Genomic DNA, 72,089 nt, shown 5'->3' with positions numbered 1-72,089 from the left:
TCCTAATTACTCAACCTTTGTGGTGTGCGACTATACATCCACTCTGTTGTAATCTGTAACGTTACCTGTGGTTTGTGCTGATGTGATGACATAACTATACTCTGTTGTTCTGCACCAGGCAGGACGACTGCATAAGGTGTATACCACTTGTATTAATATTTCTTTATTGGTGTTTTTAATGTGATGTTACTCTTCTGTACCTATACAGTACTATACTTTTAGTATCTACATGTATGCCTGAAGAAGGTCCGGAGGGACCGAAACGTTAGCCTGGCGGGGCAATGCTAATCTATGAGTCTGGCCCCACCAGGCTACCCAAACGTTGCCTTATTCAAAGTAAAAACTGTACCGAGCAGATACGGTACTCAGTGTGCGAGTCTTTCTTCTCATCATTGACGTCCACGGGCTGTTCATACGTCTTATTTATAGGTGTGCGAAAGCTTTTTTCTACAGTATCTAGGCTACTGTATCTAAATTGTCTCTCGGGACAGATGTTGACTCAAAAGAGGGCGATGTTTTTCCTTTGTTTTGCCAATGGGTTCCCAGATCGATCTTAATGGTAAACAGTCCCTCTATGCAAGGCCATTCTAACACAAACACACATTCACACACACCAAAGTGGAGGAAACCATGCAAGGCACCAACCAACCTGCTCATCGGGAGCAATTAGGGGTTCAGAGTCTTACTCAAGGACACTTCGACACTAACTCTGGGGAACCTGGCCAGGATCGAACTGGGAACATTCTGGTTCCCAAGCGGGCCATTCTACTTCCTATCTGTATCCACAGTGATTCTCAACTTTTTAATTAAGGACCCTCCTTTTGACATGCATTATGCCACAGAAACGTGTTAATTTAACTCTCTCTGGAACGTGTCCATTAGGGTCCCTCTGTACACTCTCAGAGTTACAGACCCCTAAGGACTCAACACTAGAGATCCTTTTACACATCTTTCCATAAACCACAGATTGTGACATCATTCTGAACTTCGACTGTCAAAGTGATGCCCATCCTAATGCCGGTGAGTGCTGTGTCACAGTTAGGCTTGTCACACTTAGCTAAATGCCTGCTTGCAATTATTTGAATGAATGGCAATTATTTTAAGTCGTATAAAATCACCTTATGTAAATTAACAGAAATATCATATTTTCATCATTATGGCAATTAGGGAAAATAAATGAGCCTACAGTATATTGGCCCTTGTACATTATTCAGTTTTCATTATTCAATTTGTTGGCACCGGTCATTGTCAGTCGTAGTATGCTTTTAAATGATCTTAAAAATGAAGTTAATGTAAATAAATTACTTTTTTGTTTTTAAGATCTTCACCGAATAAATAAGAACTTTAGTTCCACTATCCAAGCCGGAAAACAATCGATTGAACAAAATCAAAATCGATCCTTAAACGTGCTCTGAAAACAGCAGGAAGGTTAAGTGGTCAGATGGGTTTTGGTCAGATGGGTTATGGTCAGATGGGTTTTGGTCAGATGGGTGGGCCGCAAACGCTTTTGAGATTGACAAGTGGACCCTGATCCAGAACCATCCGCAGTATAGCTCATCAACGCCAGTGAACGGCACTGACAAGCTTGATGTCACTCAGCTGAGTCCTGCTGCTCCATGGGAATGATGGATCTATAAAACTCACATTGAATCCTCCCATTACCGTCTGGTATACAGCAATGAATATGAATAGCAGCTATTCCAGACGATGACACTGTTCCCATGCAGGAACTGGCCTGGCACTATAGGGCTGTCACGACTACACATTTAAGTTGACGATTAATTATCACATAAAGAAATGTGATTAGCGATTTAATTGTGGTTTTAGCATTGGAAATTGGAACATTATGAATAGAAACAAGTTTGCCTTTCAGATTAAAAAAATGTGCACAGGGCAGCAGAAGCTGATCTACAAGATTATAACGTGTCACGAATTGACGTACGTTGTAAGCTTGACCTTGCTTGACCATCCGTCGGAACATCCAACCCACAGAAGCCCCCAGAACATCCAACATCCAACCCACAGAAGCCCTCAGAACATCCAACATCCAACCCACAGAAGCCCTCAGAACATCCAACATCCAACCCACAGAAGCCCACAGAACATCCAACCCACAGAAGCCCTCAGAACATCCAACATCCAACCCACAGAAGCCCCCAGAACATCCAACATCCAACCCACAGAAGCCCACAGAACATCCAACCCACAGAAGCCCTCAGAACATCCAACATCCAACCCACAGAAGCCCTCAGAACATCCAACATCCAACCCACAGAAGCCCACAGAACATCCAACCCACAGAAGCCCTCAGAACATCCAACATCCAACCCACAGAAGCCCACAGAACATCCAACCCACAGAAGCCCTCAGAACATCCAACATCCAACCCACAGAAGCCCCCAGAACCTCTACATAACTCACTACTGTAGTGTATATCCAGCCTTCAACTGTCCCATAACAATTCATACCCTCACTGATCAGGTGACCACATTCAAATTCAAAGAAATTATAACAAGCTTTCTGTATCACCATGTATGATCTTGTCTCAGAGGAGCAGTAGTTTTCCCTTGACAGATAAGGCTACTGTACTGTGCACACACACACACACACACACACACACACACACACACACACACACACACACACACACACACACACACACACACACACACACACACACACACACACACACACACACACACACACACACACACACACACACACACACACACACACACACACACACCTTCTGCCATATTTGATTGTAATTATTAAGGATCGGATTAGCGGTTGTCATAGCAACCAGCTAGTCTTCCCGGGGTCCACATTAAAAAAACAATAAAATTACAAATACAAAATGATTAAATGTCATTTACTCAACACACAATACAGATTGGAAAGTAACAAATAGAAATTACTGAAATGACATGTGATAGACTGCAGTGAATACGAACATTTGAACAGACTGCAACTCTGGTGTGGGAATTTGCCAGTATTCAACAGTATGTTTGTGTATGTTCCTTCTACTGTATAACTGTGACCTTGAATTTATGTCTGTGTCTGCCTGTTGTTGTCTGTGTGTGTGCATGCGACTTACAGTAAGTGCTGGGGGTGAGAGAGGAGCACAGCCTGACACAGAGGGAGCCAAGTGATTAGACACACACACACAATGCCACAGAGTAACAGCATGGGGTGTACACACACAAAAACTGCATTAATGTAAAGAAATGTTAAATGCATAGATCAATGCTTCTCTAAGTGGAGGTCCCCAGGGGTCCTTGAGGAGGTTGCAGGGAGTCCCAAGCTTATTGTGTTACTATACATAGTAATACATCTAGCATCATAATCAGTTTAACCACTTTAACATACACTAGACTAGACTATAGAATAGGGGGTAGCAGTGGGTGTGGTTTTCTGGATGCGCCCCCCCCCCCGACATACACACACACACACACGCAGAAATGCTTGCTCACTCACTCATGAAGAACACGATGCTCGGTCACCAACAAGCGACTGTGTGCGTGCGTGCGTGCATGGTATCATCTCTGATGTACTCTTCCAATGAGCTCCATGATTCCATGTTCTGTCAGGAGGAGGACTACTATACGAATAATAACAAAAGTACATGGCTATAGCTACAGTCAGTGGTGGAAAAAGTATATGTTTTAATTCAGTAAAAGTATCCATACTGCAATATAAAAATACTCTGTTATAAGTAAATGTCTGGAATTCATTATGTACTTGAGTATAACTCATTGTGCAGAATGTCCTATTTCAACTTTTCACATTTTCAACAGAGCCCTGTTGTGAGCCCTAGCCTGCAAGGTCGTCCAGGCTTGGGCAAGTGCTCCGGGCTAAAGTGGTAAGGGCTAAAGTGGAGTCTGAAGAGGTGAGTTTTCAGACTTCCCCTATGGTTTACAGACAGTTGTAAAAACATGCATGGTTGCACACACACATACAGTATGCACACACACTGTCATGTACTGTACACATGCACATGCACATTGTGAAATATAACTGTAAAATTGTTGGGTCTTCTTCTCTATAATGTGAAATTGAGGGCAAACGATTACTGGGTGATGTTGTTCAATGTTCATATGAGGTCTTCAGGCCACCACCCACCCACTACGCAGTTGAACTGCTGCTGACATGGCAGGTAGGCGGTTCTTTTAGAGTATGGTTGGTGTGGCTTGGTGTTAAGGCCTCATTAACTGTAAGTTATTGGTTATTATAGTATATACTGTATTTGTCTTTTTTGTGTTTTAGTTTTTTCTAGATACAAGGCAGCTCCACCTGAATGCTATTCATTGTGTGGCTACTAGAGCAGTGGTTCTCATACCAAAAACCCCCGTCTGAATTTTGTGCCACAGTGCCAGGGTCCCCCATACAAGATTGTGTTGCCCAATCTTCCCACATATTTTAAGATGTTTCAAAAAATTGCGGAGCTTGTAGATAAGCCACTTTGTGAAATGGGTTTAAAGTGGTTAAACCGATTCTGATTTGATGTTATATTAAACTAATTTAGCTGTGGATCCGCTCGAACATCCTCCAGTACCAGAGGGGGTCCCCAGACCCCACTTTGAGTACCACTGAGCTGAAGGGTACAGGTTTCAGTGTGTGTCAACTGTCAATATTGCCTTTAAGTTTACTTCACATTCCCAACTTGACCGACACCCTAAATATATCTGTTTAACCTGCCTCGTCATATATTTCCACTCTTCTTCACTTAACTGATACAGTAATAGAGATAGCACACACGGAATTATGTCTTTCACTTACATGCTGTATCTGACTAGTCTATTAAAATAAGTGAATTGAATCAGGCCCCTACTACTGTAGCAGACACACACAGTATTCCCACACAGAATAGTGCAGACAGGTGCCCCCAATTATACACTCAATTTACCATGGCCTGTCATTCAAATGTAGAGAGCATTATGGGCTTAGACTGTACATGAACTTGGTGTTCTATGTATAGATACGGACGGACGGACAAATGGACAGACGGACCGGTGGGTCGCCCGACTTGCCCCTGTCTCTTTGTTTGTCTATTTAAGATTGGATGTCTTCCTGTTTTTTTTTTAATAGTGGTAATCATTAAAGTTTCTCCTAAATTGTAGCGATAAAAATGCATGCAATATTCCAGTTTGAAGCATGCCAGAACATTATACCTCACTGCATACAGTACTGCACGTGTGTGTGTGTGTGTGTGTGTGTGTGTGTGTGTGTGTGTGTGTGTGTGTGTGTGTGTGTGTGTGTGTGTGTGTGTGTGTGTGTGTGTGTGTGTGTGTGTGTGTGTGTGTGTGTGTGTGTGTGTGTGTGTGTGTGTGTGTGTGTGTGTGTGTGTGTGTGCCTGCGTACGTGCGGGCATATGAGACAGGAAGCATATTCTTAAATCATGAAAACTTATTTAAATTCACTGAACAAAACTGTCATCTACCACTACCACTGTCATTACTCATTCCAAACACTAAGTGTGCCAATTTTGTTTGGCAGGTGGGCGACGACAATTTGAGTGACATTTCAATCTGATGGCTGGGGTGGAAACTTTATCTGCACATCAAGGCTGGGAAATCTAGAACTGATGTCTGAGAACAGAGTTGTACTTTCTTGTTAATGGAAGAAACACAGCACTGAGGGACTTCTGCATAACTTATCTACAAGTACATGTGCTCACGTCCACATGCACGCGTGCGTGCACAGTATGCGGGTGCATGCATGCAGACTGACAAAGCACACAATTAAGGGAAACCGCTGTCCGTCAGTCAGTCCGTCTAGTCAGCAGATATTTGCACATATCCACTTCAGATGCAGGTGCATTGGACAGTGACAACAATAAGTGACAACAATTAACAAACATTTTATGAACAGAACTACTGTACACACTCTGCTCTCACTCAGCAGCATCGGTTTTATTCAAAATAGCATGACGTTTTAGTGCCTCTGGAGTCTGGAGTCTCTGCACCTTAATCCACAGTGTCTTACTGCAACGATACCAACATCTTCTTATATAATATTCACCAAAATAAAAATGATTATAACTATAATAATTGACTGCTGCTATTAATTCATTAATCCTTTGCCCGTGCCATGGTCTTTTCAGTGCCTTATTTTGAAGGCCAAAATGGTCCCAGGCCATGAACCAGAAGTATACAACGGCATGTGTAAATATATGCGTATATATTAGGGCTGTCAAATGATTAAAATTTTTAATCAGATTAATCACAGCTTCAAAATTAATTTAATCATGATTAATCACCATTCGAACTATGTCCAAAATATGCCATGTTTTCCTGTTTATTGTTGTGGAAATGGAAATATAAATGACAGAAAGCGGATATACATTCGTTTTTGAATGTTTTTTGTTTTCTAATGCATTTAGTATAGACATGATGTGATGTGAGCATTTGTAGGCCTAGCCTACACTTTGAGTTAAATCAACACTGGCTTTTGGCCATGTAGACTGCGGTCCCCCAGGAGGAAGTCACTAATGTTGCTCTGGAGAGGGAAGTCTGGAACACTCTGGTGGAGCTGTTGCCCCCGCGACCCGACTAGGGATAAGCGGTTGAAGATGGATGGATGGATGAAGACTGGATGAAAATGGCCTAGGCTACTTTCTATCAATTTAATTTGGGGGTCCTTGAAATTAAAATAGCTGAGAAGCAATGGGTTAAACTGTAGACTATAGTTAATTGAAATTCACAAAATACAATAATGGCACATAAGCATTTTTGGAAACAGGGCTTGGTTTAGAAAAGCCTATATTTTGCGCTAAAGTAATTATTGAATAACATAAATGTAGGTTTGTAGATTGTCTCTCCTTTATTGCGGGACTGCAGGACTAGTCTGGAGATAGTTAGTCGTGAATCAGCTTCAGTCAGTGTTTTGGTTCGTACCTGGAGTGGTGCATTATCTCCGCTGTGCACAGCAGCACGGGGAACTGTATATCCATGGTCGTTTTCAGTTGCTTTCCATGTGCGACACAAAAGTACCATGTGTTTGTTTTGGTAATAGCCTACTGCAGGCGCAGCCATGCTGATTCACGTAATCGCGTAGGACAAAACGAAACCAGCCGGACAAACATTAATGGCATTTTCAAAATGTCCACAAGTTGCGACGGACCCGAGTGATTCTTGCAGCGCGCTGATACGGTAGCTAACACTAGTAGTGTGTGTGTGTGTGTGTGTGTGTGTGTGTGTGTGTGTGTGTGTGTGTGTGCAGTGTAGCCTAATGGGGCTTTGCTAGGCAGACAAAGTAACGCAACAGAGTTACAGAATCAAACCACTTTGCAACCAAACTACAATACACAAGCTATCTCTCTGGTGTTGTTCAATCATGACTGTGTGCTACACAGTGACAGATTTGTTATGCTCTGGACGTTCCTGAGCCGCGCGCACGGGCGCATGTTAGGGGGAACACTAACATGCGTTAAATATTTTAACGCAATTAATTAATGCAATTGATTAATGCCATTAACGCGTTATTTTTGACAGCCTTAGTATATATTTTTTGATTTATTTAACCGTGATCATCAATGCTTTAGTTATGGGCCGTGAATAAAGCTTGTTTTGGCCGGTTGATCGGTTTCCTAGTAGCAACCTAGAGCGACATGTCATTCATACGTCAATTGGTGAAGAACGCAATCTAACAATAAACAATGAAAAACAAAAAGAAAATTATGTTTCGTCATTGGCAAAGATTGACACCCCTGTCCATGTAGGATTAAGTTGTGACCAAGCCTTCACTCTTCTGCAACCCTCTCATCTTGTCATATACGCATCTATTTTCTACAGTGCCTACAGTATACACAACAGTAGAATAGAATCACACACACAGCGGCACCGCCTTCATCTACATACAAGTAATTGGTCAAAAAGATTCTATCAAGGGACTTAAGTTTTTAAATAGCAAACAGATTGCTGTAAGCTGGCCAACAGCAACCTTATGCACATTTTATACAGACAAATAGAGATCTCCAACCTCCAACCTCCCCCGCCAAAACAAACTCAGCTTCTTCTATGCAACGGCAGAGTCTGTTCTCCTGTACGGCAGTGAATGCTGGACCCTGACGCCAACGCCAACCCTGCAGAAGTCTCTAGATGGGTGCTACTGTACATCAGAATGCTGCGTGCAGTACTTAACATCAGCAAGAGTACACATGTTAGCAACAAGAACCTGTATGATGGAATGCCAAGGGTGAGCCATAAAATAGCAGCCAGGAGAATGAGACGAGCAGGACACTGCCAAAGACACCAAGAGCCAGCAAATATTGCTGTGGGAACTAATGTGGATGTACAGTACTCAAGAAAGACGCAGGATCGCAAAGCACCAACAAGCTGGCCAGATGTATGGAGAACCGGGATAACTGGAAGCAACGATGGAAGGCTCGTCTGAGGACGACCTAGAGAGAGAGCCACTATTTATTTATGACACATCGCATGCCGGAAATAGCAGATCTAGAAGCTCACGACGAATGTGATGAGTCGTGAACTTGTCAACTAATAATCAATATAGACGATGTAGGGCTTTATAGAGGAAGTTAACAACTTGAACCCTCGATCTACGCTTGATGAAACCGCGTTACAAAACAACAGTACTTGTTCCGCTGTTAGTTCCCTTCTAATCTCTTCAAGCTCACAACGCATTACAATGCTTTGCGAGCTTGTTACATTGATAACTTTTACCCGGTTTCGGTTGTCCCCTCATGTGAAAATGGGGAGGTGGAGTCGCATTAACCAAATGAGCAGCGTACGTATGTGTCAGTGTGAGACTGGAATAAAAAACTAACAGTTCACATAGACTGTGTGTGAGGATTGTGTGCAGATCTTTTTGTATCTGTATTTAGGACAGCAAACATCAAAGCGAAAGAAGGAACATACGCACACTTGTTTTTAGAGCTTCATAGTAGATTTACTTTATTGAATTGGAAAGAAATCTGCAAGGTTTCGACCCTTTAGTTTAGGCCTTCATCAGGCAAATGTTGAACTAAAAACTAACCAAACTAACAGCACAGACTGGTATGTCCCATCAGAGGGTTTACAGATTTGAGGGAGGGAGGGATAAGACCAGTGGCTCACTGAGAGCAGCTGTATGGAGGACACAGTGGGTGGAAGTGGTGGAGTCGTGGGCAGTGGTGGAAATAGTATTAATATTTTTTACTTAAGTAAAATTATCAATATTGGGATGTAGAAATGCTCTGTTACAAGAATAAAATAAAATACTTGAGCACAAAAGTATTGGTATCAAAACGGTATGGTAATGCTAATAATGACATTTATATAGCACTTAATTTATCCAAGGCGCTTTACAGAGACTGTGCATTACATTCACCCATTCACACACCACCGGAGAAAACCATGTGCAAGGCACCAACCTGCACATCGGGAGCAATTGGGTTCAGTGTCTTGCTCAAGGACACTTCAACACTAACTCTGGGGGAGCCCGGGTTTTAACTGGGAACCATGCGGTTTCCACCCGGTCACTCTACCCCTGAGCCCCAATGTACTGTACGTACCAAAAGGAACAAAAGGAAGTGTGTAGGGTGTAGGGAGTAGGGGGTAGGGTGGTGGGGGGTGGGCAGCGTGCAGTGAATTGTAGGTTTCCTTATACTGTATCCTGACAAATAATGAGAACAGCAGATCCCTATGAGTGTGTGAGCGTGTGTGTGTCTGCACGTGCATTTACTTGCATTACTACAGTATACTTGTGAGTACAAGTACTTTTACAAGTATTAATAGAATTTGACAATTAGAGACACACACACACACACACACACCCACACACACACAATTATTTTTCTGTACGGTTTACAATGAGTAAAAGACTGAGGTTGAGGTTACAGTTACTGTAGGATCATACATTGGTTTAAGGGAGGGTTGGGTTTATAGTTAGGTGTTGGGGGAGTCGTGATTGAGTTGCACGAGACTGGCATGCAACTATGTACAAATCAGGCTTTAGGTTAAAATTATTATGCGTTCAAAATAAATGCCATTTATAAAATTGCCAAGATTTTGATGTCCTCACAAGTGTAGTACAAGTGTGTGTGTGTGTGTGTGTGTGTGTGTGTGTGTGTGTTGTGTGACTGTGCGCGCCAACGTACATGTTGATGTGTGTGTCATCCCTGTGGTCCGCTCTTGTGAAGGCCTCGTCCAGCCGTGACTGTTCCAGCGATCCCCTCCCTGCTGCCTCCTCCTCCGTTCTGGTTAGCATGCCGGCTAAATCTGTAGCCGTGCGTCTGTAATTAGGCTCTGCCTGCGCCGGAGTGAGGAGCGCTACGCACTGGCAGCTGGCAGGCCATGGGCAACCAACACTCACTCACTCACGCACGCACCCACGCATGCACACACGCGCACACACACACACACACGCACGCACAACGCATAAACACACACTGACACACGGTGGTGTAAAGTAACTATAAGTACTATAGTATTTCCAATTTCCAATACTTTTACTTGTACTCCACTACATCTCAGAGATCCACATGTTGCACTTTTACTCCACTAAATCTATTTGAAAACTTTAGTTACTTTGTAGATTTTGACTCTTATTACAATACATACTGTAAAACCACTTCAGCCCTATCTACATTTCAGCAATTTAAAAATAGCAGACCTACAATCTCATGCATTGTGAGCTTGTAGATCTGCTATTTCCAAAAGATCTTTATACCTTTTAGACATTTGAAAACTTGGGACATTCTGCATAATGAGTACTTTCTACTTTTGGTAGAATGCTTTTGTACTTTTACTCAAGTAAATTTTGAATTGAGTATTGATACTTAAGTAAAAAATGCGAGTACTTTTTCCACTAGTGCTGACGCACGCACGCATGCGCGCGCGTGCACACACACACAGGTTTGGGTGACATACTGTAGATAGCGGTCAGTCAGTGTCGTATAAAGCAGGTCGTGCTGGTCCTTGATTATGACTGGCTGAGCCTCATTCCAAACCGTTGTAAAACACTCTACAAACACACACCTGTGACCGCATGTACAGCATCGCTATATTACTGCACCGACTGCTGGTTTACAACCGTTCACAAAACCTCCCCACTTGAACCCCAGCATTCTAGAGGAGGAAGGGGAACAAATTTAATGTAAAAATAATAATAATAATAATCACTCGTTAACCACAGCTTCATTGGGGCTTATTGCTTTTTTTCACCATTTTCCACCACACGAATAACACATATTCTCACTTGAAATTTGGCCAAAGGTTCTCATTACAACATTTCTGCAGTTTTTGAGGGGCACTAGGCTAGCCCCTATAGTGTTGATTTTGACAGCAAATTTTGATTTAGTTTTAGTCGTAGTCTTTTGAATACATTTTATTTTAGTCGCATTTAGTTTCACATTTAGTGAAATGTTTTAGTGTTTAGTCTAGTTTTAGTCAACTAAATATGAGATTTAGAAATCTACTGTTGATTTAGTTAACTAAAATGTATTTTGGCACTTGAATGCTGAAAATAGCCGATCTGCAAGGTCACAACGCGCCGCAGTGTGACGTGTTGTGAGCTTGTATAGATTGGCTATTTTCAGCATGCAACCAAGCATAAAATGACATGTATTTTACTTCTACTGGATCTCTTCTCCACTTGTTCCTCCCTAACATTTTACTCTAGTTTTTATTTGTTGACGAAATTGTCAATATATTTAGTCGTAGTTTAGTTTTCATTCCGTTTTCCTCAGTGAAAAAAGGTAGTCGACAAACATATTTCGTCATAGTTGTAGTCGACGAAATCAACAAGCCCCTCCAACGCCTGGCTTTGTGTGTTCCCCCTGTGACGTCATGCAGCCAAGTCTATGGACTTTTTATGTTTGCCTGTGTGTGTGCCCCCAGCCCTACTTCACACGAGTGCCATTTTTTTTCTCCAACAACTTTACCGTCTCATTTGTAGGCCTAAAAATCTACCCCTCATCTAAATCAACTCCCACCCTCTTTCCCTGCCCCACCCACCTCTGCTTCACTCTCAGCAACCCCCCGGTGCAACACGATTATTTTTTTCTTTTTTTTAATGCCATGAAGATGCTTAAATAAAACACTTCCTTTGGCCTGACACTCATAACATGTCCTCATGTGGCATCGGCACTCGGGTTCCCCGTGGAGATGAAAGGCGCGGAGGCCAGTCATTTGTGTCAGCGTGTGGTTTGATCGGCCCTGCCAGGACACACTCAGACCTCGCCGGTCCCCTGTAGTCACTCAGCCCGCCCGCCCCCACCAGCCGGCACGGCTATTTTAGCGGCTCTGAACTGCAAAACCCACAATCCTCTGCTGACCAGCGCCCTCTCCCCCTCGGCCATAATGATTATGTGGATATTGATAGACCAGGGGGATTATTATATACTTTTATACTGTGTCCCACATGTGACTGGCTCAATTTGGAAAACAGTAAACAAGTAATCATGCCGAACCACTCTCTCTCTCTCTCTCTCTCTCTCGCTCTCTCTCTCTCTCTCTCTCATTATGTGTTTCCTGCCCATTTCCAGTGACCTTAAGTTGTCCTGTATGCATTCTGTCTCGGATAGAGACTACTGGGGTTTCCTTCATTATAGTGCAACGACAGCCACCACGATTGCCAAGAATGCATGATAATATTTATTTTAAACAGCCAAAGACCTTATATGTGATATCATGGTCCGGAGATCTAGTAAAGTCAAATGAGTCGAATGAACGATAAATCGATCAAATTTAAATGGTATGAAAATGTTCACATTTTATCTGTACAGCTGCATGTCCATTTACAGTGCATAGATGTATGACTGGTAGTTTCCAATGACTTCTTGTGAAAAACCCAAACAAGATACAGCACTATTTGATTGGCGAAAACTTTCTGGGAACTCAGATTATTTGATCATTGGTTCTCAGATCAGATGATATGTGGGACCATGGGAAAGGAGAAGAATTGTTACTGCCTCGTTTTCTTCTTTCTGTCTGAAGATGTTCACGTTAACACAAGGATCTGTTGAGCTCATACACACAGTAGATACTTTATACAGACCTAATAAGCCTGCTGAAAACATGTAGATACAGTATATAGACCTACAGTATAAGCCTGCTGATAACGTTACGCCGTCTTCTCTGCTGGAATGAGTCCTCCACCTAACCCCACATCCTGTCACCCCCACAACAGCACGGCCTCAACTAGATCACATGCAGCAAACGGCAGGACGCTTTCACCAGTGCAGAATGAGGGCAAACACCATGACACAGATGCATTTCTGATGACTGTCCCTATGTCCTATTATGTATGTTTGGAGTATGAACAGCTGCAATACTGCTGTGTGACCTAAAGTGGCACTGTTGTTAAGCGTGGGGACATTGAGGCTTTGGATGTACAGTGTATAGTGGTTAGCTTGAATAGTCAGCTGTTGGGTTGGGGTAAGGAACTGTGATTGTTTCATTCAATCATCTCCTTTTGTCAATTTATTTTATTATTATTATTCATGGACAGAACCTGTTGCTGTTTCCTTGCTGCCATTTGTGTGTTTGGGAAAAATATATGTCAACAGTTGTTTGAAAATTCTATGTCAAATAAGAAAATTAATAAACATATGTTTTAAAAAAGGGGCACTGTTGAGCAGCCTAAACACACACACACATACTCACTCACACACTCACACACACACACACACACACACACACACACACACACACACACACACACACACACACACACAGAGAGAGAGAGGCCATGGAGGGCTTGATACACACAGCACGCACAGCGCCTCTCAGTTCGCACAGGTGTGATTTTTATAAAGAGATTGGGCAGTTCAGGCTTTTTTCATTCCTATTTTCCATGCTATTGACACCGATTCAAGACATGTACGGATGAACAGATCTTCACTGAAGCAGGTTCTCCACATGGGGTCCAGAGACCTCCAGGAGGTCCTTGGGGGAATAACCAAAGGGACTCTGAGAGTGTATACGAATGGAACCAAATGGAGGGAGAGGGGCATTTGTACAATCTCACTTAAGTTAAGACCAACTAGGTCTTAACTGTGTAGATTCATGTCTCAGATGAACTGAGACCATGTTTAACAATATTATCATTAACTCAATAAGTCGGTCACACATTGAGAGAAAGCAGTGTCACTGGCCCGGGGCATATAGCATTGACACTGTTTCATGAGAGCCGAGGGCACTACCCTTATCCAGCCTCCACCCACCCACCCTCCACCCCCCTCCACTCTCTCTCTCTCACCAAGCCTTCCCTCCCTCCCTCTGTCTCTCCCAGCCAGCTCCACCACAACGCCCCACCCATGGCATGAGAAGACACGGAGAGGAATGTGATCTAACCACACACTCCCAGACCCCCCACACATGCACGGCACGCACGCACGCACGCGCGCGCGCGCGCACGCACGCACGCACGCACGCACACACACACACACACACACACACACACACACACACACACACACACACACACACACACACACACACACACACACACACACACACACACACACACACACACACACACACACACACACACACACACACACACACACACACACACACACACACACACACACACACACACACACACACACACGCACACGCACACGCACACGCACACTCACACATTACTATACTTGTGAGGACATCATATTAGGATGCCGATTTTATGAATGCCATTGAAACAAATCATTGTTATAGCACAAAATAGCAATATGTCCAAGCTCACAACACATTTTAGATCAGCTATTTTCAGTGCATGACACACGTGCGTGCAACTAATTATAAATTGTCCGTAAAACCCATAACCCCTAAACCTGACCTCTAAATGCCTCTCTAACTAAACTAAAAAAATCTCCTTTTTAACCATAAAAAACAACCATTTATCTTGTGAAGACCATGCAGGGAAACTGTCCATTTCTCAACATCACTTGTGCCCTCACACAAGTATAGTAATACGAGCGTGCACACACACACACACACACACACACACACTTTGCTCTCTCTCATATCCACAGCGGTGCACTCCTCCTAACCCCCTGCTCATCTCCTCCTCACTCCCTCAGACCCCCTCCCTCTTCACCCCCCCTCCTCCCCACCACATTGTTGCCAGGCTGTAATGTTTTTCTTAGCCTCTCCTACACACTTTTTCACACAGGCAGCTCATCCCCTCCTCTCCTCTCATCCCACTACTTACAGTACATACCCAGCCTGCACTGGGCTCAGCTGACCTCTCTGACAGAGGGAGTGGGTGGGTGGGTGCATGGCTGGGTGTGGGAAGGGAGGGGTGTGGGCACACGCCGGTATAGTCATTCCCGCAGCCACCCTCTCTCTCTCTCACACACGCCCTCTGAGTTAAATTAACACTGTACGGATTTGGCCTCGTACTATAGCAGCACTACTACTAGCCAGATAAGAGATTATTATGAGGCCTTTTACTTTCAACGAGCCTCAGTTTGATGTGCTTTATTAGGCCACAGTTTCCCAAATGTATACATGCAATCATGTGTATTGATTGAAAGGTTCATCAATTAGACCCTCCAGAAAACACAGGCAAACAATATTTGATTATGCGGGCTAAAATCCTTGATTTTGCGATGAAATGTGCGGGGTTTATGTGATTTTATGCTGTGCCATTGTGGGAAATTGCAAAATATGCAGAAAGTTGCAAAATATGCGGAAAAAAGAGAAATGTGGAATATGAGAAAAGTTGCGAAATATGCAGGGTTTTATGTGATTTCATGCAGTGAAATATACAGGTAGCATAATCAAAAGTTTTGGAGGGGCTAATTAATGCGCACTGTCCTGGAAATAACAAATAAGGTAAAGTATAACCTTACCTTAGTGAATTGTATCTTCTTGAATTGATAAGAATAAATAAAATCCTTAGACATACACCCCCAAGTAACGATTACATTTTTGGGCGATTAAGTGTTGGACGGATGCGGATTGTGTTTGCACAATCGCAGCCCACGTCTGACACAGCCCTGGTTAGGCCACCCAACCTGAGGAGATCTGCCCTTTTCTCTAATCATTTCTATACCAACTGCTTTGGAGTCTGAGTGACATCCGGGTTCAAAATCTGGCTCTGGATCACAGCTCCTCTTATAAGATGGGATGTTCTTTTTAAGTGTTGGAGGATTACAGCTATAAGCAAAGCGTTTCCGCAACAGCTGTATGGAGGTGTCAGCATTGTTTTGTTCCTGTAAACTCAGTTTCATTGCTTCATTATTTGTAGCATTAAAATAAATATCTGTGACATCACATGATGAAGCCCAATTTGTAGCATGACGAAAATAGCCATGTGGTGTGAAAAGTAGCCTACTAAGAAAATAGACAATCAAAATATGTTGGAAATATTAAATTTGGATGTGGTGTCATAATTAATTAATTCAAATGATCCCTGGGTCGGCGGTTCAAATCCCGGCTCCTCCTGTCCACATGTCAAAGTGTCCTTGGGAAAGACACTGAACCCTACATTGCCTCCAATGAGTTGGTCGGTGTGAGCTTGCCACCATTGGTGTGTGAATGTGGGAAGTGAGGATGCTGGCGTCGACTGTTCGCCGCTTCACCTCCCAATGTATGAATGAGTGCTTTGAGCACTTGGAAAAGCGCTATGAAAATGCAATTCATTAAAAATGCAATTCATTAAGCTTAATATTGGTATACATTCTGATATAAAATATTTCTAAAGAAGAAGATTATAACATGGCACTTATGTCAAAAAGGTTGCCTGCTGTACTGTACTCTGTACTGTACTCTTCTGCCTGAATCTGACCGGTTCACACTTTCCTCCGAGGTGGAAAGCCTGGTGACGCGAGGTTAGTAGCCAATTACACAGAACCCCAGTTCCTGTTTGTGGGCCATCGTATGAGGTTACGTCCAGAGAACGGACTATATTATATTGATATAGGGTGGTTATGTTGTTGTATATGTGGGATGTGCATTAGATAAAAAATTGGGAAATAGGAATGTGTCTGGAGTGGCCGAATAATGGATTACGAACATAAACGGCAGAGACGGGATGAAGACATGGTTAGTGGCAAATGTTAGCGTTTTGTGACTAAAAGTGGCTAATGGCGTCACCTTCTGGGTCGGTCCGATGTGTTTGGCTACGAAGGCGAAATAAATGGTAGAAATGGTAGGGAATAGGAAAAATAGAGTCTGCAACACTGGTATGAAAAACTCTATTTTTCCTCTTGTCTGCCTTTTGTCTAGCACCTGGGCTAGAGTGGAGGTGCATGCTCTATTTCCTTTGTTAGAAATGGTAGGGAGCCATGTCAATATCACGGTGCAACGTGCCAAGAGCGTTATGGATGTGGTGGCTACTGATGTGGGGTAATTGCAGACGTGATGTGCGAAAACATAGCATTGGAAATTTGGGGCATGGCGAACTTTCTAAATGTAATCTTTTGAAAATAGCAGATCTACAAGCTCCCTTTGGCATGGGGTGTAAGACTTAAGTAAATTACGTAGTTTTTTACCACTGAAAATAGCCGACGTACAAACTCACAACACGTTGCTGATGTGACAAGCCCCACAAGCTTGTATGTCTTCTTTGTGGTCTACATTATACAATACACGTTTTCAAACTGTGGCCAAAGCACACCAGTGAGCAAGTTAAAAGTCACACCTGTATTCATAGCTAAAATAGCAGATCTGCAAGCTCTCTATTTTTGGACGCTATACTCACTGAGTGATCCCACATTGTAAACATTCAATCAATGCCATGCAGATGTACAGTATGATGGTTACTTATGTTCCTGTAAAGTGTTGTCTTGTCTACAAATGCTAAGTATGCTATTTATGTAGCATGTTGTTTAGATAGAGGTTAGGTTTTATATTTACCGCGTACATGTATCCTACACGTACAGTATACTCTCTATTTACTTTCAGAGTGATTGCTAACTCTACCTTAATTGTAACTCTCTTAACCCTTTTACTGCTGCCATTTATTGAGAAATTAGGACCTAATTCATGCCAGCATTTTTTTAATTTGAGCTCTTATTTTGAAAAGCCACATTTTGCCTCAACCGGAAGTGAGCTTATCCCTGCCAGCTTTACGTTGCCAAGACAACCTTTGTTTACATGATCGAAAAATGCCGGTACATTTTTGCACTCCACAACGTCGGCTCGTGCCGTCAAAGAAACGCTGTTTTGACCAAAAATGCCATCTGGGACAAGGAATAGGAGATACAGGCGATTGAAAGAAACGGATAGAATGGATTCTTATGGCGACGGTGAATTAATATGAACGATCCAGTGCAGTGCTAACAACAGTGCTAGCTAACCGGCTAACGTGAGTAGCATTATGGCTTGATCAATCATATGCACTAATAAAGGGCAATTGCCGAAGGGCTTCGGCAATGGCAGCAAGCGTTAATATCAAATTAATGCTTCAATTGCCGAAGGGCTTCGGCAATGGCAGGAAGACGGTTAAGCATCAATTACATCTATTCTATGTGTGTATATACTGACTGTACTCATCATCAATAGAAGATAAATATAATTATATTATACAGAAAGAAAAGAGAAGAAAGAAATGAGAGACACAAAGAACAAAGTGTTAAAGACAATACAGCCAGCCCAGTACATAGGCTACAACACAACAAAATAAGTTGCTATATTGGAAGAACAATAAAGTCATCAACAACTTGAATCTTAGCGTCCCTATTCTTCGGAGAAATATTTACTGTAGAGCGGGGGGAATTGGGGGAGGCCTACCCTAGTATAGAGCTCTGAGGGACTCCAGTCAACCAAGTATAGCCTATAGTGTTAAGTGGCTAATTCCTACCCATTCCAGACCTTAACTGCACCTGTATACTGTACTTTCACCCCTAAACTGAAAAACAGTCTGATCTGACAGATTTTATGAATCTAAGAATGGCACCCACCCCACAGGTGGCAGGATGAAAGCATTGCAGTTGCTGCTACATGTGTTCTTGTTAGTTTGTTCAAGAGGGTAAACTCCCGAACCGAGGGGCCTTAACGCAAACACAGAACAGAAGCCAACCAGCTACACGCATGCAGCTGTGAAGCTGCATGTGTGTAACTGTATTGCAGTACGTACTGTACTGAATGTACGCACGCGCACACACACACACACACACACACACACACACACACTTTAAGTTTAAACACACTGTATGAACTTTTCCTGCTGAGCTCCTGGGAAAAAAGGAGACCTCGTCATGATGGAGATGGGGCAGGAGTGTTGTCCGAAAAAGACAGTGATATTTGTAGAAGGGAGACCATGGCCTCATTGGCTAACTACAAATTGAGAGAATCAGACTGGGTGCTCAAGCTTACGCTTACAATTGTGAATGAAAGATTTTGACAGCGTGGGAAAGAGGAAGCAACGTAGTGGAATTCCCCAGAAAGAAAGAAAGAAAGAAAGAAAGAAAGAAATGAAAGCAGATTGATACTGTAGATACAGCGTGACAGCAAAGATGGAGAAGATGAACTTTTGCAAAAGCTTTTTGTCCAAATGAGGCGTGGACCTTCACGCCGCACTAGAAGACTAGAACATGAAATGGTAAATGGTGCATTTATATAGTGCCTTTACCTAAGGCGATTTACAGATTGTGCATTACATTCACCCATTCACACACCGATGACAGAGGAAACCATGCAAGGCACCAACCTGCATCGGGAGCAATTAGGGGTTCAGAGTCTTGCTCAAGGACACTTGAGCAAGGACACTTGAGCAAGACTAACTCTGCATGGGGGAGCCCGGGTTCGAACTGGGAACCTTGCAGTTCCCATCCGGTCACTCTACCCCTGAGCCACTGCCACCCCTATGAACACAAGCATCCAGCCTGTACATTGTGATGTAGGGGAGAGCCGCCAAGGTTGTAACGCTTCACGGTTGTAACATGGACGTTATCTCTTGATTGGTCAACGCCACCATGACGCCATCGCGTCAGTATGTGTACAGCAACGTACTCTACGCCCCCAGGAAGTTTTAAGTGTTTACCTTCATCCCACAGGGAGCTATTGGCGAAAAACTGATTTTTCTCAAAAAGCAAAAATTTTACATCTGGAGTATATGTGTGCTACAATTTTTTTCTTTGATGTTGGTGAATAAAAATCCACATGGATGTCTTCAAGCTTATGTTCTTCATTAGTTTGCATCGTGTTTAGACGGAATGCAAGTTCATTCTGGTCTGTAAGCAACGGCAAAGAAAACTTGCTAAAGTGGATCAATTGTAACACACGCCGGCTCCATTCAATACCATTATAGGTCATATTTACACAGTTGACATATTGGCCAATATTATATGTTCTAAATTTGTATTGTATTGTGTAGTGTATTCTAAAATTATTGTAGGGTTGTATAACATTGTACAACTCAATAAATCAAACGTTTGTTTAATCAATGTATTTCTGACAAAAAAAAAAAAAGCCCAAACTGGTACACCCGATACTATTTAATATTTCCCTTATATTTGATACATTTTCTTATCACATCCATGGTATGAAAACAATGCTAAGGAGTTGCTTCAATGAAATATAATTGCTTTAAGCTGAAAACGATATGTTTAATGATGTTTTTTAGCGTTGTTACATTTATCATGCATGCCGTTACAATTAATCCGACATGCGCAGCAATTGTAACACTGGAACAGCGTCCACGTTCGGTTTAATAACTCCCGACCTGTTTTATAAAATAAATAACTTGCAGTGGTTTATGGTAGCAGACATGTGTAGGTCCGTTGCCTGAAAATATTACATGTGTAGATAAATGGATCTCTGAGTAAAAAAATGAAACGTGCAAAATGTTACATCCTTGGCGGCTCTCCCCTACTGTACTGCATGGCATGCAGTACAGCGGGATTGATTCTCAACCTACATGTAGATACTGCAAGTGGATACTGCAAGTGGGCCCCCCATATAATTGGGAAGACACTAAGATTGAAAAAATCTGATCTAGAAAAGGTTGAGAACTACTGATACATGGCGCTTCAATCACAAACTGCACACACATTATAACATATACAGGTAGTTCAACATTGGACAGTACAGGGAGACCATGCTGCTATTGGCCTACAACGTCCAAGTATTTACTTCCATGCAACAAGACTGTGGACCGCTAATTACACCTGCTAATTCTGTCATTTTTGTCGTTACGGTTGTTACTAATATTGTTGCTGCTGTTGCTTGTTTCAGTCTCTCTGGCTCTGTTCCTATCTCTCTCCCCATGACATGGTCAACTGGTCAAGGCAGATGGCCAGCACCCTTTGGCCTGGTTCTGCCTGACTGAGGGACTTTTTCCTTGTCTCACACAAAAAATAGGAAAGATGGGGGGATCACTACTACTACTGTAGTGTTGAGACACTTTTGATTTGACACTAGAATTACATTTTAATTTAATTGAAATCGAATCACTTCACTACATGTACAGTACCATGATTATCATGATGGATTTAGTCTAATAAAAAGTATATTTTGAAATTGTGTGAAATGGCTTAACAAGTTAACATCTTAAAATAAATCTTTATTTTATTTAGACTGTTTTAGCCTCTATTTTCCTCCATGCTAAACCCCTTATCCCTAAACTACTTTGCCTTTTCTTTTTACTATTTTGAAAAACAGTTTTGAATTGTTAGAATAGCCAATCTACAAGTTCACATGTCGATGTAGACTAGATTTTAACTATTCAAAAAAGTTTTTAAAAATCGTAAAACAAACTAGAAAAAGTGCCCTTCCGGGCACAGGTCTCCACCAGGTTATCCACAGATCCGTGCAGTTAGAGGTAAAAACACTTTTCGGCCAGTTATAGCGCCACCTTGAGGCCGAGTTGAAATTGTTCATGTGGCATTTCGTCCTCGGCCTAGTGGGAATGTGGGTGCACAATTTCACGGAAATCACGCGATGTGTTCATGATTTGCAGCATTTTGTTTGAAACTGAGCACTCCTGTGAACTTTGGAAGCCAATCTTAACGAATCAGGATGGAGTCTGATAAATCTGAAAGACCCGTTTCGTTGAATGGCTCTAGAGAGACTGTGTACCAATTTGCGTGATGTTTGGACAAAATCTGTAGGTGTACTGTGCAAAAACTTGTTTTGCACAAAGCGGCCTCCTGGTGGCGCTATAACAGGCCGTTCTGGAAAGTTTGGGGCAGAGGTTCATGGTTGGCATCCAGGGAGTGTGTGTGCAAAATATGGCATTGAAAAACTTGTTTTGCACAAAGCGGCCTCCTGGTGGCGCTATAACAGGCCGTTCTGGAAAGTTTGGGGCAGAGGTTCATGGTTGGCATCCAGGGAGTGTGTGTGCAAAATATGGCATCGACCGGGTTAACGGTGGCCGAGATTAGCTGTTCACGGACACACGGACACACGGACGGACACACGGACGGACGGAGTGCAAAACATACTCTCCCCACATGCCTTCGGCCTGGTGGAGACAAAAAGGCAAAGTAGTTTAGGGATAAGGGGTTTAGCATGGACGAAAAAAAAGCCCTCTATGTCTTATCTAGAATAGAATATATGTATATATTTAATCTTAATCAAATCTACAAGTTCAAATCTACAATGCGCTTCACGATGTGATGTGTTGTGAGATTGTAGCTCTGCCTTTTTAGTAATCTCTTTTTTTGTTTTCTTGGTATTTTTTAATTTTTGGAAAGTTTAAAAAAATGTTAGACGTTTGTAAACATTATTTTGGAAGCTGACAGCTGTCATTCCAGCCGCCACCCGGTTGACCCCTTCATTGATTCCAGCCTCTCATTGTGTTCCTTTGCAGAGTGGTACAGCATACACTTTCCTGCCAGCCAGGTACAAGTTGGCACATTGAAGCACACGCCCAGATACGTTCAGATACTGTCACCAACACTGCCTTTCTTTTCTCCTCGGATATGTCTTTTGTTTCGTGCTTGATACGAATCCCTTTAAGCTCCTGTTTGGCACTAGTCCGTCAAAAACCTGGCCCCACACCCTTCAGTGCACTCAGCCCTTTGACATTCCTTATTGTTACTTTTAACCGTCTGTGTTTTCACCACCTTAATGGCTGCACCCTACTACCAAGATGCTGCGTGGGTCTTTGGGTCCCGCCGGGTCCCGTCTGGCTCCAAAGGTTGATCTGCGACCTCCGGTCCGATCCATTATTTATAATGTGATTGGTTCTCAATTTGAGACCAGGAATCCTTAAGCAGGTTCCAGGGGGTTCCCCAGTTAAATGATTGATGGGGAGGAACAAAAATCACACTCATGTGAAGTGAGGGGCACCTGGTAATGTTTGTTTAAAGTCTATAGACTTGGCTGCCACATGACGTCACGCTTAGTACTCTAAACAAACATCAAAAGTCCATAGACTTGGCTGCTACTCTGTTAAAAGTACTCCAGATGCTCAAAAACCTTATGGAGTCTCTCAGAGTTGTGGGGGTCTGTGGCCTGGCGATATAAAGGTTTGAGAAGCGCTGTCTTAATCACCACAGACTAAAAAGGGCCCCTGCAGACCTGCCACAGTCTTTGCAGTCAGTCACTCTTTCATTTCCTGGGCCGTTACAAGAGAGAAGTCCCCCCCCCACCACATACTCTTCCAAGCTTCATGTCTCTAAACCTCCAGTCCCAGAACCTCTGGGCCAGCCATGCAGAGAACCAGCACCACCACCCACTAACCCAGCCTTCAGTCCTATCTGAGAAGCAGGTTTTCAGGCTTAGCCCTGCGAGTATGTGTCACTCCCCTCCCCTAAGCACAGGTGGACGTGTAGGGAACCCTGCCAAATACTTTTGGTTTAGAAGGAGGGAGGGAGGGGTGTTGGCTGCATGGGCCTGGTGGGTGGGTGTAGCAGGTTTTTTTGTGTTTCTTAGATAACCGTTAGGACTAAATCACTGACACACCTTCATAGCAAATTTGAGCTTCTCTCTCTCTCTCGTCTCTCACTTTCACAAGTCTGCCACTGAAGACAGTGCTGAGCTTCCTGAAGGGGGACGGAGAGAGAGTACACATGAGAGAGGAACTGAAATCAAAACTTCTTCTAAAAGGTCAGTAACAACCCAGTCTCTCGCTCTCTTGCATTCAGTGTCACACTGCATTATTTCAACACAGGATGTCATGTCAGACGAGGTTTGTATTTTGTTCAGAAGGGTGGCATGATTTTAGAGTTGGTGTTGCAAATGTAGGGACTTCACTATGCTGTTACAGATCATTAGAATGTTGAGTGGTTATAGATGCTTCACGTCTTAGAAAGTGTAAACCGGGATAAAAGTGAAGTCTAATTACACCAGGGCCTGTGAAAAGATGTTCTCAATGCTGTCATGTTACAGTAAGTGTCAACAGTTTCGTGCTTAATTGGATGTCAGTAAGATCTAACTCTTCCATTCTCTTTAGAGCTATTTAGATCATGTTAAGTGGTGGTGGTGTTCAAGCAGATCTAACGTACTGTAGATGTTTTTTGCTTTGCTGTCTGTATTAGTATGATGAAATATGGGGATATATTGGGTCTTTCATGTCTTAACTGTCATAGCATGTATGACTATGTATGACAATCTATTGTCTCTAAAGAATGGTTATGCCATGACAAACTGAAATCAGCTGGAGAGCATACAGTATGTCACTCCTGTCATAAGTCATACAGACTTTCTCATGGTTAGAGGCATCAGTAACAACTCCATCTACAATTATTTCTTACTTTTAAAACAGAATTATCTGTTGAAGTTAACGATGTGTTAATCAGACGAGCGAGCTTGTACATCTGCATTTTTTTTAAATAAATTGTTGAATAATTTTGTAGTCTAACACAAATCTTCTCTTCTGTGGGTCACTGGTATGCACAAAACACTTTCAGATGTGTGTCCACTGTCCACATAGGCCAAATAAAGTTGGGGTCCTAATTTGAGTTTAGAAGGCATTCGTAAAGTCTTACTTACTGTAAGTTTGAGGTTGCCTCCCTCTGCCTCAGATGACATTCAGTCATTCATACTGTATGTCTGTTTTTAAACGCCTACACACTATTTCACCGCTTTAGACTGGAGCCAATCAGAATCAACCTTACCATAGTCCAGACTGTATTTACTACATCTTTACCCATGACATTCCATAGGTTTAAAAAAAAAGAAATGTTACAATCTCTGCAGGACAGTACAGTACTGGAGATATACTGTGTAGAGTAAGAAAGGCTTGGCTGTGCCAATTATTCTGTTCCAACACATCGGAGCGGAACAGCTGGAGCATGGATATTACATTAGCAGAATCAGAGGCATCTTTACTTATGGCATCACAGGTTTACAGGTGCAAAGTACTCTCTTCATCATTGTATATATATAGTATTCCATGAGAAGAGATGGGAAAGAAGTAGAGAGGGAGCAGCAGTGTTGTTTTTGACAGCAAATTATTTTCTTTCTTTTTTCTTGTCATAGTCATCTGAAAGGTAGCAGATAGCAGATTTACAAGCTCAAAACTAGCTATAGCGAAGCTGGGCATTCATTTACGGGGGGAAAAAACATACAAAGTTAAAATATGGAGATAAGACTTTTCTGCCCGACAGTGAATATACCTTTTTATTTTTTAAGGAATCAATTTAACTGTGAATTGTATCTTTATCCATTTTGTAAGGTCCACTTGTAAGGTTTGTACTGAACGTAGGTAACAATGTATTCTTATTTTGTTCCAATAATAATTTAATGACGACAGTCCATGTGCTGGTGTTTCCTTATAATTACAATTCATTCACCATTTCACAAAGAATTATAATTGAGGAAACTAAACCCGATGTGGCAGAGGGGTTACTTGGGGATAGAATCCATTAGACACACACACACACACACACACACACAGGACCACACCCACCTTTACACACACACAAACACACACTGTTAATGGAGCTCCAACAGTGTAAAAAATGACCCACCTTTACACCCGTTTTTCACTGTGTACTATAATAGCCTCTTCTTCTGTAGTCTGTGGTTTTGTGCATGCGAGTCAGTCGCTCTCTCTCTCTCTCTCTCTCTCTCCCCCCTCTCTCTCTCTCTCTCTCTCTCTCCCCCTCCCTCCCTCCCTATCCACAAATGAACCTGATCCTGGCTAGTCTATTGTTGCGAGTTATACCAGGATACTTTTACATCAGTGTGTTCAACAAACACTTCCAGGGGCAGACTCCCTCTATATGTTTGCACAATTAGGACTCTGGCAATAGACGATAAGCCAGTGCAATCCAGCAAGTCAATAAAGGACCTCATTTCACCTTTTATTTGTACAAAAACACATTCGAGTGACTGATAATGTGAATGAGGGTAGTGTAACATTCACTTTGCTGTCATAGACGGACGTGAATGAAGACAGCTTTTGTGCACAGTAAAAAAAACAATCCTCAGTATTAATTTGTCCATGTCTAGTTACATGGTTACAACTCAAGAGTTAAAGCAAGTGATTTGTTTTGGTCAAAACATTTATTTTTTGTTTACTAAAGAGCTAGAGAGAAAGGGAAACTGTTTTGATTGATTGAATGATTGATTGAATACTTTATTAGTCATGAATATAAACGGCACGAGGTACAGTCAGACATTAAGGCTAAAAGGATAACACAAAAAAGTCCTGGGGACTTCTTTCCAATGTGGCCCTACTGTGTGTGTGTGTGTGTGTGTGTGTGTGTGTGTGTGTGTGTGTGTGTGTGTGTGTGTATATATATATATATGTATATATATATATATATATATTCTTTTTTTTTAATTCATCAACATAGCATAAAAAATAATACAAATACAAAACACTATAATAATATGCACAAAGGAGAAGGGGGGGATGTTGGCCGTGAATGACACTCCTTTCTATGGGAAAAAGCATTTACCTCCCCTTGTGGTCTCCTGATATATGTTTTTCAGGCTAGTTTTGAAATAAACCAGTGATTTACATCTTTTAATGGATGGTGTCAGTGAGGGCATTCCACATTTTGGTGGCAGAGTAGCAGAATGAAACATTTCCCATGTTTGTTCTATACATTTGTTCTATATTTGGGTAGTACCAGATCGTTGTTACTCCCTGCGTTACTGAACAAACACTCCATAGACACTAGTACTGTAGCAATGATTACTAAGTCATTGCAAAGTAAATATAGCTATCTAATACTTACTTTTACAACAACAAACATTTACACCCCATTTATAACTCATTTATAACACACATTTACACCCTGAACATTACTACATTCAAAAGATGAACATTACTACATTCAAAAGATGGCACCTGGAGCCAACTACTGTGGCTTTAAACAGACATCAAAGTGCTTGACTTAATCCGCTCTTAAAATCTCTCTATTGTAGCAAAAACATAAGATTAAATCAAATTAATTCGACAGTGCTGAACGATTCTTCACAAAATGAGATTGCATAGGTGTCTGAATCTAGATCGCAATCTTTTTTTCAATGAATTGTGCAGCATTAGCAGATTCGGACACGCCCCGAAATACCCGTATGTGGGTCTTAAAGAATAATAGGGTTATGAAAGGTGAGAGAGCTCACACTCAGCTCCGCCCAGACGCCCACCTGGAACGTATTTCATTGAAGACACAAATGTGACTGTGTCAAAGCCCTAAAAAAATAAAACGTTTCCGTGTTTTCTAGTCACTTAAACAGCCATGAAAAGGTTCTGCATCACAAAGCATCAAAGATATATTTTTTTCTTTGTAAATCTGGATTAATAGCTGAATGTGTATGCCTGAGCATTTGTTTTCCAGTGTACGAGTGTGTGTCTGTGTGTGTGTGTGTGTGTGTGTGTGTGTGTGTGTGTGTGTGTGTGTGTGTGTGTGTGTCTGTGTCGTTTGTGTGGGTGTGTGTGTGTGTGTCGTTTGTGCATGCGACGTGCATGCATGAGTAATGAGATTGTGTGTTTGCATGCTTGCATCCCTGCAGGTACATTTGTGTGTGCATGCGTGCGTGCATGTGTGCGTGCGTGCGTGCGTGCGTGCGTGCGTGCGTGCGTGCGTGCGTGCGTGCGTGCGTGCGTGCGTGCGTGCGTGCGTGCGTGCGTGCGTGCATGCGTGTGTGAGCGCGCGCGCATGTGTCCAGCCTCCTCCATAGCGCTGAGGTCCAGGTTTTGTTCTGCGTGGTATTGGGTAGGGTGAGTAAGCCGCCCCTCACACACGAATAGAGGAACGGGATGAGGCTTCAAGAGGCTGTCGTGGGTGGGAGACCTGAGCCCTGCCAAAAAAAATCCTTCTGTGTTTGTGTGTGTGTGTGTGTGTGTGTGTGTGTGTGTGTGTGTGTGTGTGTGTGTGTGTGTGTGTGTGTGTGTACCCAGCATGCCTTGATCCTCCCACCCACCCCAGTCCAACAGGAGTTAGCCCGTTAACTATATGCAACATGCTGGAGCCTAGCTTACTGCCCCGCAAACTGACAATGTGTACAGTATATAAGATACTACTTTACTTGTATTATGTATTTCAAACAGTTGTGTTTTATTCAGCATTGAGAGAAGGATGTCTTTTCATTTCTTCTTAGGTGTATTGTCCGATTTAGCTCATGTACTGTATAAGTGTAGATCAATTATATATTTTTTTAATTCAAGGACCCCCCCTATAAAATATGCATTTTAAATGCATAGGGGGGTCCTTGAATAAAAAAATTGTGGTTCCCTAACCTTTTTAGCCTGCGACCCAACAGAGAGATTAGACGTTTGCCCGGGACCCAAACTAGAGAAAATCGCAGATCTGCAAGCCCACAACGCGTAATGATTACACCATTTGGTTCCCAACTATAAATCGTGCGAGTGTTTGAGTTACAGCTAAAAGCGTGCACATTGTGTTAGGCTACTAGTTCTTGGTGAAACAAACGCCTCAGGCTGGAACCACAAGGCGACCACGCGGGCAGGCAGGCAAGCTCACACACCCAGAGGTTGAGCCTTTCTCACCCTTTCTGCTTTCCTAAAGTCTGCCTTTAAGAAACGTAGGCTACTGAAAAGGTTTTACATGAGTAAAAGTATCAATACTGTAATGTAGAAATACTCCGTTACCAGTAAAAGTCTGGAATTCAAAAGTACAAAAGTATTGGCATCAAAATGTACCAAAATTAGAAAGTACTCATTATGCAGAATGTCCCCTTTCAAGTTTTCAAATGTATAAAAATCTTTTTAAAATATCAGATCTAAAAGCTATTTTCATTTTGAGCTTGTAGATCAGCTGAAATGTATGTATATAGAGCTGACTGGTTAATGTATTCTCATTGTTTTCTAACAAACATCTGAATCTACAAAGTGACTAGCAAGTAAAGTTTTCAATTAAAAGTATATATATATTATTATATATATAATATTTGCCTCTGAGATGTAGTGGAGTAGAAGTAATGCTTATGAACTATGCTTAAATCACAACAAAACTTGCAATGTGCATCATCTGACAATGCCTAAAATATTACGTGTCCATCATTGGTAAACCCCTCCCCCTTGCTTGACAACATTTTCATTTTGCCAATGAACATTTTGTCAAGCAAGTGGGAGGGGTTTACCAGGCTAGGTACTGTAGATGATATGCTACATACATTGTTGGAAGCAGTAAGCATCATAAGCCTGATTTATAGTTTGTCGTACTATACAGTGTTGCACAACACAACACAAATAGCCACGACACAAGCTTGTAGATCTGTTTTTAATAGTTTTTTGTTTTTCAGCATGCAACACCATAATGGACTATATTTTAAGCATTGCAAAAGCTCTTAAAATGTATAATTAATTGACTGGATGTACAACTGAATACTCTGGATACATTTGTAATAATAAGGCACGCTAAAAGTCATTGGTTCTCAGAGCATCGTCCTTGAGGGGGTTCCAGGTGGTCCCCAGCTAGATGGAGAGTTGGTAACCATATGGACCCTTATAGTTCTTGACCCTTACGGGTCCAAGAGTTACATTATTGTTAAACATCTGCATTACTTAAGTTAATTTACAAGAAGTCTACAAATTAGAGAAAGTAGAAGAATTGTTATTCTGATCGTTTGCCTGTTATCTCTCCTATGGTATACCAACATCAATACAGCATGGAGATGTGTACAACTGTACATGATATTCTTTAGTCTTGTGTCTGAAAGACTAAATGTGATCGAATGGCTCAAATGCAGAATAAATAATGGACCTTGATATGAAAAGGGTTGAAAGCCACTACCGTAGTGCAAGTGGTATTCCAATGAAACATTCAAGCGCAGTAGCCAGTGAACTCGGTGCACTTTTACCAGTATATAATGTACTGTAGCTACTTGACTCTCGTAATGTAGATGTTTCCTGTGTGTGGTGGTGGCCAAGATCATCAGAAATAGTCCCCTGTAACCACTGGCAACCTACGGAGCGGTTAACTTCAGCTAAGTGACATATGCACGTGCCGAGAAACTCCATTCTCTGCCAAGCACAAATTATTAAGCCCATGGCAAATGGGAACATTAAAGTTCAAATACCGTAGTACTAACTTTCAACCCTGGCGTCTACTATCTTGGGCATGTCATTATAGGGGAACATTGTCAAACAATAGTCAAAATGTGACATGTGTCCGATTAATTGGCAGTTTTTTCTTTATTCATCGTACGATGAATAAAAAAACAAAGAGCTTACGTGGTTAACGTAAATTCAAATAAACATTAACACCGGCAAACCAAACAGAATGGTGTGTGAAATCCAGTGGAAGGGAATTAGATGTCAAATTCAAACAAAGAGAGAAAAAACAAACCGATGTCATCGTCTAAAAAGAAAGATCTGGTTTGAATAAGTGGGTCCACCCACCTGTACTGTATGTGAGAGGCAGAGGGAGGGAGAGAGAGAGAGAGAGAGAGGATGGATGGCAGTTTTAGAGACACGAGTGTGTGGGTTATGTTCGCTGGCCTGCGTGCGCTGCTATCTAATCACTTGGAGGGAAACGGAGACCAGCGCTGCCTTGATCCACCCACCCACCCACCCCAGTCAAACAGCAGTTAGCCCGCTAACAATACACTGCAGCATGCCGGAGCTCAGCCAGTGATAATATTATGGAGATAGATAGGTGTGTAGCTTATATATGCATTCTAATGGATGTAATCATGATGTCTCATTCTGTGTCTCTTCAGAAAACAAGAATTGATGTGTCACTTTATAAGGCTGCTGCGGGTCATGACCTGAGTGCGTGCGTGCGTGCGTGAGTGCGTGCGAGAGAGAGAGTTTGCTACAGCCTACAGCAGTGGTATTCAATTGGCGGCCCGCGGGCCACATGCGGCCCACGGAGCGCCCCCTTGTGGCCCCTGGAAGAATTTTGAAAAAAATAATGGTGTGTGCGATATTAATTGTGAGATTACCATAATGACGGTATAGGACCACTTTTCAACCTATCTTCATATAATAGGTCCTCACTAATAATCATGATAAAATGACACGTTTTTTTCTACTCGGTCTGTGTCACATAGGAGGGCTGTGGGCAGTTCAGAAACCCACCCAACAGTGACATCAATGGAGAATCCAAGCTCATAGAAACTGCAGGCTTTCTAGTCCTGAAAAGTTGCAATGCGAAAATGGAAGCCATCATTCTCACAATAATAAACCCTGTTAGGGTCCATTTGGTTCCATTTGTACACTCTCAGAGTTACAGACCCATAAGGGTCCATTTGGTTCCAAACCATTTCCCTGGGGACCCCCTGGAACTGCCTCAAGGACCCAGGGGTTCCCCGGACCCCGAACCCCACTTTGGGAATCACTGCTCTATGTAATCTGATAGTCTGATAAACTATTCTCACGTCGTAAATAAATCTAATCTAATAAAAAAAACAATCTGCCTAATGATGATGTCACTGGTGGTCGTGGACAGGTTTCTGAACTGCCCACAGCAGAGTGAGTGTGTGTGTGTGTGTGTGTGTGTGTGTGTGTGTGTGTGTGTGTGTGTGTGTGTGTGTGTGTGTGTGTCCGTCCAGCTGATGGTCGTTAATGTCAAAGCAATGCTGTTTATGCACTGTCAAATAGGTCTAGGCCAGGGGTAGGCAACTTTAACGATGGAGAGGGCCATTATATTTCCACAGTCACTCCAGAGGGCCAGATTGCATATTACTGTCATAGCAAAAAAAATAGCCGATCTACAGTGCGACGCGTTTTGACCTTGTGATCAGCTATTTTGCTATATACGAATTGAAATCCTGAAATATTTTTTGCTTTTTTGGAATTGGAATTCTATTTAATTTCAAATGCCTTTAATTATATTTCAGTCAGACAACTCTTAGAGTGAATTTAGAATATTATTGAGCTTAATTGCGCATAGATTGGTGTCAGGGCTCTGTCCCTATTCATTCCCTGTAACATTAACATTTTAGTTAAATTATAAGCCAAATAGAATTACAGGGGATGAATGAGACCCCCATGCAGGGGGATCTAGAAACAGAGCCTGTATACAGGTGGATGCTGGGGAGGCGGTGGGATTTGCAAAAACGTCATGAGCAGCAGGTTAGCAGCGAGCGAGGCAGGGAGACAGCAGCAGCAGCGGCGCACGACCGCACAGCGGGAGAGAAGCCAGGAATGAGCAGGTAGTCAGGTAGGTTTAAATAGATGCTCTGATCAGGTAAAGAGTGCATGAGACTTGTCACCTGATCAGGTAGGTGCGCTCACGAGTTGCCTTCCTGAACTAGCTCTGCAGTTTTTGCATCATTTATGTTAACTTCATGAACTAAATTCAAATTCAATGGACATAAAAAAGACAATACCATCTTAATAGGCCTACTACTCATTTAGCTACTAATTTAGACTGGATTAATTAAATCCGGTCATGTCTGCATGATTGGAATTGTAACAGCTGAAATAAATATGATATCAGTATTCTGCTATTAACCTGAGGGCCACATTAAGTGAAGGTGGGGGCCGCATGTGGCCCCCGGGCCGCCAGTTGCTGTATGGTCTAGGCCTACATCTATTCTAAGGCGGCATATACCTGTATAGACATATTATCCTGCTCATTACTGTGCGGAAATATACATAAATATTCGTGTTTGAGCACAAAAAGCATTTTGAGAACCCACAAATTTCCGCACTTCGCGCGCACACTGTGCGGCCCCCCCACACACAATCATTCTACAGTTGTGGCCCCCGGCCTAATCTAATTGAATACCCCTGGGCCTACAGTATGTACATCACTTACACATGTGGTGTCCGTGAGTCTGTCCATGAACACTAAAGATAACGAGCAGAGTTGGTTGAAATGAGCCTCATTACAACCTGAGGTAACACATTGAAAGGACTGCAGTATGTCTCAATGATGGATTTGACTGTCAATTTGGTTCATTTGATTCATTCTGTCGACTAAAACTATGACGAAAAACTACCTTTTTCCACTGACGGAAACTAAATACAAACTAAGCTATGATGACTAAAACTTAGTTTGAAACCTGCTTGCTCAGGGGATTAATTGAATCGGGACCATCAGGTTAAACTTTGTGTCAGAGAGGGTATGCGCATGCATAGGTGCAGAGGGTATGCGCATGCATAGGTGCAGAGGGTATGCGCATGCATAGGTGCAGAGGGTATGCGCATGCATAGGTGCAGAGGGTATGCGCATGCATAGGTGCAGAGGGTATGCGCATGCATAGGTGCAGAGGGTATGCGCATGCATATGTGAAGAGGGTATGTGCATGCATAAAGTGAGTGTCAAATCGAGTGGCAAATTGAGGGGAAAAGTAAGTTTAGCATTGTTTAATGCAATCAGATAGGACTTTTCTGTTTGGATGTACAGCTATGGCCTGTCAAGGCCCAAAAGAAGTGTTTTGCCACTCATTAGGTGTTCCCGCTAGGGCTGTCCCCAACTAAGGATTTGTATAGTCGACTGATAGATGAATAATCTTTTATTTATTTATTTTTTGCTCCAAAAAATTGTATATAAGAATACAATATTTACAAAAATGTACAAAAATATTGTATTATTCCACTAGGTCTGTGGGGGACATAAACACATTTGAACATTAAAAACCCCCCTTTTTTTTCTTTTTTTTTTTGTGAACAACTGAGAGGCTTGTCATTAGCCAGATTGAGCACAGCAGGTGAGATTGAGATTCTGGAATCTATCAGGCCAGCGCACTGTGCGATTCAAGTCACAGGCAGTGGCACATTGCCACACAGGCAGACACACTCCACATGCACATTGGAGATTTGAACAGTCAGAATGTTCAAATGTGTTTATGTCCCCCACAGACCTAGTGGAATAATACAATATTTTTGTATATTTTTGTAAATATTGTATTTTTATATAAAAAAAATTGGGGCAAAAAAAAAATGTTTTTGCTTAGTCGACTAAGAGGTGGTCAGTCGACTGAGACCTGTTCCGATCGATTAGTCGACTATTCGACTAATCGAGGTCAGCCCTAGTTCCCGCATAAGTTCCAGGTATGATGATGTCACACGCGTATCCTATAGAGCGTCGCAGTCCCTCCCCCTTTCAGAACGACGAGTGGCCCAGGAAATGAAATGCAATGCATTTCTCACATAGGATTTTCTTTAAGTATTAAGTAAATCATTAGAAAGAAGAAAATAAAGGCAGGAGACAACACTATTTGTTTTGTTTTTCTTATAAATTATTTGATCACCTGGGTGTGTCGGGTTGTGTTTGAGCCCCCAAAATAGCTGACCCGTGCTGGTGTTTAGTGCATGTGCCACTATGTGTGTGTGTGTGTGTGTGTGTGTGTGTGTGTGTGTGTGTGTGTGTGTCTACTAAAGCTACTGTCATTGTCACACGCACACTCGCGCACAAACACGTGCCTCCGTGTCGTTGCACAAACGTGTATGTGTCTTTGAGTTTGTGACAGCTTACCCACCTGTGAAACTGTGTGTGTGTGTGTGTGTGTGTGTGTGTGTGTGTGTGTGTGTGTGTGTGTGTGTGTGTGTGTGTGTGTGTGTGTGTGTGTGTGTGTGTGTGTGTGTGTGTGTGTGCGTGACAGGCATCTGTCTCCCCTGCCCTGCAGCCTGACTGGTTTTAATTAGGAGGTGCCAGAGCGCCTGAGGGCTCTCCTGCTGACATGACACACACACACACACAGTGCGCATACACGCACACACACACACACCCCCGTACCTGGGGGCAGACAGAGGCTCTCCCACCAAGCCTGGCCTTCTCGTTATCACCATCATGTATGGTAGTTGTCCCCCCGCCCCCCCCCCCACACATACACACACACACACGTTAAGTCTGTCTATCTATCTATCTATCTATCGATTTATCTATCTGTCTGTCTTTCTATCAATAAATCCATCCATCCATCCATCCATCCACAGTATAATACTGATTATTTGGGTTATTATGTAGTGTGTGTGTGTGTGTGTGTGTGTGTGTGTGCTGCGCGCGTGCGTGCGTGCGTGCGTGCGTGCGTGTTTGTGTGTGTGTGTATTGTGTTGTGTGTGTGCGTGTGCGTGTATGAATGTATACTGTATATGAATTCATGCACAGATATGTGTACAGTAGCCCTATACTAGCTTGTAATGCAGCAATGGTTTGGAGAAGGAGATACCTTTAGTCTACTGATCCCGTGGGGGAGATTCAAGTGCCAAATACAGCAGTAAAAGTTACAGATACAGTAGGTAGTACAGCAGAGTAACTCCACCCTTAATAAACAAATATTTATTAGAGTATATAGACCCCTATACAAACATCCTGGCTGGTGCAGAACAAGAGAGTGGGTATAGTTATGATATCAGCGCAGACCACACGTAACGTTAAAGATGACAACAGAGTGCATGTTACAAATAGTCACACACACACCGCCAAAGTTGAGCAACAGTTCAACGGCATCAGCCCAATACACAGCTTTGGGAAATGGCGAAACGCTACAGTCAATGGTTCATTTCTATAGCGGCTTTATCCCAAGACACAATACAATACACTCACATTCACTCATGAAAAACCATGCAAGGCACCAACAGGCTCAGTGTCTTGCTCAAGGACACATGATGCAGGGATTGAACCGGGAAACTTCAAATTCCCAAGTGGCTGCTCTACCTCCGGAGCCACTGCCGTCCCACTGTATTATTTAGATACTGCAGATATACAACAAACATGATTGTGAATACGATTCTGCAAGAATTCTAACACAGCCTCACTCAGCCTCACAATAGGGCAACTATTGACCATTTACTATCGATTAATTCAGTGGTAATATGTAAATGTAAATGTAATGCCTGTTAAAATATTTGCGGGGTCACGGCTTGTAAAGGTTGAGAACCACTGGAGTGTGTTTAAAACAAATTATGTTAACCCTTGGCCTACAATTCACGGAAAAAACGGAATTAATCGAAAAATCTAAACCTCCCGTTAACGAAAAAAACGGAATGACAATCAATATCAGTTATCGCGGGGTCAAAAGAGCAAAAATTAATATATTTTCGCTAATATCACTAATGTTGGATGTAATTTACCAAAAAACGGCCGAAATCCGCGTGATCGTGCGCTATCGTGCACGCGCGCCGTCTCTATGTGCGTCGCTGTAAAAAATTTGATATTTTGCGATCTTTTGGGGTTGATTTGAGGTAAATTTGACTTAGTTATGAAAAATATAGCATTAGCTTAGCAATCCGGACCAGCCAAGCTATTGACTAGGGTCAAAATACTACAGGTTGTTGTTGATCGTTGAACCGGAAGTGACTTAGGAAGATCTGTCTATTTTAGCCAAAATCAGCATAATGATGCTTTCCCGCCATCTGGTGGCGAATCGAGAGAATACATTTGCAATGAATGAAAAAAGAAAAACATCTCTTCAATCCACCAGATCTTTCTTGTATGTTAAAACGATGAATTAAAAATATGCCAATTTGTTACCCAAACAAAATAATTGGGACTGGTAGTCCAAGGGTTAAAGAGGCAACTTTACGCGTTATTTCATATTTTCATACTGCACAACAGTGTCATACAATAACAGTGAAAATAGCACATATATAAACTCAACCGTTGGCCTATGACATGCCTCTATTCTGCACAGCCATTGGCTATGCAGAATAGTGGGTTCAGGGTCTCATACATACAGAGCCTGATGGCCACCTGTGAAATCCTGTGATTCAGCCAAGGAATCTCTGTCTCTCAGTGTGTGTGTGTGTGTGTGTGTGTGTGTGTGTGTGTGTGTGTGTGTGTGTGTGTGTGTGTGTGTGTGTGTGTGTGTGTGTGTGTGTGTATACAGTTCAGTACGCAGCCAGCGGACTTCACCTCCCTTCTGGCAAAGCCTTCATTACTGATTAGGATGTTTGAAAAAGAGACAAAACAAGAGAAAGTTCGAAGACAAACAGACAGGTCAGCAGAAAGCAAACGCCCTCACTCTCTCTCACTCACCCGACCAGCATGCTCCGAGGTGAGTTCTAATGACCTCTCCTGCACTGATGGACGCGTGCGTGCGTGCGTGTGTGCGTGCGTGCGTGCGTGCGTGCGTGCGTGCGTGCGTGGAGAGAGAGAGAGCCCTTTGTCTATGATGGTGTGAAGGAGATGGCAAGTTTGCACGCAATAATGTGTGACGACCCTGCAATGTGTGTCTAAGGCTGTGATATGTCCATGCAACCAGAGTGTCTGTCTACTTGTGATATGTCCCTGCCTAAAACAAGAGTGTCTTTCTGGTTGTGATATGTCCCTGCCTAAAACAAGAGTGTCTTTCTGGTTGTGATATGTCCCTGCCTAAAACAAGAGTGTCTTTCCGGTTGTGATATGTCCCTGCAACGAGAGTGTCTTTCTGGTTGTGATATGTCCCTGCAACGAGAGTGTCTTTCTGGTTGTGATATGTCCCTGCAACGAGAGTGTCTTTCTGGTTGTGATATGTCCCTGCAACAAGAGTGTCTTTCTGGTTGTGATATGTCCCTACAACCAGAGTGTCTTTCTGGTTGTGATATGTCCCTGCAACGAGAGTGTCTTTCTGGTTGTGATATGTCCCTACAACCAGAGTGTCTTTCTGGTTGTGATATGTCCCTGCAACGAGAGTGTCTTTCTGGTTGTGATATGTCCCTGCTCTGGTCCTTGCATGTCCCTGCGACATACGTCGACAACACGTCGCAGGGACATAACAATTTACACAACAACAATAATCTTGTTTCTTTGCACTGGTCAGAGCGTAACACAAAGTTACACAATCTGAACCGTGCAAACAAACAACACAGTTCATTCATTTAAGTTAAAGAGTTAAAGTGGGTTTGTTTATCTATCCTCTGTCCTTGGAGTCTAACTTCACCAGAAGGTGTGTGTGTGTGTGTGTGTGTGTGTGTGTGTGTGTGTGATGTTCTATCATCTATCTCATGCTGTCTGCTGGGACGATGAATGTTCAATGCCAGTTACGTTGCCTCCCTTTCCAGTGGCTCTCCCACACCACACCACACCAGTGTGTGTGTGTGTGTGTGTGTGTGTGTGTGTGTGTGTGTGTGTGTGTGTGTGTGTGTGTGTGTATGTGTGTGTGCATGTGTGTGTGTCATGTACAGTAGCTACCGGTACTAGTGTGGTGTTGATAGTGCTAGCTGCGGTGTGACCATGATGTGTGTTTGTCTGTGTGTGTCTGTCTGTCTGTCTGTCTGTGTGTGTGTGTGTGTGTGCTCACAATCATGTCTGTGTGTACCATTTGTGTAAGTCCATAATTTATTGACCGTTTTATGAGCAGCAATATGAATGCATGCATAAGTGATCTCAAATAACGCAACCTTCCCATCCACCACCTACGTACTGTATATATGGCTTCATCAATGTAGATTTATGGATCTCGACAACTAATAACAGCTATATCTCTTGACTAGCCTGCCCTGACTACAGACCCTGCTGCCTCACACTGGCACAAATACCACATGAGATGCAGTGCAGTTTATTTTTTATTTTTTTATTTTCTCCTCAATTACACAGAAAACAAAAACAAAAACCAAACCAAGTTCACAACGCAGTGAAACTACAAGTTCAGATTCAGGAATAGGTTGCAAGGGGAAAAAAGAAAACCCTGCTTCTGCAATCTGCTAAGTGCCGTTTTTATGCAAAATAAAAAGTATGTTGGGTAAAGCCTCAGAATGCTTCCAGTATGTTAGTGTTCAATCTTTAACACCCCCCCCCGCCCCTCCCATCCAACCACCCACCCACCCTTACGATCTGACAATCTGGCAGAGGTGGAAGAAGTACTCAGATTTATTTTTACTTAATAATTACCAACCCGGTTAAGTAACAGCAAAGACCACAATAATATGCACTGTTTGCACTAAAGTTTGCACTGAAATTAGTCCTGGAATTTGTCGTTACAGTCCAGTTTTCCAAAATTATACTTGAGTTACAGACTACAGTACAAAATTATTTGCACCAAAAAGTACCGTCTTCAAGCATCTTTAAGCTCACAACGGAACGCAGCACTATCGTTGTGAGCTTGCAATTGTCTATTTTTTAAAGACAAAGCTATAAATATATAGGGCTTCATTGCATGTTAAATGTACTGTATGTAAATGTACAATATCTGCCTCTCAGATGTAATGGAGTAGAAGTAGAAAGTATCTCAATATCTCAAAATTGTACTTAAATACAGAATTTGAGTTAATGTACTTAGTTAATTTCCGCCACCCACCCACCCCTCCGCTCTGCCAATCTGGTGCCTGCAGTATGTGAGCCTCGCAGGGCGCAGTGGGCACACAGCGGGCACAGCGGGTGGCGGCAAACAGGTACAGTGAGGAGACAGACACTTACTCAGTCCTAGCAGACCTCCTGTCTGCCGACTGTTAACACACTGAGTGATATGCCTTGGATTGTACAGACGCCCGCAGGAAGGAGAGAAGTAGCAATGATTATGAATCGTTAAGCCCCATTTCCACAATTTATCGTTGCCGACGGGCAGAAAACTCTTATCTCCACATTTGTGTATTTTTTCGTAATTTCCCGGTAGGCCCTTTCGCAAATTATGCCCCTAGTTGATCGTACTGCAGCGTCACACGAAAGCAAGCAAGCAACAGATTCACGAGCTCTAAACGTGGCGCGAATTGTCACGTTTTGAGCTTGTAGATCTGCTACTTTTGCTATATTTGAATTTGAATCCTGATAAGGGCTTAAAGGTGGTGATATTGTTTTTGTTAAAAGGTTAATGCTGTTCAGTAACCACCTCTTTAGTGAGCAGAAAATATTTTTTTAGTTGGGGCGCCAATTTCATTCAATCAGGAGAGGATACCCATTTATCAGACTCAGTTTTATAGTGTTCCAGTTCCAATTATGTGTCAGCTAATTTGTTTGCTTCATCACTTCCAATTTCACTTGTCTATCCTGTATGAGTGTGTCTCTCATGCTCTCTCTGTCTCAATGTTTACAGTTCTCTTTATTCAGTATTTAAGTCCGACGTCATTTTGTAGTGCTACGTTACGTCCGGGTCCAAGTGGCACCAGCTCCCGTCCGCATCCCATTGTAAATAGAATATCTAAACGCGTGAATCTTTTTACAGTGACGTTATTTTTCAGAAAGGAAGCCATAGAGGGTTAAAATGGGTCTTAATGCTTCCAACTCGAGTAGAATTATTAATGTTTTGTACAAGTGTCCATGACAACAAAAATATATGATGAGACAATAAAGACTATTATTATCATTATTATTGAAGGTGGCAACAGTCCATTTGCTCGGTAAAATATTTCGGGGGATATTTACAATGTGTGCAGGCTTGAGTATGTTGAATCTAGTTTGCATTAATGAGGATTTAGTTGACACAATCAAATAAAATGGCGATAGTATTCCATGTGGGGCAGACGGCCTGTCACAGCCAGATTTTGGAGAGCAGCGCAGCTTTGTTGTTGCGAGGAAAGCGGTAAAATGAGACTTTCGTGGTTGTTTTCGTCTCAGATTTAGTCCGACGGAGCGTCACAGTATAACTCCATGGGGACACAAAAGCTACACAAAAGTAGGACCCGGAAGTATCTCAGGAGGGGGCGCTCACGTCACAGCTAAAATACTGAATAGAGATACACAACTGTAATTACAGGCGTTCTAATATTCTTACAATATATCAAACTGTGTTTGTTAAATACTCAAGCCATGGTATATACCTTGTGTATACCATGACACAAAATGAAAATAATACCTGTTAAATTCATGTATATTGATACCGAATTTTAAAAATAATTTTCCCTCCCTCTTTTCACATCATGTCAGCTTAGTTTAGTAAAGGCTAAATAAGCATATGTGACATGTGTCTGAAACAGTGCAGGCAAAGACACAACAACACACAGTGCCGTACCTGATCGAGACATTTGCCTCCGTCTATTAACAACTTAAACCCAATACTTAGTTTACTGGGCTCCCCCAGCTCACAGTGTGAGCTTGTACTGCATGTAAATAAGCATTCTTTTGCAGAATGCTTGCGTATTTTCACAGAATCTTCACCTATTATAACATGCCCAGAATAGGGATGCTAATGTGGTTAAAGGGCCACTTCACCCCTTTAGAAACCATATATGATGTTTAGGACACAAGAAACACTTTCCTGGGGTTTTTATGTGTGTGATGTGTGTTTTTGTCTCCACCAGGCCGAAGAGTATGTTTTGCACTCCGTCCGTCCGTCCGTCCGTGTGTGCGTGCGTCAGTCCGTCCGTCCGTCCGTTACCAGCTTACACATTTTATCCATACATCACACAATTCGGTATACACTATCTCCATAGTCATGTGATCAACACGGATCTGCACCATTTCCCATCTTCCATCCTGATTGGCTAAGATTGCCTTCCAAAGTTCACATGATTCGTCCGTTTCGAACAAAATGCCACAAATCACAAACACAGTGTGCAATTTCTGTGAAATTATACACGCACACTTCCACTAGGCCGAGGACGACATGCCAGTCATTTTTTCCCAAATCAGCCTCACGGTGGCGCTATAACAGGGCAATTCCTGTTTTTACTTATAACTGCATCGATCTGTATACAACTTATGTATGCACACTCCCAAGAGGCCATGGAAAAACATTGTCCCTGCAATACACATTGTTTATGTTAGTCGCACAGATTTCATCCAAATCTCACGCAAATCTGTACACATCTCTGTAGTCATGTGATCAAGATGAGCCTGTTGGATTTCTCAGATTCTACACTGATTGGCTAAGATTGCCAAAGTTTTCAGGAGTAACCCGTTTTGTACAAAATGCTGCACATGTCCTGCTCATCCAGAATTCTATCCTCAGAGATGCTATGAGTGATTAGGTTCTGCATTTCCAACAAAATGAAGAACATTGTTGCAAAAAACAAAAAAACATGTTTATATTACTCCTAAACATTTTGCCAAACATGATCACACTCCTATCCTCCTGATGGAGACCTGTGCCCAGAAGGGCACTTTTTCCAGTTAGATATTGTACTCATGACCAAAATGTGTCACGAAAATGTGGAATCACTTCCTTCCTGGACTACAAGTCACACCTCCACGCAGTCTCCCTCCCCCTCTCCACAAGGAGAGGCAGTGCACCAAAGCATTATGGTCATTGTAGGAATTCAGCAATCCAGTCAAACCCTAGTCAAACACAAAGACTTCATTATTTCTCTGGTCACAGGGTGCAAATTTCAAATTGTGCTACTATTAAATATCTACTACAAATACTATAAACATTGAGTGACTGCAGTTTCTTCCATCGGTGAAATGTCCCTTAAGAGTCTATATCATACTTCTCAAAAGCATTTGTGGACCCTTGCAATACCCTCGGGCGCCACCAGTGGTCCCCGGCCTGCAGGTTGGTAAACGCCAGCATATACACTTTTACAAAATTTCAACAAGTGCGCTCGCACGCACTCCTCCCATTGTGTTGCCGGGACAACAGTGAGACATTTAAAATAGATAGCACCAATCAGTTATCTTATAGGATATGGCCAATAATGTTTGTCTGGCTGTCTGGCTGGCCTGCTAGCGTTTAGTGGCTAACCCTGTTTATATATACTGTAGGCCACTGTGAGCTGGCTGCACAGAACAGTATAAACCACCCGGGCCCGTTGGCCTGTGGTCTGCACTTTGCTTTGCTCTATGTATTCCCAGGGGGGAAGTGGGCATCGCAGTCTGATGTATGGTCTGGAAGTGTACTTGTTTGTATGGGCTTTACGTGTACACACGTTGAATGTTTCTGGTCTGGTGCATACTTCAAGGACTTGTGAATGGTCCTTTTTTTGGGTGCGTTGAAAAACAAAAGCATCCTTTGCTAATGGCCATAATTCCCCATAATTTTGTTATTGTGAGTTCAGCAAATGATGCTGAAACAACACAGAAGTAATCATTTTAAATTGGGCCTACTCCTAGCATTTGGTCGGTGGAATAATTTTTTATTCTACAAATCTGAAATAATAAAACTCAGATGTCGTAATGTAAGTTAATTAATTTTGTATGTTCTTTTTTGTTTTGTTTTCTAGTTTGTCAACTGGAATAGTTATGTCACAGCAAATGGTAAAACCGTGGCTCAAATGTTTTATACTGACTGCATAAACTCAAAGTATTGCTTCGTGATGCGGTTTACTGATACAGGAAAGCTTCCATGGCCCAACGGCTCAGATGCTATGAATGTGCCGTGTGTCACACACACACACACACACACACACACACACACACACACACACACACACACACACACACACACACACACACACACACACACACACACACACACACACACACACACACACACACACACACACACACACACACACACACACACACACACACACACCTTTACTTCCAATACTTTTACTTTACTCCACTACATCTCAGAGGCAAATATTGTACTTTGACTCCAATTATTTGAAAACTTTAGTTACTACTATAGTGACATTGTATATTTAACCACTTGAGTCCTATACATTTTGGCCATTTGAAAATAACCGATCTACAAACTCACCATGTGTCGCTTCACAAGTATTGAATGTGAATGTATTCCCTGAAAGTGTAAGAATGGACCCAAAAGTAGTGTCAGAGTTAACACAGTATTTCCCATTGAGTAGAATATAGCAGGCAATCAAGATGCCCAAAGAATCCTCACCACTTCAACCCCATCCCCATTCTGGGGAGAACATTCACAGAAAATAACCCCATCCCCATTCTGGGGAGAACATTCACAGAAAATAACCCCATCCCCATTCTGGGGAGAACATTCACAGAAAATAACCCCATCCCCATTCTGGGGAGAACATTCACAGAAAATAACCCCATCCCCATTCTGGGGAGAACATTCACAGAAAATAACCCCATCCCCATTCTGGGGAGAACATTCACAGAAAATAACCCCATCCCCATTCTGGGGGGAACATTCACAGAAAATAACCCCATCCCCATTCTGGGGGGAACATTCACAGAAAATAACCCCATCCCCATTCTGGGGGGAACATTCACAGAAAATAGCTGATGTAGCTACAAGCTCACGACACGTCCAGATCTGGTGTAGAGTGAAAAAAGAGCAGACTAAGTAGCCTACAGAGCCGGCCACAGTCAACTAAGTATTAGTTTGCCAAGTATAGAGAATTTAAGTTTCAAACGGGACACATGTTTCCTTCATTTTGTTGTTTCAAACTAGCATCAACATAAAAAAAGACAACGTGGATGCTACTTTTAAACCGAGTGCGACCTGAAACCAAAAGGTTAATCCACCATAACTCTCACTTCAACTTCAGACTGACAAGCAGAGGTGGACAAAATTGTTTTCAAACTTTTCTTTCCTCCCCCTGCCTGTGTTTGGTCTTTTTTCTTTTTATACCCTCCCTCCTCGCGTCTCTCCCCAAACAACCTCTTCGCCCCACTCCCTTTATGCCGAAATCCACTCTTAACACAACTAAAAATTCATTTTGTCTGACCTAAATCAGAGGGTGTCTGCGCCATGGGCTTATTACACACTGCGCTTAAACTTGTGTTGTGGAGGAGGATGGGGTATTATTATCTTCCAGCTACCCACCCTGCTATAAAAACTGGTGGTGCGACATCTCCATGCACAGCGCAGTGCTGCTGCCCTCCCTTTTCTCTCTCTCTCTCTCTGTCTCTCTCTCTCTCTCTCTCAATCTCTCGCTCAGTGGTTGGTTCTAAACTCAACACTAGCCACTCTGGTTCAGGGAGACAAGGATAAGAATTACACTCTCCTCTCAGCTCTGCTCCGCTGGCTTTCCTGCTCTCAATTGGATATTCCTTCCAGGGTGTTCTTCATTTTTTTCCATTTTCTTCTTTTTGTGAATGGGCATCTGGGACCGGTTGGTGTAAGGAGCTTGTGAATGGACTTACTGCCTGCCAAACTGACTGATTGACTGACAGACAGACAGACAGACAGCCAGTGAGAGAGAGAGAGAGAGTGAGAGAGAGAGAGAGAGGGGTTCACTCTAAGGAGACAATGCTGGGAGGTCAACCAGGGAACAGCAGAGTGTCTTAATAGTCTGGGAATACAAACACACGCAGTGAACCCAGGTATGTTTGTATACTACGGCGATGACTGCTTTGACACTGTGGAATGCATGTGGGACGTATCGAGACATGTGGAAATGTATGATGATGCCAGCCAGAGTTTTTGGGGAGTGTGTGTGTGTGTGTGTGTGTGTGTGTGTGTGTGTGTGTGTGTGTGTGTGTGTGTGTGTGTGTGTGTGTGGGAGCATGTGGCATATACGCCAATATTTGTCACATTAGTAGAGAGTACAGATGAAGTTGTTTGCATGTTTATAAATTATGTCCAGAAGTACTTGTACACATTAATATAGATTAAGTGCATGTTTATGTACGTACGTGCTTGTTGTATGCATAGTGTGTGCATGTGTGTCATGAGTCTATTTAAACTCCCTATACTTACAAATAGTAAACTATAGTTGAGCAGGTTCTCTGTGCTTGGTCTGCTACTTTTCCCACCCTCTACACCAAATAACAGCGCGGTAAAGTAGATGATCTACAAGCTTGCAGATCGACTAACGTTCCCCCACAGAATACTGTAGGGATGCTATAGGGTTCAAGTGTTTCACATCATTAAGGAACTGGACCTTCTCACAAGGTGCGAACAGGTCAACAGCCACTGACAGAACCACCATTATAGTCATTTAATGACTCATGTAATTATTTAAGTAGCACTGCAAATAATGTCCCTATACAAAAACCTATGGTGTCATGTTACTGGTCGGTCGCTGTCGAGGGGGGAAACCTCATATGTCCAAAACTGTTACTTTTCAGGATTCAGTTTCCAAAGTAGCAAAAAATGTAGGTCGGCTATTTTTGCTACTTTTGTGTGACACTGTAGTATGACGGAGTATAGGCGTTGATTTGCGACAGAACAGTAACATAAGTAAAACACATGGAGATAAGATTAGAGGTTTCTGCGCATCAGTGACATCTGAGAGTTATGTGCTGAGATTCATTATAATGAATAGGACCTGTGGGACACTTCACAACAGGTGTCATAAAGTACTTTTAGAAGATGTAGGCATCTTTCTAAGCTCTCTAGTAGTAGTTATGCTCAATTTGAAACATGTCCCTCATTTATTAAAACATCTGCTACTGTATATACGTATGCGCACACACACACACACACACACACACACACACACACACACACACACACACACACACACACACACACACACACACACACACACACACACACACACACACACACACACACACACACACACACACAAATGTTGAGACTAGAGCATATGGACAAAAATAAAAACATGTTATGGATTTGAGGCTGAGCTTTAAATTATTGTTTACACCATGCTTGTTGTCAGACAGCTTATGGATGTGTTGCCTCATGTTACAAAAGGAGATGACCAGGATTAGCACCGGTAATGTTTACAAGTTGTTTGTCATTTAACCAACTCACTGAGATTATAAACAGGTAGGGGAAAAACACAGAACTGCATTGCATGTAAATATTTGCCGTGCAGTATGCGAATATATTTACGGACATGCTTTATACACAATTATACACAATAAAACGTTTACAATTCAAATATATTATGTATTTAAATAAAGAATTGCCCATTTTAGCTGGACATTTGCCAATGTTAGTTATAGGTCCTAAGTCAAATAATTATTATAATTCGGGCAGCACAAACAATATATGATTGTGCGACAAAACACTAAACAGAGAATTCATAATATATATGGTAGACATGCGTTTAGCAATACATGTATTTATTTATTTGTTTCATTTTGTGTCTGTTCTGGAATAAACAGAATAAATAATCTACACCCCACCTTAAAATCAGTGAACCAACATGGCACACTAGACAGACAAGCCTTTGTTTGCTGTACTTTAGGGGTGTGTGGACCAAATGGGAGCGCTAATGATGTGCTGCTGTAGGGCCCCCTGAAGGCCAGAGGGCCACACAGCCTCTACACACTCCTTATACATGGGAGCCATGGATGTATACAGTACTTTGTCATAATATAGCAAAAACAGCCCATCGACAAGCTCACAACGTTTGTAGATCGGCTATTATTAGTTATTGTTATATATAAAAAAGGATTTGACTTTTCTTTAGGACATTTGTTGTCAATGTCAATAAGGATCTCTCATTTTGAAATCCAATAACGTAACAATTTTATTGTTTTATTGTTTTATCTACAGTACTGTAGGCTACTTAATGAAGATATATTTGAGAAAGGTCATTATACTCCACTATATATTGTTCTTGTAAGGCCATTCTTGTCACCTATGTCTGGTCTTATGGAAATAATAAATTTTACTGATGAATCAGTATGCAATAGAGTGGTATTCATGCTTCACTGAGCTTTACTTGCCTATAAAAACTACAACATAATAATGGTATAAATGTATGGAATTCACAATATCTCCCTTCAGAGGAATAACACTCCCTTTAAATAACCAGTGCATTTTTAAACATGGACACAGCGTATAAATAGCCCACTCATGTAATGATTAAAACACGTTCACAACTCCAATTGTCACAAATAAAGACAAATTAAAGTAGTCATGCTGATACCTAAGGGAAGTGGTGGAAGATTTGTATTTATTTATTTATTTTTAAAGTAAAAGTAGCAATACCACAATATAGAAATAAAAAATAAAATGCCTGTATTCATCAATGTATAGGCCTACCTACAGTACTCATATACTGTAGGCTATAGAATGTTCCATTTCTAAAATCTACAAGCTCACTCTGTCACTATGCGAGGTATTTTTGAATAGTATAAAATAGGGCTTAATTGCTTAAAGGATGCTTTGTAATAATACTAAATCTAGTATAGTAGTAGTACTAGTATAGTAAAGCTGTCAAAAGATTGTAGTGGGGAGAAAAGCACAACATTTGCCTTCAGATGTATGTGGAGTAGAAGTATTGAAAAATGGAAATACTCAAGTAAAGTCAAATTGCCCCACACCATATACCATACCCCTATTACATGTACTGTATAAGTACAGTACTTGAGTAAATATGCTTAGTTACTTTGCACCGCTGCCTAAGGGCTCCATAAAGTTATGTTCTTGCTATAAGTTGGAAATGTTAGTTCATTATATTATTGGTACGGGTGTCTCCCGAGCCGGTGCTGAACCTTTTGTGTGATTATATTCTAGACCGGCTTATATGAGGCAAATGAATGTCTGCTCCTAATAAGGGGGGCGGATTGTAGCTGTCAATGACATCAATTATTTTGCCTGTGCGATTGTCCATCCATGACAGTTGTGGGAGCAGGTGTTTGTTATGGGCCAGCGTGTGACAGGGGACAACTTTGGCGGCTGGTGATTTAGCTGGTGTGGGCCCATGAGTGAATGTTCTGGTCTGACAGGGCTAAAGGAGGTTTTATCTGCTGTAGCTTACAGGCCAAATGAGTGTCTGTCTGTCTGTGACAGGGGGGGGGGGGGGGGGATGAGATGGACATTAGCTGTTCATTTTTGGCCTGAGTGGTCAGGGCTGGGGACACACTGAGAGCCCCGGCTAGTTACTAGAGTCTGGACATAATGATGGTACGGCTGCAAAGAAATAACAGCAGCAGACGAGACAAGGGGAGAAGAGGGCAAGACAGGAGAGGAGGGCTGAGGAAAGGAGAGGAGGGGGTGAGGACAGGAGAGGAGGGCTGAGGAGAGGAGAGGAGAGGAGGGGGAGAGGACAGGAGAGGAGGGCTGAGGAAAGGAGAGGAGGGGGAGAGGACAGGAGAGGAGGGGGAGAGGACAGGAGAGGAGGGGGAGAGGACAGGAGAGGAGGGCTGAGGAGAGGAGGGGGAGGGGAGAGGAGAGTAGGTGGTCACAACCAAGTTTGGATGCAGAAGGATGTGACACATGATTCGAGGTGTCTGCATGGTACAGCCTAGAGTTGAACGTGTTGGTGACTAACTGACACATGACAGGAGAATGTCATGCGCACACAGAAAAACTGTCAGTGTTCATTTAACTCTGAGTACAAATGTAAGCACATTGGTACACTCTCAGAGTTACACATGCATAGAACTTTACAGTGAGTGTAGGCAGACTGTCCATCAGCAGTCAGTTTGAGGGGTGTTGACATTTAACTCAATACAAACTAAATATAAAAACCTCTGAAAGTCCTGTTGGGTAGAGTCACTCAATATATAATTCTGTGAGCCTTTGCAGCCATTTAAAAAAAGGCATAGTCTAGGCTACTATAATTGATGATTGTCATAAGAGTTTATGTTCAGACATGGTTAATTACAAGCTTGTGGTTAAGTTATATATACTAGTCAAACAAGCTTTCATTCACTTCATTCTCTTTATTCATTTAAACGATCAATGCTAAATACACTTAAAGTCATGCTGTGTGATAGATAGATAGATAACCTCGGTGCTACTAGGACCCTGCAGCATTCGTCTTGGAGTGGTGAATTCTGGGAATCACAGGCAATGAAACCAGCCCGGTGTGTCACAAAAAAAAAAAAAAAAGACTACTAAAATGGACAGTACTCAGTATGACTCGAAAAGGTCAGGACATTAAGTCACCTCAGATCACATTTATGTAGATCCATCGATAGACCTGTATTGATCCCACGAGGGACATTAATTTGTCATGGCAATACCGCAGTTATGAAACACAGGACAGATACAGAAAAGGAGATACAACTATGAGGAAAAAAAAGGGGGGAAAAATAAATAATGCAAGACACCATAGTGTGATTGTACAGTATGACTTCATAAGCATAAACACGGATACAATTTGACTCATTGCCCTTCAACAAGTAGCATCCCTCGCTCCCTCCGCACCCTGGCTGTTTGGACGGGTCCAGGGGAGTGGCGGCGGTGTCGCAGCCCAACGGGTTAACGACACGGCTTGACTTTGACATGATGAAGCGTCGCTCCAGGACCTTGTGGTGGGAACAGCGTGCCCTCCCTCCCCTCCCCTCCCCTCCCCTCCCCTCCCTGTCTATGTGGCACATCTTTCTCAGATCCTCTCCACAGTGTAATTAGGGGCCCGGCCGCTAAGCGCATAGCTCTATACTGTAGTGGCAGGCAGGAGGGAAAACAGTGGGAACGCAGGGGAGTGGCGCTATAGCTGTGGGGCCGCTAGGCATGCAGGCCGCTACGTCAGACGCACGTGTCTGTCCGAGAGAGATATCCGTTACAAGTACAAGTCCGGAACACATTATTGGTACCAAAATGTACTTAAAAGTGCCAAAAGTAGAAAGGACTCATTATGCAGAATGTCCCATTTTCACTAGTGTTCAAATCTATTAAAAACCTTTTGAAAACAGCGGATCTACAAGCTCACAATATTTGTATAATTATATGGATATATGGCAGAATTTGTTTTGCAATAATAATCAAAATCTACAAAGTAACTAGTAACAAAAGTACAATATCTGCCTCTGAGATGTAGTGTAGTAGAAAATTGAAAATTGGAGTAAGTAAAAAAAAGACCATTAAATTGTACTTACTGTAAGTACAGTACTTGAGTAGATTTATTGAGTTACCTTCCACCACTGTCGGGAGGGGGGGGGGGGGGGGGGTAGGCTGGGCCCTCCAGCCCCCCCCCCCCCCCCCACCCACCCCTCTGGCTCTCCTATCCACTCTGTGTTGTTGTAAGCTCAGTTCTATTGTTTGCCTTGGCAGGCTGTCACAGGGAGGGGCCTCTTGCACTGCACTGGTGTTTGTGCAACCTGTTGGGGAACTTTCAGGGCCATCTGATCTCTGTCGGGCTCTCTTTCCCTCTCTCTCTCTCTCTCTATCTCTCTCATGCTCTCTTCATTGGGAGACGCACACCTCTTAGCCCATCACTTTTTATGGGGTATTGCGTGTGTGTGTGCGTGCGTGTGTGTAGCGCGTGCACGTGCACGCGTGGTCCAGTTGAACCTGGAAAATTATGAAAGAATAAAAAAGAAACACCAGAAAATCTCTGAAATATCCGCACAAACAGTGACCAGCGTATATAAAGTATGAATTAGGCTGTGCTCACATGAACCCTAGCACCCCTATTCTGGGGGCGATCATTCACAGCAAACAAAATGCTGATCTACAAACACCAGCTTGAGCATGAGATGTTATGAGCTATCAGCTATTTTCTGTGAAGATATTTCAGTATAGAGCAAAAACAAGGGGGCGTCAAGCCCTGGGGGTTGCCAGTCGACTAAGTATAGGGTTTAAGTGGTTTCTGAGTGGTTAAGTAAGACTGGTGTCAACATCACTATCCAATTTATGACTCAGGAAAGTGAAGGGAGACACCTTTAGCCTTTGTAGGGGACTTTAGTGTGCCATGCAGCATTATCCTCTAGGACACCATATGGTATCCTAATATACACAAATCTAATGACATACTATTAGGATAACACTGGACACTTCGTTATAGAGGCTATAAAACACTCCCCTGGCATTGTAAATGTGTTATTATTATACTATTTATCTATCAACTGTTACGCCTAATGTATACTTGAACTAAGCAATGTCGGTTGTGTTGGGGAAGAAAAGTGATCTCATCGCGCTTAAGTGACACTGGCGCACGACAAAAGTACAACATACTTTCATTATGCTTAATGGTACTTGTAGAGTAGATTTATCATTAAGTCTGTGGGTCTATGATATCTTATAATGAAACCACCACCCCCTCTATAGATTTTTTTTCATTACGTCTAAACTGCATCGGTGGCATCAACATAGCAACCGTTCCCTAGCAACAAGATCGACAAGAATAAACTACACATAAGAATAATCGTCTTCAACTTGTATACCTGGGCGAACTAAAGGCTTTTTATTCCGCTGGAAGAGTTGTCTCTCATGCATGAGAACAGGCCAGTGTGTCAGTCTACCTCCCGGTTGAATAGTTCCCAAAATGTTTTCAGCTCCAGATCCAAGAGGAGTTTGGTGTCTCCCCTGCAGGAGCCAAACTTAAAATAAATACATTATTAATTAATCACTTTAAGCCCCATTTCAGAGATAGTGATAACAACAGATCTTCAAGCTCTCAACGTGTCCCATTGCGACACGGTGAGAGCTTGTAGATATGCTATTTTATACTCATCACGACCCACAGAAAAATGGGTCCGTGACCCAGAAACGGGCCGCGACCCTAAGTATGCGTGGCCGGGAAGCCACTGGTTTTTTGGAGCCTGTCAACAACAATGCAGCTGTGGCGAGCCGGTTGCTGCTTCAAAGTATTTATCCACACATGCCTCCGGTGACCGCCGAGTGTGGACGGGCTAAGTTTATGCTCTATTCATAGGACGTGAATGAATGAGCACACTGCCAACGGCACTTTTTACCCTCCACTGTAAACACTAGTAGTGAATCAACAGGTAGGAACTCAGACAGCTGTGGAATTCAGAGAGGGAGGGAAGAAAAGAGAGCGAGAGAGAGAGAAAAAAAGACTAAAATAAGACAATATCTCCTGTGTGAAGGAAGAAATTGATGTTGAAGTGGCTGCTTTGAAGGAGAGTGGGGATTGGAAAAAAGCGGGTTTTTTTGTTTTTTTTACAGGATACTAAATCTAGAGTACAATCTGACCTCCTTTGTTTCCCCTCTTCATTTCTTTCCACAACACATCATTTTTTTTCTCTCTACAGACTTCAGATATAAACATGCTTTTTTGCTCATATCTGATAACAGAGAGACCGAGCAGCAGGAACTATACACTATCAGTCCTCCGTTGTTGTTTGACAGGCTATAAAATGGAACAAAGACATTTGATGTATTGTTTATTAAGTTTGCAAGTCTAATAGAGTGGGTGAAAGGTTTCTTGCACCTCTTTTTTTACATTTAGCATTTAGCCAAAACAAAATCGCTGGATCCAGACGCTTTGCACTGTTTCGAAATGAACTATGCATCCTATGTTACACAAAAGAATATCAAATTACATGGCACATGATGGCTTTATCATCATGGCTTTAAAATCATGTGGGAATTGCATAGCATAGCATTATTTTTTTAAACAGAAAATACTAGATTGGGTGAAGGATTACCTGTCATTTTCACTGCTGGGGGAATTAACTTGTTACTGAAATTGTACACATTTCCTGTTAATGATTCAGAGAAGCTATGAAACGTCAAACAGACATGAATATGAGAGAGGTGAAAATAGACACGAAACAAATCTACATTGCATCCTTGTACTGTAGATCGGCTATTTTCAGCAGGCACGGACTGGCACAGGAAATCACCCTGGCATTTGTGGTCTTCACCGGCCCAAAGACACTATGTATTTTTGTATTACTTTTTCTTATTGTTTTGGCTCAGCCCCGGCACCATGACTGGTCAGCCCTTCTGGCATATGCCAGAATTGCCAGACTGTCCAATGCAGGCCTGATTTTCAGAGCGCACACTATGCGTGTGCGTGCAACTTTTTGGGTGGAACAAATGGCAACCCATCGTTACAAATGTATTCCAGTTGTAGTGACGGGTATTTTCTTTCCGTCCCTCACCTATAGGGAGCGGTCCGACGTTCAGAAGACTCGGCATGGCGCGGCACAGAGAAGAGGACCTGATCGGGATCCCCTTCCCCAACCACAGCAGTGACGTCCTGTGCAGCCTCAACGAGCAGCGCCGCGACGGCCTCCTCTGCGACGTGGTGCTGATCGTGCGCGACCACGAGTACCGGACGCACCGCTCGGTGCTGGCCGCCTGCAGCCAGTACTTCAAGAAGCTCTTCACGGTGGCCACGGCCGACGGCAGTGGTAAGGCCCGTCAGTTATTAATATGCATGATCGCCTAATTGCGATTGTTTGAGATGATCGCAATTCTTTCGTCATAATCGTTTCCACGTTGACAAATGTACGGACATTTTCCAAAAATAGTGACGTGTTGTAAGCTTGTAGATCAGCTATTTCCACTATTAAAAACCTGAAGAAATGAATTCCAAAATAATATGAGAAATAATCAGAGCTTAAAGCCAAAAACAATCCCAAGGTTTTTTGCAAATCTTCACTGATCTCATTAAATGACCCCTGAGAACTTTAAGCCCTGAATAATATGTCATATCTGCCCTGTGCAATTTGTGATTATGAAGGCTAAAAACCAAACACAAATAAAAATTGTATTTATACTGTATGTTCCAAAAACACCTAACTAAATTGTTAATCTTAAGTATTAATGTGACAATTCATCGTCAACTGAAATGTGTAATGGTGACAGCCCTAGGCAGTGGCGACCACCACCAGACGGCGGCGGTGTATGAGATCGACTTCGTGGCGTCCGAGTCGCTCACGGCCATCCTGGAGTTCGCCTACACGTCCACGCTCACGGTGACGGCGTCCAACGTCAAGGAGATCCTGAACGCGGCGCAGATGCTGGAGATCCCGTGCATCATCGACGTTTGCCTGGAGATCATGAACGACGGAGGAGGTGGAGGCGGAGGAGGAAGGGAGGAAGGAGAGGACGATGAAGAGGAAGGAGAAGAGGATGAGGAGGAAGAGGAGGAGGAGGAAGAGGGCGGCTCACAGAAGGAGGAGCAGGATGAGGAGGACAACGCCAGCGAGAGGTCGACGCGTTCGTCCGGGAGCAGGGGCGAGCGGACGCCCAGAGAGAGAGGAGACTCCAGTCCTCCCAGTACCTCTCAGTACCAGTACGACCTCCACAGAGACTCCTCCCAGTCCCAGTCCCCAGACACAATGTGTGGAAAACAGGTCGGTCGTCTAACATAATCATGATTTCCTTGGTTCTCCTTAAAGGCCCAATTTATTTATTTTTGCTTTTTCTGCCTTTATTGATAGGTTGAAAGTAGTAAAGGGGTTGAACCCGTTCTGTTCTTTCTTTCCCAACCAGTTCAGAGTGTTTCCACTTTAAATTAATTGGTTCAGAAGACCCTAAAAGTTGGTTCAGAATTGGAACCAAAACCTGGCCTCCGGTTCCGTGAAAGCACCAAGGTTCCAAGAATCTAGAACGGAACCAGTTCTAGAACCAAAGTTCCTTTGGTGGAAAGGAGAAGGAACCAAGGACCCATAATCCATTTGGTTCCATTTGAAAACTCTCAGAGTTACAGAACTGTAAGGGTCAATTTTGAGCCCCTAAGGTTCCCTGGACCCCGCTTTGAGAAATACTGTCACATTTGCCGATTTAGTCTTCAGGCAGTACTACAACACATAGGTGGCCTATCCGACAGCAGGGCCTACATGTATCAGTAGAAGAGTAGGGAGACAACCTGCTCCAACCACTGCAGATGTACCATACACATTGTTTAACATAACCTTTTATTAATGAAAACATTTTGGATTGCAGCTTTAAGGTTAAAATAAATACTGTATATTTCCAAATAGTAGCCTGTGTGTTTAATACACAACATCGTTTTGGACCCTGGGTGTTAAAAGGAACAATTTTTCAGGTTTTGATTAATTTTTTCACCGGCAGAAACTGCAATAATAGCCTGGTCGGACCCAAATTAGGCTGAAGAAACTGCAATAATAGCCTGGTCGGACCCAAATTAGGCTGAAGAAACTGCAATAATAGCCTGGTCGGACCCAAATTAGGTTGAAGAAACTGCAAATAATAGCCCTGGTTTTTCTTTGGACAGGGCATTTAATACACAAAATGGTGTCAGACGCCAGCCTATTAGAAAGAACCGTGAGGCTATTTGAGGCAGGGCTACTATTTGTAAATATACGGGTAGGGGTAGTGAATGGTCCATGTTGTGTTTGCGCACTGACGTTGTGCTGTGCTGTGTTGTAGGAGAGCATGGAGAGCCGGGCGCTGAAGGACTTCTCCATCGAGTCCCTCCTCCAGGAAGGGCTGTGCCCTCGCATGTCAGTGCTGGACAGGAGGGCCAACTTCTCCCCTCTCCTGCCCGGGTTCTACCCCTCCATGTGGGCCACGGACTTCCCCAGCTTCCCCCAGCAGGTCTTGGACGCCGGCGGCCACCACCACCCGCCGTCGTCCCACACGGGAGGCCCTCTGCCGGCCAGGCCTCGACAACACCCTTACGGCGCTTCTGGACGAAGCCACCTGGAGAACTCCAGACCGCTCGACCTGGCTATCAAGCGAGCCGTCATAAAGGAGGAGATGAAAGAGGAAGTTCCGACCGGTCTGCTTCACGGCGACTTCCTGAAGGAGTTTGTCGGCTCTGGACTGGGCGGCGTGGTCGCCCCGGGGTCGGGGTCGGCGGAGGGCCACCCGCTGGGCCAAATCAAGGACGAGGCCGACTTCCGCTCCTACTTGAGTTTCCTGAGCTCGGCGTCCCACCTGGGGGCGCTGTTCCCTCCTTGGCAGCTGGAGGAGGAGAGGAAGATGAAGCCTAAGGCGTCGCAGCAGTGTCCCATCTGCAACAAAGTCATCCAGGGCGCTGGGAAACTGCCACGGCACATGAGGACGCACACGGGAGAGAAACCATACATGTGCACCATCTGTGAAGTGCGATTCACCAGGTACTTACTACTAAAACCTCACTTAGTATAACCAGTGGTGGAAAAAGTACTCAACTTTTGAGCCCCTCCTATGACCAGCTTTCCGGGTGTGTGTGTAAACACAAACATTGGCTTGTGATTGGCTGATCACCCCATAGCGATGATTTGATTGGCTGAGCAAAGTACATATTGAAGATAAAAGTGAGGGCAGAAAAGTGAAGACGCCAAAAGTGATGATTTGATTGGTTGAGCACGGAATATGCTATGATGATGTATGATGATAAGAGCGCCCCTCACTTCACCCAGGTGTGATTATTTTTACTTAAGCAAAAGTATCAATACTGCAATGTAGAAATACTCCGTTACAAGTAAAAGTCTGGAATTCTAAATGTACTTGAGTAAAAGTACAAAAGTATTAACATAAAAATGTAGGCTACTTAAAGTACCAAATGTAAATGTACTCAATGTGCATAATGTCACATAATTATTTCAAGTTTGTATATAAAAAATAAATATTTTGAGTTTTAAATGTGGAAAGAAATATCATAATAATCAAAAATCTACAAAGAAACTTCAAATAAATGTAGAAAAAGTACAAGATTATGATTATGATTATTATGCTCAAATAAAGTTCAAATACCTCAAAATCGTACTTAAATAAATCTACTTAGTTAATAAGTTACTACTGTTTACAATCAGGGACTCGTGTTCATTATCTACGATCAGTAGTTAGTCTCGACCAGACAATCGGAAAACTACGCCTACGTCTGGTGAAATCTAAATTCAATCTAGTGGCTAGAACGCTACAGAGAAAAAACAGCGCAGTCAAACCTACTGCTCTGAAAACAAACTCATATCCCTGTCCCAACATGAAAGGCCACCCCAAAAGTAATTTCATTGGTTCTGCAATGCAGTTATTTTGTATACTGTATATATTCTCAGAATTGTTTCCACCCAGTTTTAGCCACTACACTAAATTTAGATGTCACCAAACAACGTATTGGTAGGCGGAGATCTCCGATTGTCTGGCTGCGCTTGACTATCTTTTAGTAAGCCACAGGAAACAATCATAATTTACAGAAAAAATATATATAATTTATGAAGCAAAAGCAAAGAACCCCATGTTTTTGCAAGTGGAAAGTCCCATCGAGGTGGTTTCTATGTATTAATGTAATGCCTCAGACACCTACAGTACGTCATACTACTTGGGCATGCAGTACTATACACCAGTACTATACAACTACTGTATGGACAATCTTGAGACAGATTATCAGTCTCGTTCAAAATGTGGAATACAAAATAGCAAAGAAATATTGTATTTACAATAATTGTCATCAACTCTGGTGTCCTAGCCTACGGCTATATACTTAATTTATACACGTACGCCAGTGATGCGATCTACAAACTTACAGAGCTTAGAAGATCTGCGATTTGTTTTGTATGCACAATGGTGTCTCACTTAAGTGGTTAACACCAGTGCTGGAAAAAAGTACAATTTTTTTCTTTTTTTTAACTTAAGTTAAAGTATCAATAGTGCAATATAGAATTACTCTGTTACAAGTAAAAGTCCTGAATTCAAAGTATACTTATAAAGTATTGGCATGACCAAACGTTCTGGCCAAATAAACTGAGCAGACGTTTTGTTCTGCTCCTTCCAACAGACAGGACAAGCTGAAGATCCACATGAGGAAGCACACGGGCGAGCGCCCGTACATCTGCCTCCACTGCAACTCCAAGTTCGTGCACAACTACGACCTGAAGAACCACCTGCGCATCCACACGGGAGTGCGGCCCTACCAGTGCGAGCACTGCTACAAGAGCTTCACGCGCTCCGACCACCTGCACCGGCACATCAAGCGCCAGAGCTGCCGGACGTCCCGGCCCCGGCGGGGCCGCAAGCCGGCCGCCTGGAGGACGTCCGCCCCGGGCCCCGCGAGCTTCCTGTGTCCACCGACGACGGCCTCCTCCGCCGCCAGTCGGTTCGAGGAGGGCCGGCTGGGCGGCCCCACGTTCCAAAGGGTCAAGAGTCACGAACTGATGGGGGAGATGTTCGGCCTGCACGGCAACAGGGGCCTCAGATATAAGAGCGTGGACGCCGCCGGCAGGGAGGAACGCATAGCGGAGAGGAAACACATTATAGCGGGGGAGGACAGGGCAGGGGCGGAAAGGCAGAGAGGCGTTTTTGCCTTTGCACTGGCCGGAGAGGAGGTGCTTACCCGCTCTCCGTTCTTTAAGGCGACCTCTGAAACGTGGACTGAGGCTGGAGCGTGCGCTGCGCTGCCCTGAACCTGTCGGCTGAACTAAAACATCATTGTGTGGCCTAGGCTAGCACATTAATGCGTCGAGTCCCGATTCTGGAGGGCGGATATTCAGTGAAGAATAGCTGATCTACAAGCCCAAAACATGTCGCAAAGCGACGCGTTGTGAGCTTGTAGATTGATTATGTTCGGCAAAGGGATTTGGCGTAGAGGCAAATACTAGTGGACCTAGTACAGATCCCTGGGGGACCTCGGTCACCCGAATATATAGGGTTTAAGGAGGCTATAAGCAGCTATTGAAGGTTTCAGGGAGAGAGGTGATTTCAATGAACTGTTGTTGTGGCTAGAATCAGTAGATCTCACATGTATTACGGTAAATAGAGTACAGTTGCAAATGTTTTCCAGGTGTTTTCAGACCAGAGTCATTTTAGCCTCAGTATGGCGCACGTGTGTGTGTGTGTGTGTGTGTGTGTGTGTGTGTGTGTGTGTGTGTGGCTAATAGAGATCATCACACATAATAAGGAGCAAAACACAATCAGGATAGTGACTAACGGCCAAGCTACACAAGGCAATTTTGCGCGCGTGCGTATGCGTTTACTGCACGCGTTTACTGCACGCGTTTACTGCGCGCATAGAGCGTTTGGATAGGACCAATATATGTCAATGATATCAGCTACACCAGACGCACGGATACCGCGGGCCATCCTACGCGTGCTCTAAAAATAGGATCGGTTCTAATTTTTGTATGTGCGTATGCAGATCTGGTGTAGCCGGGGCATTTCGCACGCATACTTTGTGCGCGCAGTGCGCTTACGTCAAACGCACACATGCCCGGTGTAGCTTGGCCGTAAAGCAGCAGGTCTCCTCTCTCCCGTCTCGGTCTCTGACCCATCTCAAGCTAAATTAAAAAAAAATCAGTGACAGAGAAAGAAAAACACGAAGAAACACTCAAATTTCACACTAATGTTCTCCCAGAAAAGAAACATTTCCTAAGACTGGCTTGAGGAACCGTAAAGTCATAAAGATATTGAATCATTCGAAATCACTCAGCGAAAGCCTGTTTATTCATGGCACACACAGTGCCATAATAGGGAAACTTTGTTCCTGTAGATGTATTAAAAAAAGACAATTTCCGTGCATGTATCCATTAATTTCACACGTGTAATCTCAAAGCATAATATTTCAGCTACAACACACTGAGTTTTGATGATGACTGCAATTAGTATGGTATGGCAGTTATTCCAAAATTGCTGTAAGTACTTCATTTCTGAATATACAGTAGGCCTATGCTAATCATGTTTGTCCGCACTGGACAAACATCCGGTTTGTTTATGAGCTGTTTATGAGCCTCGTTAGAATATATATTTTATTATTTATTATTTTCAGTTAAGGCAACAAACAAGTGATGTTTTAAATTCAGAATGAACCCATTCTCCTCCCCACTGCTATAGGCCAAGGATCACTGATGTAAATATGGCCTGCATCACATGCCATGTTTCAATATAACTACAGAAACTATAGGTTCTTGGACAAGATCAGATTCAGTTCAATCACTCCAGACAATCACTGCAGACAATCGGTTTAGATGCACCATAATAGTCCACTATTATTCAGAATGACAGCTGAATCTGAATACAAATGCCTCATTGAACACCTCAATTGGATCCTGTCTGATGATCGGGAGGGATTCGGGTTGAGAGGGGTGGTAGAATATGAACCTTTTGAGATTCTGATCAACATCAGCGAGTAAATGTATTCTGATTGGGTTCGCTCTGGTTGGTTTGTCTCTGGTAGGAAAAATCAACAGGGGGAAAGTAATATATAGGCCTATTCCTATGAAATGCTTTGAGGCATGTAAACAAGGATTCGTTTTGTCTCCGTCCATTTATGTCAGAATCACTGATGTCAGCGCACAATGCATCGATGTTGTGGAGGACTCATTCAGGAGCTCTCTACGTCCACACAACACCGTGGATGTGGAATGGATGATCTACTGTTTCAGCCTGACTTTGTCTTCCTTTAAGATAATGGAATCAGCATGGCTCTGACTGCGGGCGGGTTCAATGAAATCTACGCAGTAATTCACTAGTTCTTGTCGGGGGGTTTACAGGGATTCCCGCCGATAAATTATTGCCAGTTAGTAAGCAAACGGAACCCTTACAGGTCAGTAACTCTTGAGTTATGGGAGGGTTAGTGAAATTAAATGTTTGAGAACCACTGCTGTAATCCACCATTTAAACTGTTGGACACAGGTGGACCACGTCCATCTAAATGACTAGTGTCTCCTGGCCCCGACACCACATAAACCACATAAAGTCCAATGAACTTTGCCAAATGCCTGCTGCTAAAGACTGATGCTCCTAGACCTCTGCTTTCTGACTTCAAAGATTCCTCAGACACCTTGCCAGGTGCAACAGGTCACCCGACAATTCAACTCCATTCCAATGCAAATTTGATGCATTATTTCCATAAGCTCCTGAGAAAGAGTGATCGGCAAGCATAGATATCGTTTTTATACTCTTTGGGTCATTCAAAGTTAAACTACCTGTTGAATATTTGTTTGTTTGTTTGTGTTTGTTTTTTCTCTCTCTCTCGATCATACTGGTTAAGCCAGTGGTACTCACATTTCTTACTTAAGTAAAAGTACCAATACTGCAATATAGAACTACTTCGTAAAAGTCCTGTCGTCTAAATTTACTTGAGTAAAAGTACGAAAGTATTGGTATAAAAATGTACTTAAAGTACCAAAAGTAGAAAGTACTAAATATGCAGAAGGTCCCATGTCAAGTTTTCAAATGTATAATCATTTGAAAATAGCCGATCTACAATCTACAAGCTCACTGAGCTTGTGCAATGCGACGCATTGTGAGCTGATGCAACGCATTGTGAGCTTGTAGATCTTCTATTTTCAAATGGCCGAAATGTATAATGTATGTTTTGTAATAATAATCAAAATCTGCAAAGTAACTAGTAACTAAAGTTTTCAAAATCATTGTAGTGTAGTAAAAGTACAATATTTGCAGTGGAGTAGAAGTAAAAGTAATACTCAAGTAAAGTACAGATACCTCCAAATCAAAAGTACAGTACTTAGTTACTTTCCACCACTGAAAAAAGCTCACATCAGGTCTCATAATTAGTTATTACTTATTGTGGCTGTGAACAGTTTTACTCTTAATTCATCCAGGTCCATATTTTCTCATTTTCATCCATCCTGTCATCCATCCCCTCAAGATATTCATTCCCTTTACTTGGCCATATATACTTTTTCCATTCAATGTGTTGTGTGTTTATAATTTGTGTCTTAGTAAAGTAACAATTATAAAGTGTGTGATTCCTTGTATTTTGTGGGCCCTGAACAGCTAAACAAATTCAGATATTTATTTTATGGGTAACAGCCGTACATTAATTTGATATTCCTCATGAAAGCCGTCATATTATTTGCACTCTTCAACTACTATGTTTCTCAAAATACACTTAATTGAAAAAATTATACAAATTGAAAGAACCCACTTGAAGTTTGATCAAATCATGAGATTTGAAAATGTGTTTATAAGTTTCTATTGCCTTGTTATGAATTAAGCTTTTTCTCTGCACTATTGTATATAGACAAACATTTGGCCATGGTGGTGTTATTTGCTGTTTCATTGCTGATGATATAAAAAATATATATATATATATATATATTGCTCCAAAAAGACTTTGAAAAATCCTTAAAAAGTTGTGGATTTTGATATTTCATAAACTTGAATAAGCCTCGTTTTAATGTTCATGAATTATGTGTCTTAAGATGTACATTTCGGACTAATCGACTGCCGCTTATAGCTATGTACTGCTCGTGTAATTGCGCAGTAACAAATCGAAAGGGATTAACCCTATTTTCATATTTTCTTTGATTTATGTATAAAATTGTTATTCGAAGATTATTTGAATTGAAATGGGAAAATATTTTCTTGCTATTTATGCATATTTAAATGAACGAGCCTTGGCTATATTTTGCAAATCTGTTTTATAAAGACACTAAATGTTGAAGTTTTGTTTTGTGCCAAGTGTAACATTTCTTTAAACTGACTAAGTGTGTGTGTGTGTGTGTGTGTGTGTGTGTGTGTGTGTGTGTGTGTGTGTGTGTGTGTGTGTGTGTGTGTGTGTGTGTGTGCGCGCGTGCATGCGTGCGTGCGGGCGTGTGTGTCTGGCACTGTCTGCCTGCCTGTGTGCGTGCGTGTGTATGTGCGAACGAGTCTATTTGTCACATAAATGTTCTTGGGTATTTTAGCTTAGTTGGAAAATTTAAATATTGTTCCCCGATTAATTATTCACAAAGAAATACATTCACATTATACAAATAAGAGACCACAAAAAAGCGTTCCAGATTTCACGTGAGATAAAGTACAAAGAATTAGATTATTTAATTACTGGTATCAAATTTCATAGTCAGTGGTATTTTGGTTTAAATCATATAAAATAAATGTAATCCATCAATGAATAATAAAGTACTTTAAATTCTACTTCTAAATAATTATTCTAGAATCTATAACAATTTATAGTATCTATTTTGTTTTATATTATCTAGATTGTAAGGATGTGAATGAGGGCACTGATTGTCACATATTGTATTCTACTCATCATAGGCTACAGATCCAACAATAACACACGTGCACCACCCAGGATATCACAGGAGGTCACAGCACGGCATTGTCCAACAATACATTATGATTATGTGTAAATATGATGTTGCTCTTCCATGCAATGTGGAAAAACAACCAATGGTCTCTGCAAGTGATTATTTAAATCTATTTTAGTATCCTGACCTCTAGTGTATAAACAGCTATATTGCACCATGTTTGCACAAAGACATAGTAGTTAAAGTTATTCTCCTTCCTTTACATGGTTTCCTCATGTTAAGTATTTTCATGCCGTGGCTCGGCAAGATGATAGCCAAAACTTTGAATGTAAAGTGCCAGTAGGCCATAACTCAACTATTGTTTTCCACATTTATACTTTTTGAAATGTTGATTTAAAAAGTGCAGGTAAACTGTTGTGTGGTCCAACACCATAACATAGAAATAACCTTTAATATTAATATTTGTGACCACCAATGCAAAGGACTGGGAGTCATTCATGGTGAATTTATTATTTTGTCCTGATATGGCTTCAGGCCTCTGGGTGGCGCCAAAGACTAATGACTGAGAGGAGTTTTAATGTTGCATACTACAGTAGTATATGAACCTCAGCTAATTTATCAGACATATCGCCTGCTGATGTTTTCACAGGTTATCTTTCAGCTTTGCGCTAGAGCAAAACCAATCAGTCAATATTGCCATGAATTCAAACTATAACAGTGAAACAATGTTTGTAATGGTTTGTATAAAGGAGCTTGTAATTACTGTGTACGTCACATAAAAGTAGGCTAAAAACAAAAAATACAGGAAAAAATATCCCCATTCCCACGATGAGTGATGAGCTCTCTCAGAGTGGATGACACACATGAATCATAATTACATGTTTTGTAAAAGAAAGTTCTCTCTCTCTCTCTCTCTCCCTCTTTCTCGCTCAATGAAATATACTACAGCATGAAGACATTGTGGTGAATAAAACATGGACCCCAGTGCAGAGGCAGAGGCTGCACATCCTTTCATGTGGGGAAGGGTGGGTCTCTAGCAGCAGCAGCTGCTCCAGAAAGGACACAATTCTGACTTAAACAAGTATTATTAGAGTAGACCATATGATGTGTAACTGAAGGTGCGGCAGCATCATGCTGCTTGTACGGCATTCGACATACTAACTAGGCTCTATGCAGCAGCAGCCATGTTGGAAAGAAATTGGGCCTCTTCCTTACTTCCTTCACACGTCTTGCAGTCACCAATGACACTAAAGAAGGCTGTGTTCCATTTAGTGTAGCACAGTGGTTTTTCTACCAACTCATAACTCTGAGAGTGTACAAATGGAACCAAACCATTTACGAGCAGTTAGGGCTTAAGTGTCTTGTTCAAGGACACTTCAACACAGATAGACTGCATGGGGCCAGGAGGTGAACCAATGACCTTCTGATTACCAGACAGTGTCTCTCTACTCACTACTAAAGCTATAGCCGTGCGAATGCGGTGTGCATGTTTTGTTTACACACACACACACAAACACACGCATGCGCGCAGCCGTGTTTGTGTGACTTCCTCCTGAGCACAAGCCTCCTGAGGTGTGACTTCCTCCTGACCTGATGACCTTGCTCTGTGGTTTTTATGTTGTGTTCTGTTCATCACCGACCACTCCGATGACCCTCTGACACACATTGTTAGCACAGCAGGCCCGAGTAGCCCTTCCTTAGGGCTTCACGTGCGTGCGTGAGTGAGTGAGTGAATACGTACAATGGTGGAAAAAACGTAAACAAAAGTGTCATAGAAATACTCCGTTACAAGTAAAAGTCAGAAATGTACTTGCGTGTGTGTGTGCGTGCATTATGTGTGTGTGTGTGTGTGTGTGTGTGTGTGCGTGCATTATGTGTGTGTGTGTGTGTGTGTGCGCGTGTGTGCATTATGTGCGTGCATTATGTGCGTGTGTGCGTGCGTTCTGGCCTAGCAGTTGCCAGCAGCAGTTGCCCTCAGCCAAGAACAGACAACGCCTAATTAGAGACCCATGTTCATTGTTTACAGATTGCTGGCAGATTCATATGACGGAATGAAGCGTCATGCAGGCATTGAATACAGTTCATGTGCGCGACCATTTGAGGGCATGCCCACACCGCTACATGATGCGACGACATCCTCTGAGGAAGCCGCCTGACAATGTGACCATACAAATATGGACACGAATTAGGCCACGGGGACTATTTGAGGTTGGTCTGATGTTCTCTATGGGGGCGGGGGGTAGGGGGTTGAAAGGGCAAACAAGGAAACACCTTCCAAACAATGGGAATTGAAAACTCAATAGTTGTCCTGTGACATAGTCTAAAATAAAAAGGAGCCGCGCAACAAACGGTAATAACACTGCGGGTCAATGGTCCAACAATGGGAATTATTTCAGGATAGAGTAGAGCTGTGGTTCTCAAAGTGGGGTCCTTGTAGGGGTTCCAGGGGGTCCCCAACAAAAGGATGAACAGTTTAAACACATGAGCCCTATTTTGTTTGTCAGTTATACTGGAAACACACAGCTACAAGCTCATGTCGCGCTGCAAGCTTTTGGATCTGCTATTTTCAAAAATCTTGTCTGCCTCCCTGGCACAAAATCTTTTCAAATGGAGGTCAATACTTATTGCTAATTTGGGGACCCCTGACATGAAAATGTTTGAGAACCACCGAAGTAGAAGAACTAAAAGAAACTGTAGCCAAGGAATTACGTACAGCTTGTCGAGCACAAAGTGAAGCTGTACTATACAGTAGCCCAATGTTAGCCATGTAACCCCTACATCAGTAATAATAGTTGAATGAATGGGGTCCCTGAATGTTGTTGCCAATTAATATTCGCCCCAGAGGGGATCAGCCTTCCATTTCGACATCCCGCCACTCCGACATTGGTTTCTAATTGTCGGAATGGCGGTACTTTCTTTTTTTTTCAAAAGTACCGCCATTCCGACACAGGATTTTTTAGTACCGCCATTCCGACACGGGATTTTCTTTTAAGTACCGCCATTCCGACACGGGAATCCAAATTATTAATATTATATATATATATATATATATATATATATATATAAATTATTAATATTATATATATATAATATAATATTTATTATTAATAAAAAAAGACTATCGCGCGCAGCCGCGCACACATACAGTACGCTCTCTCGCTCTCTCTGCACGCAACACTCTGCACGCAACATTAGTAGGCCTAGTAGAATATGCAAAATGTATTATTATTATTGGCCTACTGGTGTGTGGTCCTCGATTTAAACATTAATGATTTAGAAAAGACTATACCGTGCACACATACGCTCTCTCTCTCTCTCTCTCTCTCTCTCTCTCTCTGCACGCAACACGTACATTAGTAGTAGAATATGCAAAATATTGCATCAATTGCAATAATGGGGTCCAGGGAAAATAAAAAACATTGGAGTTGGAACCGGAGACCAATTGGGTCTCCCATTTACCCGCTGAGAGCTTTTCATGAGGTGGACAGCCGATGCAGCCGCCGGCGGGGACTGCGCACTCAACCAGGGATTTGATCTTTCACAGGAGAAGTGAATGAGGATTGGGAATCCTTCTATAAATGAAATAATTAATTGATCTTTCCAGCTAGCATAATTATAAACCTTGGGCCTATTTTCCGCATGCTGAACACCGCTGCCTGTGCGCACAATAGAGGTCTCTTACTAATTCCCCAGACATCTCTGAGATTCTAATCTTACTATAATCAGCAGAAGTGAGATTGTCTCTCATGGGCAGAGGCCAGAGGGGATACGATTGCACTGGTGTTAATGGTTTGCACAGAAAGCACGGTGATTGTTTTTAAATAATATTGTAACACCCGAACCACACATATGTACATATCTTCTATGGCTATGCAGAAGAGAACACTTTTTTGGGTCCACAACTGGGTGTTATCCGCATTGTCAAGCCTGCATGCATCTAGCAATACATAACCGTGCTGGACAATCACTTTTACACACATCACCTGCATTAATTATCTTTTGGCCATCACTTTACGCACACACTTTACGCATCACTTTACGCACTGAACCTGTATTAATTTGTAGTGGCCAATCATTTTTCACAGAACCTATATTAATTAGTAGTGGCCAATCACTTTGCACAGAACCAAATCACTTTTAACGCATATCACCTGCATATCACCTGAATTAAGTAGTATAAAAAGACTGTGCCTCGTGGGATTTTTCTTTCCCCCACAGCCGTGACTGCCGTCATACCCGACAACAGTAAGATTTTACATATGGTGCATGATGGCAAATATATTCATTCAAATAGCCAACAGTCGAGCCAACAGTCGAGGACTTCAGGCAGGCAGGAGCCCTTAAATAGCCTCTAATAAAAGATGTATACATACTGTAGGCTACAATGATTGCATCTCTTATGTGGCTCTGTAGGTTCTTCTACAAAAGCCTACAGATGTTTATGTAACTTCCTAACTACTAACTTTGTTTGTATATATACTTAACTACTAACTTTGTTTGTATATATATTTAACTACTTATATACACATACTGTATTAGTCATGTGTACCGGTATGTATATATTACACATGACTTAATACATTAAGTCAACACACATTTTGGTCAACAGAGAAGTTGGTCATCCAAAAGTCTAAAGAGGAAAGTTAACAGTGAACAGAACAATCAAAGAAAGATGGAAAGATAACTGTGCATTCTGTGCATTCAATAATGTATTGAATTTAAGGGTCAATTCAAGGATAATTTTGAATTTAATATATGACTATGCAATGAATGAAATAAATAATAGTATACAATCTGATCCATGCTCAGCCTAGTCATCAAAGTTACTGGATTGGTTAGAAGATGTGGACTATGGGGAGTTAAGAATTCAGAATCTGAACAAAAGACACGGGTGTCTACATGACAGGAAAGAGACTCATCACAAAACATTAGTACACTCTCACAGTAACTGGCCTGTAACACCATGGGCAGCCTGTCACGTGAGCATAAGTCTCATACAACAACCTGTTTGCTGTATGAAACCATTTACCATGATAGTCAAAACTAGAAAGGTTGCAATTTTTCAAAATTGCAAAGTGTGGTTGCCACAGTCGCTTACATAGGCCCCTCCCACTAATATTGCCAGCCAATATTTAGATATTGCCAGCCAACGTATAGACGAATATACAAAAGATATTTTGACACTACTTTTCTTTCACTTCTTTCATGTTGACATATCCGTGGTGCAGTACGTAGATCATATCATGGAGATGCGGTCCGGTACGCTCTTAACCCATTTCTATGTCAGTCATTCTTAAAGTTTTTCATGTCAAGGACCCCAAAAATATATGTAATTGGCCGCCGACCCCCATCTGAAAATATGTTGTTCCAGGGACCCCCCATGAAGCAAAGATTGAGTTAAAAACGATCGCTCTGACAGAATATATATTCAAAGATTTGCACCACATTTTCACGATTTTTTTTAAATAGCAGACCTACAAGCTCGTAGCGTGGCACTCGGTGCCGCGCTATGAGCTTGTAGATCTGCTATTTTTCAATAGCTAAAGTATAACATAATTCTTAAAACACCAAAAGGGGTTCCCGCCCGTCACTACACCATTGGTTTTCAAAGTTGGGGTCTCAGCTGGTCCTTAGAAGGGTAGAAACTAAAATCAGCCAGATAAGAGAATGTATCATTCATATACTGTACAGTACTATGCTGCGTGAATAAACATACAATTTGATAGCATACAGTAGATCACCCAGGTTTTATGGTTTTTCAATCCCCACACGTGTGCTTGAGTGTATGTATAAGTGTTGCAACATTTTAACGGTAATATCGTACATACGCACACGGTACACGCGTGTGGGTATATGGATAGGGTGGCCTGACTGGGTGTGACTACCGCGGCCTGAATGATTCAGCCCTGCAGCCCTGATCTGGACAACAGATGTCAATATGAGGTTGAGGATAACATATTGACCACTTCTGTGTCTTAAATTGAAAATGTCATAAATTTAAGCATCCTCATTCTGGTAAAAATATCCCCATCAGAGGCATTATTACCTGCACAACTAGGGCTGTCATTTACCTTCTGACATGCCCTTGTGGCAAGGCATATGTAGGTATGACTTCACGTGAATTAAAAGCACGCATAGCTGAGCACCGTAGCACTATTCGGTGCAAGAATATTATATATCCTGTTGCCGCCCATTTTGTGGAAGCCACTCTCTACATTATATAGGCATAGAAAAAGTGTCTGTATCTAGAAGAGGAGGACAGATTGATCAGCTTCTGCTTAAACGCGAAGCTTTCTGGATTCAGTCCTTAAAAACACTATCTCCCCTTGGCCTTAATGTAGATTTTGACCTCAGATCCTTTTTGTAAAAATAATTTACAATCAAAATATTTTTGTACCTTTATACTTAAATTTTTAATTAATCTTTGGTAAACCCTTCTTTTAACCTTATTGTGATGGCCGCCTTCCCTCTTTTCACCTGCAGGTGACCTATACCTATACAGGCCGACTCCATAGAGGGGCATTTAGGTCTTTTGCCAGTAGTAAATATGTCTTTTCTATATTGATTGCATTGAATGTATTTAATTATGTATTTTAATTTTATTTTTGTATAGATATCGCTGTTATATGGTTCTTTATTTCACATTTTCTTTATTTCACATTTGCTTTTCTGCTGTAACTCTTATATACATTGTAGTGTCTCCATGACAAGGAATGTTTATTCCAGAGCCTCTTAGGAGGCCTTATAGTCATTTTTTAGATGTCTTATTTAACCCGTGTTCCCCTAACCCCTTCTGATTGGTTGCATGAATCTCTGGCACCATATTTAAGTGTGAACCATTATGTGCCCTGTATTCCCTGATGAAGGCTTAACCGCCGAAACGTTGGATATTCCTGTCTTACCTGCTGTCCTAATAAATATTGGTACTCTAGCTAGTTTTCTCCCGTGTGCCGGCACTGCCACAAGGACTTTGGCGTGCGTAGAGCCTCTTTGTACACACTTCTGTGTCTTAGTCATACTTCTCTCTCCTTTCTTTCGTAATTTTTTTTGTCATCAGACGGACAGCTTGGTCATATACTTCTCTCTTTGTTGACGTTTTGTTAACTCATCCTCCTGCCGTTAACCCAGTGGTGGAAAGTAACTAAGTACATTTACTCAAATACTGTACTTAAGTAAAATGTTGAGGTATTTGTACTTTACTTGTATTCCAATTTCCAATACATTTACATCTACTCCACTACATCTCAGAGCCAACATTTGTACTTTTACTCCACTACAATTATTTGAAAACTTTAGTTACTATAGTTACTTTGGAGATTTACATTTTGATTAGAAAAACATACATTACTGTAACCACTTCAACCCTATATACATTTCGACCATTTGAAAATAGCTGATCTACAAGCTCACAATGCATTGTGTGTGACCTCTCTTTTCTATTCATTAATGAATATAAACTAGAAAGGTCGCAATTTTGAAGAAATGCAAAGTTGTGGTTTGCATGAAAATGGAATTGCTTTTGGAACTTGGTTGATTGAACCACCCGCGACATGCGATTCAAATTTGGAATGGATCGGACATTCCGTTCGTGATTCATGGCATTCTTTGTAAAATAGGCCTCTCCTACTATCTTCGGACGCCGAGTACGGCCGAACGATACGCACTACCCAAATTCTGCAGATGGTGAATTAATCGGATAGGTCCGGAGATCATGTGTGCCGATTTTCGTGAGATTTGGACAAAATCTGGAGGAGCCAAAAGTGTGTTTTGGAGAAAATTCAATGTAGGATTACTTTTCCTGACGAAAATGGGCGTGGCCTATATGTGGAAATGCATCATGACCCAAGGAATCCATGGAAAAATAAATTTTTATTTTACGACTTACGGTTCAAGAGTTATAGGGAAAAATTTAAAGTGGGCTGTTATAGCGCCACCATGAGGCCGACTGATGTAATTCCTTTTCAATTAATTTTCATAATTATTATGAACCTCCCCCCAAGTCTTGTAAATATGGCGCTTACAGTCTCCAATGGAAAAAAATACTTACATTTAGTCTTCGATTTCCCCATTATAAGTCTATGGAGAACTAATTAATTAATATCAATTAAACTATTCAACTGTGGGAGGAGTAGTGCGGCAAAGTATCCTCATTTACAATAACAATAGTCTGGTTGCCCTGTTAGGGCAACCACACTAAATTGTCTTACTTCTAATTCTTACTTTATTTTTCTAAATCTATTAAAAAATGTTTCCAAAACATCGAAAATAGTATAATACAGCACAATAACATCATGACACTCACAACACAATACTTTGGCTATTTTTGCTATTCATCGTACAAGAAATTATTCATATTGGGTTCAGGCCCAAATCACACCAGCTGCAGCTCCTTGCAACAACTCTCTCGCAACTCCTTGCAACAAAACAAACCACACCAATGCAACTCCGTGCAACATGCCATTGGGAATAATGGTTGCAAGTAGTTGCATGGAGTTGCATGTTGCAAGGAGTTGCATGGCGATCCCCTGGTGTGGTTAGGGCTTAAGGTCTCAGAGGCACACAAGTACAGGTCATGGTCTACTTGCCTAAAGTGTCAACGGCCTGGAAGTGGTTAAGTTAATTGGTCTGTGTGTGTGTGTGTGTGTGTGTGTGTGTG

General features: G+C 42.3%; 1 protein-coding gene across 4 annotated transcripts; it reads left to right on the top strand.

Annotated features, from left to right (window-relative positions):
- The first annotated feature begins 23,808 nt into the window (after positions 1 to 23,808).
- Positions 23,809 to 59,303, top strand: zbtb7c (zinc finger and BTB domain containing 7C). 4 transcript variants are annotated; one of them, XM_083794441.1, is made up of 6 exons: positions 23,859 to 23,945; positions 37,038 to 37,147; positions 53,654 to 53,899; positions 54,357 to 54,847; positions 55,887 to 56,578; positions 58,219 to 59,303. In XM_083794441.1, exons 3-6 carry the CDS (start codon positions 53,683 to 53,685, stop codon positions 58,841 to 58,843), a joined length of 2,025 nt encoding a protein of 674 aa, XP_083650567.1. In that variant the 5' UTR covers positions 23,859 to 23,945; positions 37,038 to 37,147; positions 53,654 to 53,682; the 3' UTR covers positions 58,844 to 59,303. The 4 variants fall into 4 exon arrangements, with proteins under 4 accessions (XP_083650564.1, XP_083650567.1, XP_083650565.1 ...); XM_083794438.1 differs by lacking the exon at positions 37,038 to 37,147 and having other exon boundaries at positions 23,809 to 23,945; XM_083794439.1 differs by lacking the exons at positions 23,859 to 23,945; positions 37,038 to 37,147 and adding an exon at positions 24,131 to 24,226.
- Positions 59,304 to 72,089: the final 12,786 nt, after the last annotated feature.

This window comes from Protomyctophum parallelum (assembly GCF_964188405.1).
Source record: "Protomyctophum parallelum genome assembly, chromosome: 21".
Classification (NCBI taxonomy): domain Eukaryota; kingdom Metazoa; phylum Chordata; class Actinopteri; order Myctophiformes; family Myctophidae; genus Protomyctophum; species Protomyctophum parallelum.
The sequence above is the reverse complement of the archived record's forward strand: the minus strand, read 5'-3'. Positions and strand labels throughout refer to the sequence as shown.

Excerpts from the sequence above, each read along its gene's own strand:
- zbtb7c (XM_083794438.1), top strand. The coding sequence starts at position 23,909 with ATGAGAGAGGAACTGAAATCAAAACTTCTTCTAAAAG. Across the intron at positions 23,946-53,653 it reads ATCAAAACTTCTTCTAAAAG|GGAGCGGTCCGACGTTCAGA; the intron begins GTCAGTAACAAC and ends CCTCACCTATAG. Across the intron at positions 56,579-58,218 it reads TGTGAAGTGCGATTCACCAG|ACAGGACAAGCTGAAGATCC; the intron begins GTACTTACTACT and ends TCCTTCCAACAG.